The 55,597-nt window shown below is 49.2% G+C and overlaps 2 protein-coding genes across 2 annotated transcripts; both read right to left on the minus strand.

Moving 5' to 3' along the window:
• Nucleotides 1-6,225: 6,225 nt before the first annotated feature.
• CAPN5 (calpain 5) lies at nt 6,226-40,620 on the minus strand. Its single transcript, XM_010189957.1, has 12 exons — nt 40,459-40,620; nt 24,344-24,475; nt 15,003-15,211; nt 14,400-14,592; nt 13,643-13,836; nt 12,857-12,934; nt 12,114-12,309; nt 11,073-11,195; nt 10,363-10,559; nt 9,873-9,994; nt 6,731-6,867; nt 6,226-6,408 (listed from the first exon to the last, which is right to left on the minus strand). The coding sequence occupies exons 1-12, from the start codon at nt 40,618-40,620 to the stop codon at nt 6,226-6,228; spliced, it is 1,926 nt and encodes a 641-aa protein (XP_010188259.1).
• On the minus strand, nt 19,981-20,460 carry OMP (olfactory marker protein). The gene has a single exon (XM_010189956.1). The coding sequence runs from the start codon at nt 20,458-20,460 to the stop codon at nt 19,981-19,983; it is 480 nt and encodes a 159-aa protein (XP_010188258.1).
• Nucleotides 40,621-55,597: the final 14,977 nt, after the last annotated feature.

The following is a 55,597-nucleotide window of genomic DNA, read 5'->3' on the forward strand; positions in this document are numbered from 1 at the left end:
TTCCTGGCAGGTCTGCGGTCCTGGCGTCTCCCCCGCTCCCAACGAGCCCAGCCCCTTCCTCAGGTTGGATCCAGGCGCTGGAGCAGGTTCGCTGCCATGCAGAGCCCCCAGGGGTAACCCCGCTCCACCGCTCCACCACACCCCGTCGCACCCCAACCGCACCCCACGGCACTCCAGCCGGGGCATCCCCATCCTCAGCCTTCCCGGGGTGCTGTCTGCCACCCTCCCGCATCCTCCGCCTTACCTTAGCGGGGCATGTCCGGGGCTGAGGCCAGGGAAGGGGCGCTGGTGCCCGGCGCGGAGCCGCGCTGCCTCCGGCACCGAGCGAGGGCAGCGCCTGCCCTGCCCGAGCTGAGCCTCTTAGCGGGGGAGGAGCCGGGATACAGCCAGCCCCTGGTGTGTGAGTGCGGGGGTGTGTGTTGTGTGCTTGTGTGATACCTCCAGCCCGAGGACACCGCAAGCGCTGTGTTCGCCAAGCATCCCCACATGCCAAAGATGCATCCTCCTGCATCCCTGGGGTTTGCCCCAGACCGTGGGAGAGCACTAATGCGTTTTTCAGTTCTTGTTGTGCAGAAGCCCTGATGGCTTCTTGGGCAAAGGGATGGCTGGGAGGATCCCTCTGCCTTGTGCAAAAAGATCTCTGGGGTGTGCAAGGGACCATATTGAGGTCCCGTGGGACAGGGCCAGGAGCTGACAGGTTTGAATGTGCCAGCCTGCGCTTGTAAATCTGAAAATGAGGAGAGAGAAACAATGGAGGACCAGGAAACTCAGAGCTGAGGTTTTGCCAGGAAGCTTAACTCTGGCCTGGTAACTCCCTGCCCAAATGTGGGCTAGTGTCTTTTCTCCTTCCTGTTTAGAAAGGTGGGGTTGGTTTTAACTGTGCTATGAAATGCCGCAGAGGTTTCTTCCTTCAATACAAAGCACAGCATTTTAGTCAGTGAATTGTGCAAAACACACCTTTTTTTTGCAGCATTAACACACAAGGTGTTTGTGCTTTGGAATGAGGAGGCCTGAACCCCTCCTGGGGACCAGGATGGTTCAATTTTTTTTGTGATACTGAAGGAGCGATGAGAGGGAGCCTCATTCCTCCAAACTCTACTCAAAAATCACGTCATGGCCATCCTGTCCCTTTGAAACTCCTGGTGATTGCCCAGTCCTCTCACAGGAACCAGTTACGGACAGACTTCCAGCTCAAGAGAGATGATTTATGACCACCTGGGGCCATGCCCAGTTTCACTCAAACCCTGCTTACAGTGCCAATGTGGTTTGTGTGGATGCGAGGGCAGATATTGGCTGTGCCCAGGAATTGCTTTGCTCTAGACCACATCCGATGGGCCTGGAAAGGATCCAGCCTCGGGCAGCCTATTCTTGTGACCAGCATGTCCCATGGGTATGTGGGGAAGCAGCAAGGGAGGCTTTGCCAGGGACATGGGGCTGAACTTGTTCCTCTGCCTGCATCGCTGGGTTTGGAGGTGGGATTTGAAGAGCATAGAGGAGCCTTTGGATGACTCCTGCTCAGCAGACTGTCACAGCTGCAGGTCATGGGCTAATCCCTTGGTATTTGATACCTGGGACATTGGTCAAGGATGTGGTAGCACCTGAGCAGCTCTGAGGCACAGGCAAGGAACCCATTCCCCATGCCAAGGAGAAATATTCTAGCGTCATCTTGCAACCACAGTAAGATGTCTGTTCCTCCATGAAGATGCTCTTGCAGGTCAAAAGGAGACTCTGAAGTGTTTGGTTTAGTTAGTTTAATGTCAGTGAGCAGAAATGCCTGGCAGATGGCAGCCTGGAGGGATGAGGAGATGCTGCAGGACCCTTGGGAATCCTGGGCTGGATCCTGCATGGAGCTGTGCACCACTCGACTGCCTGCTGCTGCTGCCTGCTGCTGGTCTGCCCACATCTCCACATTGATGTGCTGGGGTCCCACACCAGTTCCAGCATCCCTGCCCATGCTGCCAGCCCCTGTGTCGGTGAGCACCACCAGCACAGGGACAGGCAGAGCTGCAAAGCAGCCTCCACTTCCAAGCCCACTGCCCCAGCACCACCAAAACTGAGATGTGGATGCTGGTGGCGAAGCATGACCTCCATGCCTACAGGATGATTTGTGGCTCATCCAGGCTTGCATAGACATTTTTTTGAATGTGCACAAATCAGGAATCGGTAAAGCCACCGGAGATCTTGTGCTATGTCCAGCAGCAAGTATCACAGACCCATAGGTGCCTCAGCCATGTCTACCACTCAGGACATTTTCCAGGAGAGTATTAGGATGTTTGTGAGGTTGAGATGTTTGAGAGGCTGTCCCTTAAAGAATGGTCCTTGCAGGCTGTTTCAGTAATGGAAGCAGAGGGGTAGGATGCTCCTTTCTCCATCTAGAGTTTGGTGACATGCTTTGTCCCAGGGGATGATCCCAGGAGCAGGAGGACCTGGATGGGTTCCCCCATTCCACAGCAAAAAGGCTTTTTTCAGGCTCTTGATGATGGGCTGCAGAAGGGCACAGCTCCTCCATGCTACAAAGCCGTCAAGCACAGGCAGGTGATGGGGCTGGGGGGGCTGGAAAATGAGATGGGAGCAGGACCCTAGAGCCAGCACTATGGGGAGGTATGTTACAGCAGCAAGACTGGAGACTCCCATGGGCAGGAACAGGCTTATTGCTTTTCAAATACTCCCAATTTGCAATCTTCAGGTTTGTTCTTTGAGGGAAAGCCATCAAAAAATCTCATCCTCCTGCTGCTTTGTCCATAATTTATTTATTCTTTTAAATTTTAGCAATGTTCAGAGCTTTTTCCAAGGCAGGCGAGGCTCAAAAACCCCAAGTTCCCTGTATTGTGGTGGCTCTGAGGCATAGGATGCAAAGGTTTTACAGTCAGAGCAGGTTACCCTTCCCCTCCGTGGCTTTTCCCAGTGAACCCGAGTGTAACCTTGCGTGAAACCTTCATGCAGTTTGCCTTGTCTCAGACTCAAAGTCCACAGAGAAAATAATTTGAATGGTGTTTAGTGAATCAAGCAGGTCAAAAAGGCTCTGCAGAGCCACCTTGTGCCCATCGAAAGCATTCTGGAGGAACACAGCAATTTAAAGGCAGGGAGTCTGAATAAAATATACACAATTTATTTATAGGAGGTTTACAGCTGTACAACGTTGGCTTTCAGTTTGGACCACTCTCTGATCTTGTGCAGCATGACACATCAGTGCCTTTGGACATGAAGACAAATCACAGCCTGTTTTAACATGGAGTTGTCAAAAAGAAAAGCGTTTCACAGAGAGTAATGGCAGGCTACGTGCAACCATTGAAATGATGAACAAAAGAAATGGAAAATAAATCAGAGACATGGCCTCCACGACCTGGATGGGACCAGAAAGTGCTTATCAGACCTGTTCTCCCCTCAGACAAGAAAACCCCAAAACCCTGAATATTTCTGTTTACTTCATTCAAAGAGAAAAGGCATCAACATTAGGAATGGCATTTCATTAGCTGCCCTCCCCCATCTGCTCTACAAACAAGACCAAAAAAAGCAACAAAGGTAATTTTTGTTATTTCATTGGAAATGTAGGGGGAAGAAGGCTTCTGCTTTAACTTTTCAAAAGCTTTCAAAAAAGAAGGACAAATATTACTAATATTAAGACATTTTGGTCCTGATATAGTATGATGATTTTTTTTTGAAGCAGCAGCAGCTATTAGAAAGCTGCCTTTCCTCTCATTATGGCTTGATTCTCTCAAGTAGGAAGGAAGGAGGCTGCCCATGGGCACTGTTACTCTTCGTTCAGCTTCAGTGCTGGTCCTTGCGGATGGCGGTGTGGTTTGGCACGTGCCAGGGCACTCCTGGCCAAATGGCTCTCGTTTGCTGAAGCAATCAGTAGCCCGATTTCCTGAGAAAACAAGGCTAACGCAGGCAGGCTGGCTACCCCTATCTGATGATGATGGTGCAAAGCTCCTGTGATGTTCTCCCTTTGCTGAACAGCTTCTCCCTGCCAGGTGAGGTATCTTTAGGCTTCACAGTCCATCTCACATACTGTGAGGTCTTCTCCTAACACCTAAATCATGCCTTCTGGCCCCACAATGCTGCTTACATTTATTTTCAGTGATGAGTCCCATGACCAAAACCAGAGTAAAACCAAACGATCTCTGAATCGGGCTGCCCAAATTCAAGGATTTGCTTTGGCCTTGGGGTCAAAGTGACACTTTACCAAACTAGGACCCTTTGAGTCAATTCTGTGAGATGCTGAACTGAACCAGATCCCAATGATGGCACCAGGAGATGGAAGGTGCTCAGCACAAGCCAGGAATAACTGAGACCTGGAAAGAGGATCCTGTGGGCCACTGCTTGCCTCTAAGTCCTGGAAAACAAGATCCACAAAAATAACCAATTTGGTCAAAAACTCAGTTCATAACCACAGGAGGTGAACTCTGACGATGAGGAAAGGAGAAAAACAGTCTGCAAAAATAAACGAAGTTGTACTCTATGCTTCTGGATGCACCAAGAATTGAGCTGGCAGCTAATACAACTTTGGGAAACATCTTACCGTGTTATAGATCTAGCAGATCTTTGAGGACTTTTAAAAAAATACAGATTTGCAGCACAAACATGGGCATTAAGTAGGACAAACAGAAACTCTCCTTGCCATGGCCAAAGAAGGCTTTTCTGTTGACTTGTCCTTGCAGGCAGAGGACTCTTCTCAGGCCAAAATTTACCAAGTCTGTAAGATTACATCCTATGTATTAATTTCCTCTTGCATGCAGGTCACTGCGAAAGGTTTACTTGTTAGAAAAATCTGACAGAAAAAAAAACCCTTAACTTGCACCATTTTTAAAGGCACATGAATAAAATAAAAAAACCCAACCTAACAACAGGAGAAAAAAATATTTTGAAACCTGCCCTGATCAGCTGCTGAAACACCAGACAAGGGTTTGTTGTTCGGCTTATCTGGGATGGTTCATAAGAAGCCAGATTCTGCCACCCAGTGGAATAAAGAAGATAAACCCAGTTTTAATGGCAAATGGGAGCAGAGCTTGGCCCCAAGGATGTATTTGGGCTGTGCTTGTGAGAGTGGCTCTAGCACAGTGCAACTCATCCTCCAGGCCAGAAGACTGGGAATTAAATGAGAATTGGTATGAATTAAATATTCCCAGCATTTTCAGGCTGCACTGGGAGCAGTGCTCCTCTTCTCTTCTCTAGCACAAGCTAAAATCCTACTGTTTTTTAAAAGAATTTGGGAAAGCGAGGCACTGGGAAATGATGCGCTGTATGCAGCAGTAAAGATGGACCTCATTGAGCAAAGCTCCTCATCCCTTGGACCTGGCACTTTGGCCTTCAGAGGAACTGGTCACCTCTTATCTAAACACTGAATGGCTCCCAGCAGACAACCAACCCCAGCTACTGGGGTGAGCTCTTGGGATGGGGTCTGCACGGAGACATGGAGACAGCAGGCACCATGGCAGTTCGAGAGGCACATGCAGGAGCCGGGTCCAGACCGCTTCAAAAACCTGACCCCAGGGAACAGTTGTCCCAACATGGCTGTTGGCATTTTTGTATTCTTCAGTTGCATGGGGTTGGGCAAGACTCAGGAGGAGACAGCTTGTCCCTAAAATGATGTAGACTTCAGTCTTGTTGCCCCTGTGGATTTGGGACCTCCTTGATGCATTCTCCTTCCAGTTGCAGTGTGCAAACCCATACCCAGAAAACATCCACAAGGCCTCAATCTGTTTTTCCACTTCTCCTTTGCTGAGGTGCCTCCACAGAGAAGCGATTAAATGGCAGTTTCACGGGAGACGACTCCATGCATGCTACTCTAAAACCAAGCAGACACATTGAAGATGCATTGAAGCAGCTGGTGGGATCGCTGTGGCCACATGTGTGCGTGGTGGCACGTGTGCCAGCCCGTGTAAACAAACAGCATCAGGGCACAGTGCTCTGGCTGTCAGGACACACAGCGTGCCCACAGTGATCCCACAGGGCACATGGCGGTGATGGGGGCTGCAGAGGACGCCAGCAGAAGGATTGTTGTGGTTCCTCAAAAAGGCACCATTTTTTAACATTGAAAACGCAAGATTGGCTCCTTTGAGTGGAATGCATGCATAGTTCATATACACTTTGCAGATGGTAGGTAGGCTCTCTGTGTGTGTGTGTGTGTGTGTGTATATATATATATATGTATATATATGTATGTATGTATGTGTGCATGTATATATACACATATGTGGCACCAGAAGAAGAGTCCTTGAGTACTTAGACGTTGGTGAGGATGTTACTGCTCAGCAGCCTCACAGCGATGGTCCCAGAGAGATCATTTGATCTCCTGTTCCCCTTGTCCTGGAGGTGCAGTGTGTGCACTGACTGCCGGTCGCTGGGATCCCCTGTCAGCACCACTTGGCCCAAGAACTCGTCGCTTATTAAGTTGTGGTTCCAGATCTGGAGAAACAAAACAGACATGAGGGCAGCTCCTTGAAGGTTGCAGCCGATCTTCACACACCAGAGAGGAGAAGGGGTTATCTGGGACCTGCTCTGAGCTGGGGCTGTGGAGGTGGTCAAGATGTGAGGGGTTAATTCTGTGAGTGAAACGGGTGAGGGACATGCATTTACCAGATTCAGCCATGGTGGTGAGAGACTGAGGTGCATGAACTGATGATACTCAGCTTTGAGGAACAGACCCACTGTGGACAGTGTGAGGAGAGGGCAGGTGGGGGGGTCCCAGTGAGAGAGGGTCTCCATCCTTTGCTTGCCGGATGGGTACCTGAACAATGATGGGTTGTCCTGGCTTCTTGCGGTAGAAGAGACCTTTCACATCAAATTCTGGAGACAATGTGTTCTTCTTCACTGGAGAGCGAACTTTTTGACCTTCACACTTTATGATCACATAAGGGTCAGCTCCTGGGGAGAGAAAAGGGAAATTTTGCTTTCTTGTAGCTCCTGTAAGTCCTCAGAGCCCTCTTCCAGGGGTGTCATGCAGCAGTTTTCCTCCATACCCCACCAGAGTAGATGGGTATCTTCCAGAGAGTTCATCACACCCCAGATGATGTCCATGAAGCGCAGCTATGGGGCTCAGGATTGCTCCTGTTAGTTAGGTGACATTGTCACTGGGCAGTAGGTGATGATGGACTGCTATGAAAAGGCCATCTTTTCCTTGACCCTGCATTCTACATAAACACTCCTTCATCACTCCAAATCCTTTGGGATAAATCTTAAATGGAAGACACCACTCTGCTCAACTCTCCTTTCAGGAGAAGGCAGGCAGAAAAAAAGCCATGGAGAAGGGAAACAAGCTCAAAGAGGTTGTTTCATGTAAGGAAATATCAATAAGGCAAGGGCCTTCAAGCTGCAAAATCCCATTATTTCCATTGCAGCTCATATACTGCCAAGCCAGGTTCACCTTGGTTTTACTTGAAGGTAGTAAGGAGGTACCTCAGCAGAGTTTGTGCTTTTCACGCGCTATGCACAAACTGGCACATCTTCCTCCTAGACTTAGCAAGACTCAAATGCCGCAGGGGCTGACAGTAAAATGACTCATGTTGAAAAAATGTAGAAAAGTGCTGGATGATCAAGGTGATGAGAAATGGCACAATGCTGACACAATTCAGTGTCAAGATGTGTTAATTTATGAGATCCAAAAATGCGACCATTTAGGTGCTGGAAAGGTTTGGTGAGCAACCAATGAATGGGAGCCTTCGCATGGAAATATATTTAAAAGACTTTTAAAGAGGTGAAGATGGTTCTCAGAGTATTTGATGTGAGAAAGAAGTCAGGGAGAAGATCAAAATGCCAAAAAGGATCACTGGTGGTAGTGAGAGACATGGGGAAGAGAAAGATCGGGTGTGAGGGACAACCAGAGAAAATGAGTGGGAAGCAGGGAAGAGGGAAAGTTATTGCAATATCGCAGCTGGAACAAGACGGCCATGGGGAACAAGCAGGCCACAAAGATAGAGAGTAAAGATACCAAGTTCACAGACTACCAGCCCACAGATGGATGGTATCTGAGCTTCCAGGAGAGGGCAAGAGTCCTTCATTAGTGAACATTTTCCCCTTACGAAACAAGTGCTCGTTTTGGGAATTACAGTGGAGAATGAGCTATTGCTATGAAAATTTAACTGCCAGAAAGCATTTTCTTACCATGAACTTTAGTGGCTATGATGGAAACACAGACCAGGAGGATGAGTTTTTTGTCCAAGGGAAGTGAGGAGGAACAAATCACCCCTTCTGAGGGACAGGGAATTAAGAACCACATCTTTGATTGCCAGACCACCTCCTCGCAAGCTTTCTGTATGCAAGGACCTGGCTTCCCTGGTGAGACACAGCTGCTGGATTTCGCAGCTGTTTTTCCAAACTAGCCTTGTCTTTTGGGATGTCCCATTAAATCCTCATATTCCATCAGCTGAAGCCAAACTCCCATCTGTAAATCACTGTTTCCAAAGTTGTGTGAAAGGCCTGGGCTGGGAGATGTAAGCCTTTGCACTGGAAAGCACCAAACACGTGGGCTGTTGGTGGTAGAAGCTGAACAGCTGGAAAATAGCTGGGAAGAGCCATTCCCAGTGGCCTCTTGCTGAAAAAATGTTTTATAGCTCCAGAACTTGCATGTAGCCTTGCCTGAAGGAAAGATAAATCTTGTTTCTGTGAACAGTTCAGAGACTTTTGGCTACAGATTTCCCTGCATTGCTACAGATACACTCAGTTATTGTGAGTAACTCAAGAAAAAGCAGCCTACCTAGGGTAAAATTCCCTCCCCAGACAGATAAGATAGGAGGACTCCATTTGTGGAATGTGATAAATAAACAAATTGAACTAGTCCTTGCCCTAAGGAAGGATATTGCTGATCACTTTGGGGCTCTCATGATACGTAGCCCTGATAATAACAATTGGGTGAAAGAAAAATAGATTTTAATCTAGATTTCTTAAATTTTTAAGTTTTCAATTTTTATGCTTTAAATTTGGGTTGAAAGTGCCAGGCTAAACCTTGCCACATTGAACACATTGCCTTGGCTCAGGAGATGGGGTAGAAAGGGTAGGATCTGTTCTGTTCCCATGGTGGCAAGGGATTTGTTTCTTAATCACAGCCTCTAGGCCCTTCATCCCTACTTCAACAATTTTTCAGTACAAGTCATTACTATTCCTGGAACTCCTGGTCCGGATGCCCCATGATGACTGAACATGGGGCTCTTGCCATGAGGTTCTGCGTGGCTGCAGGACCTGTGGAGGCACAGTGCTGCTGCTGTCTTTCATGAAAGAGAAGTGTTGGATGTCAAAATTGCTTTAGAGCATGGTAGAACTAAGAAATTGAACATTAAGAGAACCAAGGAGAGAGACACATTGCACTGTACTGTTGGTGGCTGAGGCCATCAGAGTGCTCCTAGTAGCCAAGTGTGGAGCAGGACTTACACGAATAGAGGGAGAGGCCCTTGATCCACACCATCCCAAAATAAGCTAAGTTTGACCTAAGCTCTACTGATAGACATTCATCCAGCCTCTGGTGATGAAGACTATCCCAACACATCAGCCTGTTCCATTGCTTCTCTGTCCTTCCTGCTAAAAGGCCTTTAAATACAATTCCTGACTTGTACAGCTGCTCATACTCAGGAGGAAAGCATGGGTTGTTTTAGAACCACTGCTAAAGGCTTTGAGGAAGTTTGGGAGGAACTCCTGAGGTTCTTAGATAGCAGCCTAAATATAACATCTTCCAGATGTCCATAGCAAGGAGTTTGATTCTCCATAGGCTTTCTCCTCCTCTGGTGTCTGAATTAGGTGTGTTCACTGAAGAAAATATCTGAGGACATAACAAATCCCAGCAACCCTCCACCTCATGAAACCATCTCGCCCTTTTCCCACTGAAACAACCACCTCCCAGCTCCTCCAGGACTAGACAACAAGCAAGGAAAGGCCAGTACCTCCTTCAGAGTCCTGATTCTTGAGCCCAGCTGCAGCGAGGACATGGATCTGGGACACCACTTGTGGGTAACCACACATCCCACTCCAGCAGGTGTGTGGTGGCTCATCCAGTGTCAGCTCTCTGTAGGAAAAAATATATGGGCTTTGAGAGGTGCCCAACCTTACCCTATGGGCAGGCCAGAGGGATTGTTCTATCAGGACGGAAAGACTATGCAGTGTCGATTATCAGACTCTGATCCCCGCTTCAATCTCCTCAACCTGGGTTTGGGGTGATCCTCCATGTCATGCCTAGAAGCAGAGTGGGAGGTTCTCTGCATGTCTGTGGTAAGACCTGTAAGGATGTCCTATCTCTTGGCCACCCTTGAAAGTAAGACAAACACCAGCTCCAGGCAAGGCTGAGACCAATTCCTATGAGGAAAAACATATGTCTAAAGCACAGGGCTCTCTCCAAATAGCCAGCTCCTCCCCATCACCGCTCCCGCTCCTTACCGGCAATCTGAAGGCACATCCGTGAAAATCCTGAGGAGGAACTCGCCCACATGACCAGGGTCAAAAGTGGTGGGGATGATAACATAGCGACCTTCCTTCAGGTCGGTCCTCAGGAAGACGCTGCGGGAGTTGATGTAGATGGAGCTGGCCACCTTCTGCTGCAGGGTGTGCATCCGGTAGTTCCTGTTCAGCTCCACCTGGGCAGAGACCACAGCGGATGGTCAGCAGGACAGCACTGAGTGACAATGTACTGGTATCCATCCTGGGAGGCCAGACTGCAAGGACTGACCCCACAACGCTGGGAGAGCTGGAGTTAAGAAAACCAGCAAAACGGTCCCAACTGGGCTGGATAGAACACAAGTGTGGACATGGCTCTCCCAGTTCTGTTGGCTCAGGGACTCATTCTCTGTTGCATCCCAGATTGACACTGGAGGCACAGCAAGCAACACATAGAGATAAGTCTAGTAGATTTCAGCATTCAGAGATAACAGACTAACCATTGCTTTCAGCAAGGAGAATTTGTTCATGCTGTCACTGTTCATCTCTGAAATATCTCACCATCTCTAGAGGGAGTCAGGCTGTGCTGAAGGCACCCTAGCGGCACCCAGAGTAATGCTTAAATAAACAATACCAATGGTCATGCAGGACTGATGTACCCTTTCACCACTAACAAATTTATGAGGGGATTCAGGCCAACATTCATGGTCTACCTTATGGATATCAAAGCCTATGGCCAGGTTCTCTCCTTTGCCCTCTTTGCGACTGGTCCTTTTTGGCTTCTGCTGGATGGAGATCAGCACTTCATCTTCTGCTTTCTTCACATCAAACACATACTAGAAATAAAGGGAGGAAGGTAAGGGATGACTTCTACTAAGTCAGGATCACTGGGCATGGGTGGGGGTGGACATGCAGTAGAGATAACCTCTGCTTCTCCTGACCCACCTCACTGCAGGGACAACCTAGCTTCAGTACCAGCCTTGAGTGCCCATACCCACTCCTCTTGGGACTTGGTATCATCTTGCCAAGCCAGAGATCTTTGTGGCTCATCTTAGAAAAGACTGGTAAATCCAGTTTTCAAATTGCTTGGCAGAATCCAAGGAGTCTAGATGCAGTCTCATACCTGAGACTTTCACCCCGTGCAGTCTCCCACAAGTCCTCCTATGAGGCATGGAAGGAGGAAATGAAGTTCACAGAGATCTAAGATGAAGGTTAATGCTGAGCTGGAAGCAGGAGACAACTCTCCCACATCCTTGATGGCAACTCCTGCAATGGACCAGACCATCCTTCATCTGCCTGTTACATGAAGGACTTGCAAGAACTCACCTCATGCTACTGAAAATCCCAGTTCAGAGCAGGAAAAGACAGAAGACCTTGTTCCAGGAGATGAACTTCAGAGCAGGGCCTTTTCTGAAGGCAAATATAGAAGGAAATGGCCCTACAGACTACACCTATCCTAGTAAATTTAGCAGTGCCAAGGTCTGGGCAAAGAAACTGGTATTTGATCATTCAGACATCCAAATTGTTGGAAATGGCACTTGGATGCAGCCTCCCTGAAAAGAGGGACAAGGTTAACAGAGTTGGCCTGGATGCTGGTCATGCTGTGCCAGGGGTCTCAGCCAGAGAATGGTCATGAGCACATTTAATAATCTAATGGTCTGGTAGCTGTTTTGGACTTCTAGGTTTCTGCAGGAGATCTAAACACTTGGAAGCACATGTGAAGGCTCCAGAAGGTTCTCTGCTCCATGATTTACCTGGGGATTCTGCAAAAAGGTGTCCTTGTGGTTGATACAGCCTCCACAGCGATTCTTCAAGGGGTCATCGTTTCTGGTCCATGCCCCATGTAGCACTGCCTCCTCCCAGGTCTTGTGGATGCTCAGGTAGGATGTGTTGATGAGACGGCACTTGATGATGTCGGTGAAGTATTTGCAGAAATCTTCGAAGGTCATCCTAAGTCAGGAAAGGACAGAGCTGGGTTATGCTGCTTCATTCCCCTGAGCAGTATGCTGTGGGGATTTTCCTGATCAGCTGTTAGAGACTGTGTGTGGGTAACATCTGATGGCTGATGAATAACAAAAGAGATGGAGATACCTTTCTCCATGCACGTAGTAAGTATTTCTTCTTCAGCTTAAACAACAGAGCTATGTGCTTTGGAGTGGGAGAAACAGGGTAATGGCCCTTCCTTCACACATGGGTACATGTTGCACTGAAACGTACCTGGTGAGGCTGTTAAGTTCAGCACATTTGTAACAGGTTCCCAGTACCCTGGTGAAATGGTTTGGACCCAGGGTGACACAGAGCAGCTTGCAATCCTAGGGTCATAGCCATCTAAAGCTAATACCCGTAGGCTCAAGATGGAGGTTTCACCAAAGATACTAGGGGTTTTGGAAGGCCATTTGCTCTGGATAGCTGTTTGCATGGAAATGATTCACATTCTTTGTGGGGTGGGAGGGCTCTGTGGGCATAGCCCCTGGAGACAACCCCAGGAGGGACTCACCAGAACTCTCCATCATCTTCCACTGTCATCCCCATCTTCTCTCTCTCACTTTTACTCACTTTCTGCCACTCCTCGGAGCTGCAGGAAGAGTATGAGATCATTACTGTGAGGTTGAGGGGGCACAGAAGAATTCAAGGTGCTACTTGGCCTCAGCAGGATCTGTTGAGGGCACAAGTCCTTTGTAAAGCTCCAGTCATGCAACCAGTCCCCATGCTACTCTGGTTAGCTCATCTTCCAAATGTGAGGGGAGTGCTGCATCGCTTGCAGCTTCAACTCCCTGACCAGTGGAGCTGAATCCAGCTTGGCAAGATTTTGTTTGGCCAGTACAATCACAATCCTATCAGTGATGATAACAAAATGGACTCTGGCCAAAGGCTCTAGTTACACCAGACCTTGTTTCTCCATCCTATCCACAGACACCATAGCAGTCAGTGGTGGCAGAGGCTGATTCTGTTGGGTGCTATTTTTGCTGGAACAAGACTAGGAGTGGAAAGGTGAGCTATAGTCATCCTTCACGAGTGTGAACATGCTGGCAATTTCACCACAACACCCACCAGAGTCTTAATGCCAAACTCAGCCACACTGACCTCCAGGGACCCCAAGGCAATGAATGAATGAATCTACACCAGGGATATAGTAGGTTTAGGACATGGGTTGAAGCAGCATCCCACAACGGCCCACACAATGTTATCCTACAGGTGTGGGTGTAGTCAAATTGTCTCACGTCTCAAGGCTTGCTCCAACCCAGCTTTTCCACCAAGAAAAGTGCTGCCTATCCTAACTCACGTGTCACTCCAAGGCCCATTCCACTCCCGCTCGCCCCAGGGGTTGCGCATGCGGATCATGTCCAGCTTCTCCGACTTGAAGAAGGACAGCAGGCCATGGCCCAGGCGAACCTTGCGCACATCCGTCACCGCGTACGCGTGCCCCTTCACCAGTCCACAGGCCAGGCGGGCCTCCATGTCAGCTGCTGATGTGGCCTGGGCAAGGAGACATAGACAGCACTCATACTGATGTGACCACCTTTGAAAGGACTGGGAAAAAAGGGAGCTTAGATTCCCCCGCAGGTTGCTCTGAGGTGAAAAGGAGAGCACCAGTGCTTAGAGAGGGAGCCAGTTGCCTTAGCAGATGTATCAGATAACATTTGAAGTGCTAGATCCTTCCTGGTCTTCATCTGCTGTATGAGGTCTCTGAGCTCTCATACTGTCAGAAAACAAAGCTCATCCTACTGGTTATAATGAGAGGTCTGGCAGCCAGTGCTTGTGGTGATCTCTACATGCAGACACCAAAATGCCTTTTTCTGGAAGTGAATCCTCTGCTAACATTTAAAGGGTGATGGGATAAATCTGAGCTGTTGAACACAGTAATGAGGAATAAAGACGGTTTATGCAGGTGTGAGTCCCTTTGCCATTCACAGGAAAATGTAGGAACCCTTGGCCATAATTTATCTGAGCTAATTTATAAGTCTCTAGCAGTATAAGACAACTGCATCCTAAAATGCCTATTCCCATGACACTGTGACCTTACAGGCAATGTTGCTTACTTTGATGGAGCAGCTGATGAGGCCTCCCCGGTTGTGCACTTTCAACACACGCTCAAAGAGGAGGTTTCGCTTGGCTTCATCAGCAATGTAGTCCCCTTCGGTCAGGTCAATGGGTTCAGAGACCCCACCGGTAAAGTCTACCAAGGCATCAGCTGTGTTGCCTCCATCCAGGGCCTCATAGCAGCCTGACAACCTGAAAGAGGGTGACAGAGATGGCCCAACAACTCTGGCTTGACATTTTAAGGGGTCTGGGACAGTTCTTGGGGCAGCCTGGAGAACAGAGATCTGTAACAAGGCTTTCAGCAGGTGAGGACAGCAAACTAGGGTGAAAAAATAAGACTAATGCTGCTTGCAGCACTCTTGCTGTCATAGGACAAAGTAAAAGGAACTTGAAATAAAATGGGGAGTTGGAGGTTATTTTTCTTTGAGGGTAAATTAAAGCTAGAGAAAGTTTTTTTCTTACAGTTGCTGCCTGTTTGAGTTATGTCCTACTCCTCCCCAGGAAAGCTGCTGTTTACACTGGTGCAAACCAGCAGTGAATGAACAGAGAGGAACAACAGGGTATCTAGGTCCCAGTTTGTTCTGCAGTTCCCAGGTACCTACTTGGCATAGGCTTTCTCAACCAAGGCGCACCAGAACTCATTCTTGGAGTTGGAGTGGCAGTAGATGAGCTGGTTGTGGAGTGTGGGCAGGCGATCATCTATCACCACATCCAGCCACTGACCAAAACGCCAGAACTGGAAATGGAAGATCCCCACATAGCTCTCAGGTTTCTCGGAATTCCACTCCTGCTCTTTCCAGTCCGGGATGACCTGTGAGAGAGGAGGCACATGCACCTAGGTTATCCCCTTTTTTGCTGGGTTTGACTTTCATCCTGGAACTAATACAGACAATATCAGAGACAAGGCAGAATATGAGGAAGATAGACTTGCTTACAGCCTGGTGGGGTCAGATTTTGGACCTGGTTCTTCCAATGCAGATTAGATTGACATGTACTGGAATAGCTTTGACTTCATCATGCCTTTGAAGGTGGAGCTAAAGATCCTTGTCCTCTTTCTTACAATTCTACCTTGGACATCTGCTGCCAGCTACTGCTGTAGACAGGCTATTGGAGCAGAAGAGTCCTTGGTCTGACCAGGGATGGATATTTTATGACAATATTTTTGTTCATTTTAGTGTCAGTAGAATACCACTAAAAGAGGGCATCTTCTTTGATTCTCTTACTTGATTCTGGTGTGACTTGACTGGTCCAAGAGCAAATGTTGTACTCATCTACCTGGTGGTAATGAACCAGACGCTCTGCGTACATCTACTCTGCTAAATAAAAGTGAGAAAAGCAAGATCTCCATCCCCACAAGGTCCCTGTTCTCCCCTGTCAGGAGCTGCCATACTCGTCCAAGCAAGCATGAGATGACTTGGTGAAAGAAGACAAAGAGGGCCTAGGGTGAAAGAAGCCCTAGAGCAGCTGAAGGGCTGAGGGAGCACAGGTTTGATGTCACTGCCATCTGTATTCATAGTGGGACAAGGTACAAGTGAAGGGTAATTGTCAAAACCCATAGCACTTCATGGCTGTGAGCACCACCAGCTTTGCTTTGTATGGAAAATCCACCCAACAGTTGGGACAGCCATACACAGACGCTACATCTAGGAGGACAGGCATTTTACTGAGAGCTGGGACAGAGAAGCAAACAGCAAGGAGCTGCCCCACCACAGCTTAGCTTTTGTTCTGACTCCGTAGCTACCAGCAACAATGCAGCTTAGGGCTTTTATTGCTTCTCCACTGAAATATTAATGATACCATCAGCTGTGTGAGCTCACTGGCTCTGTTGAGTTGTTTGGATCAATAGAAGTACAGAGACACAAAGAAGAGATGCTTTTGGAGAGTTTGGTGTTTTCCAGGAGTGCTAACAGCAGTCCCCCCTGGGACCGTGCCAGGAAAGGTCAGACAGCCCTCCATCAGTCCCCATCGATTCCCTCCTGACTGGCGCTCATCCTAATGAATTGTCATAGAAGACCATTGTGGTAATCAACTCGCTATTAATATGTGCTCAGAAATTATGATGGCATTGATTAGTGGCAGCTTGTCAGCCAGAGCTGGTAGCGACAGCTTCCAGCTGGCTGGTTCTGAGGCTCACCATTTCTGTCAGTGGTGGCAGGAGATATCTATCAGTCCCCCATCATCCTTCTCTCTCCCTTCATCTAGGGACAGCTCTGAAAACACCCTCTGCCACTGAAGGTAGCAAAAGTGGTTAGGCTTCATGCAGCGGAGCATGGACTGGTCCTGTTTCAAGATTGACCCAAGGGGAAATGAGAAGAGCCCAATCTCCAGAGCCGAATCTGTCCTCAACCTGCCAAAGCGCAAGGTGTGAGCTCAAACATTAGGTTCCTCCTCCCAGCTCCTCCCAGAACACAGCATCCCACCCAGACCAAGGATCCCTCCAGCTGCTTCTCCTCCTGGCCAAAGTGTCTGTGACTCCCCTGGCTGTAGGGGAGTTGTGGCAGCTCTGGATGTGGTGCCTATCAGGATACGACACTTCATGGCACGCAGCACAATGTGTGAGCTGATGCTGAGTATTTCCTAAAGGATTAACCTGGGGAACATCTACAAAGCCCAGCAGTAGCTGGAACCCAGCTCCCTCCAAGAGATCATCATGCGTCTGAGGTCCATGACTGCCCACTCACTCCCAATAAACCTCCACAGACATCTCCACCACTCCTCAGTGGATGCTGGAGAGCATGCCATGGACCACCAGAATCCATCCCACTGAGTCCCGGACTCAACTCAGTTGTGTGATGCTGGATGCTGAGGCAGTGGAGATCAGATCTCCTCATTCACCCAACTGTGCTGCTTTTTGCTTAGGGGCTCCCAGAATCTGGAGCTGTAACATCCTTTGTGGGACAAATTTACAGTGAGAGGGCTTAGAGACAAGTAAATTGGGAGCCGAGAAATACCAGGTTCATTTCCTTAAGCTGGTGTAGAGCTTTTTCTCATTTTTCTTAGGAGTGGCTAACTAAGAGAAAAGGCACCTCTGACCATGGAGAAATGTTCCTGAATAGGAGGAATGGGTAGATGCTGATTCCACCAAGCCAGGGCTCTTCTGCTAGGAACTTGCCAGCTCAGGAAGAAGAGGGACTCAACTGTGCCAATCTGCTGAACTATGGTACAAACCGGTATGAAATTCCCCTGGGAGATGTGACAGAGTGGTGTATCTGAAAGCCCTTATGGGATGCTGAAACCACACATGGAGAGTTTCAGTGACTGGTATAAAGAGGTTCATCTTCCCTGCAGCAGAGAGAGATCATACTGCCCCACTCACATCCCACCCCCAGCTCTGATGGAAAGGAAGATCCCTCTAAAGATCCACCCAAGGATCATTTTCCCTCCTCTGTCCAGCTTCAAACCCCTCCCAAACCACACAAACCACTAAATGCTCCATTAAGCCTTTCCCAGCAAAAGAAAAGAAGTTCATTTTACTTTTTACAGGAGATAAAAAAGTGCTTATAAATACTAACAGTGACTTGAAAATTGCTGGGTGCTGCTTTATTGCATGCAGGATTGAGGCAGCTTCCAAAAAGGGCATGAAGAAGACACACACAGCCTTAGTCCTTAAGGGAAACCCTGTTGACTAAGCTTTTATTTACTGTGTTACATCAATACCCAGTGAGGAATCTGCAACAGGATCTCTACCCCAGCAACCAGAGGTGTAGCAATGGCATTTTGTGAGACCTGGAATGCAAAACCCCCTTTGGAAGTTGGTAGTGACTCCTGTTATTTGCTCTAATGTGGTTTGCAGTCAGGAGCTCTGCTCTGGGATGTACAAGGAGGCGTCTCCTATGGGAAAATCTGCCAACGCCCTAGAACTGGGTTTGGTCCACGATGAGTCTATGCTATGGCCAAACATGGATGGATCCATTTTTATCTCTCTTCATTGAATGCAGAATTTCTTGGTCTCTAAACAAAGTCCTCAACTTCTCTGGCATTGCCCATGGCATGGCTGTATGATTTGGTGGTTGCTGAGCTTTGGTTGTGGGCAAGACCCAAAGCTCCCACCACCTCTGTAGCTAAGAGCTGATCTTCCTGCTTTCCTTCCCCTCTCTACCTGGCATAGTTTGTGTATATCTTTTTATTGTTGGGCTGGGGAGGGCATGGAGTTTGCATCTCTGGAGGCTTTGAAAAAGAATTTGGACTCTTTTGGGGATGGTCTGCACAAGTCAGCAGATTACAGGTACAAAGTACTTTGTCCTGGCTTTCCCATCACTGCCCTCTGGTTACTCATCTCAGTCCATACCTTGAGGAGCCCTCACCCACATTTGAATGTAATCTTAGCAAAGTACTGATTGCAATAATACTTGACTCATTCAAAGCACATTTCTACCTGTGGGTCTCAAAAATCTTCACCAAAGTAGCCTCCACTTTTTGATGCAGGAAAAAGAAGCATCTAAAGTTAGTAGTTTATTTGCAGTGATGGGATAAGCAGGCACAAAACACCCTCCTGCTCCTAAACTTGCACAGGTACCATCTCTTCTCTCTGCTCCCATGGCCACCCTGCCTCGGCATTTGGAGAGGGTAGGAGATACTGCTTTTTGAGCAAAGCAGTAGCAGGTTCCTCCTCTGTGGTCTGCAAAGTGCTCTGCAGCCTCACAGCTCTCTGTGGATGCTTCAGAATAAATACATTCATGAGTGCTTTAAGGCCACAATGCTGCACAAACTGCTTTTGCTGGAGGGTACTCACTGCTGGCTCAGACCTACAGCCTGCTCTGAGCTGCTGGCTCCCTTGCCCACCTCTGCACATACACGCACGCCTGCTCCAACCCATCTCAGGATCAACAATCTCCAGGCAGCACAAGGTGAGCATCGTGCTGGAGAACACCTCCCCACATTGACCCCCAGCTAGAAACGGTGATGGCTGTCAGGAAAAGGGTGGTCCAACCTCTCTGCACCCATTTGTCCAGTGGGTTTGCAATCTGCAGAATATGGCACGTCCAAATATACTCCAGCTTCATGGCAAGGTGATCCTCCATGGGGCTGGTCTTCAGAGACACCGAGCAGCTACAGTCACAGTGCAGCCTGCAAGTACTCGGCATCCTTGCAAGGAGAAGCACTCCACCACAAACAATCCCTCCCCTTTTGATGGCTAGGATTGAAACTGGAAGCCAAGGCTCTCTCCAGGTTGTCTATCCTGTTTCTAGTATGGCAATTTCTTATTTTTTCATCAGGCATTTGGTGCCGTAGTTGGAAGGTTTAGGGCAGCCTCATATTTCCAAGCCAGCAAGACCTTGTGCCAGAGAGACCTGGCGATTCCCTGCTGAATTCACAACCATGCAGTCTTATACTCTAGGCAAACACAGCAGCAAGTTCATGGCCCGTCCTCCCTCCTCCCTATCATTCAGACAGAGGACAGCATGTATGGGAAACGATTTGCAGGGGTGAGGGCTCCAGAAGCGCTGAGCTGCCCTCTGCTTTTTGTGACACCGTCTTTCAATGAAGAACCACATAAAAACTGAACCAAGAAATGAACTGAGACAAATAAAAACAAAGACAAAAGCATAGCTGGAGCAAGAAGGGCTGAGCAAGAGGGGATCAGGCTTTAAAAACAATGGAGCCCCTTAGCTGAGCTGGTTCAAGGCCATCAGTGAAAGCGAGGAGGAAATACATCACTTTGCGGACCTGGGCTAACTCCACTATCCGTTCCCCAAATTCCTGAGCATCTGCTTCATTGCATTCCACCTCCTTGGCCCCTGGCTTCTTCCAGAAAATGCCCACTGGCTCCAGCAGCTGCCGGTTCATAAGGTTGGTGAGATCAGGAGTCCAGTGCTGGGAGGTGCCGGTCACCGTGACCTTCCCAGGTCTCTCCAGCTGGATGTCCCAGCGAAGGAAGCGCAGGTTGTGCTGCTGGATGAAATCCACTCGGTAGATGTGCTCATTGGGATGCAGCAGCTTCTCGCCATCCTGGGGCCTCATGTTTTTTTGCTGCAGGCTCTGGAATCGCAGCCGCATGCACTGGGTGAGCTGGTCATCGTGAATGAAGGGCAGCTTGAGCGTCCCTGCCCCGGCTGCCATCACCTCAGCTGCTCCTCTGCTGTGTCCTCAGCAACGTTTGGCTCTCAAACAGGACACGCAGGGGGAAAAAGCCACCAAGCTCCACAGTCCCAGCAGTGCTAGGCAACCTGGGCCAGTGACGCAAAACACCCTCCGGGGCTTCCTCTGGGTGCCCTCCCGCCTCACTTGCAGATTAGGAACTGATGGTGCTGCTGTGCACGATAATCTATAGGGAAGGGATGTCTGATGTCAGCCTCCCTGGCAACCTCCCTGACAACCACTCCCAGCAAGCCAGAGCACTGCTCATTATCCCAAAAGGAAGGCAGGCAGCCAAGGATGCCACCCAACAGGCCTGGGTGTCTGGCTCATGGTGTCTCCATTTAAGGGTCAGAGAGAGAGCGAGCAGGATTTTCTCTCTATTGCCCCTACCCCTCCCAGGAGGAGGATTAAGAAAAAGGGAATAGAGAGAGAATAATAAAAATAAAAAAAAATGCAAACACTTGTCATGTTTGCAGGGCACTTTGAGAGCTCAAACTGTGTTAAATGGACTCCAGGAAATAGTTTTTTCAATAATATCTTTATAATAGGCTGTGCCATCACCTGAACTGTGTTACTCTTGATTCAAAACCACCCAGAATGATCCCTGGAAGGTATCACTTTCACTTCCAGAAGAGGTCCCATAAAAGACCACCAGAAACTGGTCTTGGCCAGACAAACCACAGACACCAGAAGCTCAAGGTGAGTCATTTTCCTGGGAACTGTCCTGCAGTCACCAGTCTGCTGTTACTCCTAAAGACCCAGAGCACACAGTCAAGAAAGCTAAGAGCTACACAGACCCATTCGAAGGTACAAAAGAGAGGTCTGAGGAAACCTGACCCTTCTGGTGTTCTCTGACCTCTTGCCTCACTTGTTTATTGGCTTTAAAACACCTTTAGCAGCAACCATTGATCCAACCCTTGGGTTTTTAAACTTAAAAACACCTTCACGTAACCCTGAAGACCTTTCTGAGCTGAGCTACATGTGACAACATCACACGGACCTTGCTTGGGCTGCCTTGTTTCTTTTACCCTCATATGTGATGGCAGTAGAAGGACCTTACATCTGATGATGGGGTCCATCCCCCAGGTACCATGTAATATTCCTTCCGTGCCCTGCTGTGATACAAGATCAGCCTTCAGGGTCTCCTGAAGCAATAACTAACCCCAGGTTGTAGAAGATCTGTGAAAAACGGACTTTGGGAGGTCAGTGCTCTCAGAGCCATCTGCTCATGGGATCACATCCAAGACTGCCCTGCACTGTAGAAGCAACTGAAGGGGAAGGAGGTGGAGATGCAGGGTTGTCTGAACCACCTGGCTTCACAGTCTGGCCCCTGTCCCTCGTTTGCTGAGCAATACCAGTGCAACCTGTGAGAGCACAGATCCACACAACCCTTCAGGACAAAGCGGTGCTGGAAATTATTTAAACTTCCCCCATTTCAAGGCCTTTATTTCTTTTCATAAGAGCTATACATCTCTGAAGGGCCACAGAAAGAATGTTATAGAGCCAGATCACACCTAAAGACATGCAGGGTCAGCCAAAACTCAGGAAATTAGAAAACAGCTCTAAATTAACTTCCAGTCCCTCAACCCACTCAGTGACTCAAACACCACAGGCTGAGTGGGAAGAAAGGACATGCAGGGAGCCTTGGGGTGAGCTGGAAGATAACGTGTGAATAAAGTCATCTCTTGAGATACACAGGGATATGGCTGGCCCATCCTAGTTCTTTGAAGACATTTCTCTTCCCCACCCTTGAGAGACAGTTTCACTGTTTGCAGTGGAGCAAGGGTCACAGACAGCCTCAGTTACATTCTGGTATAAATCAGGATTCTATTTTCTAGCAGCAATGGGAGGCCTGGGCCAAGATCCCTGTACTGATATTTCAGTGATACTAAAACCTACATCAGCATCTTTCAGCCCCTCCTGGACCCTGGATCAGAGATGTTTTAGTGTCTAATGACACTAAAACTAGGTTCTAAATTAGGTTTAAAAACCTAATGTTTTGCTGCCTTGTCTGTACTTTCAACTTACATCATCACATTGCTCAGTCAGGAACAGAGGTTTGCCCTGCAGCCATTGGGTTTTATGTGCAGAGGTGCCCAAGGGCCAAGAAGCACCTCCAGGTTTGTTATCACAACTGCACATGCAAATGAACCAAGGACCAAGAGGTCCATTATGCCTGGGCCAGCAAAGGGCTCTGAGATCTTCAGCAAGGACCATGCTCTAATGCCAGCACAGCCAGCAGAGCTGGTGTCTCTTTGGACCAAGGGGTTAATCTGTGCACTTCACATCTCCCATTTTGCTTTAAGAGCTGCTGCTGCATTTTATAGCCATGTTTAATCCTTGCAATTCATCATAAGTGCTCAAAGCACCTTGCAAAGTATGAGCAGACGTCCTATCTAATTCACAGCTCTTCAAAAGCAGCGCTGTGCTGAAGCATGTCTGACCAGAGCCCTGTAGTGAACATCACTGGGAGGGGAGGCTTGGGGAGAGGGCTGCAGCCTTTGCTTTTGCCAGAAAACAAACCTTTCTGAAAGAAAAAGGAAGCAGGCAAAGAAGAGCCTCTGAGAGTTAAGGACATGGAAAATGAGAAGTCACAAATACCCACAGCCAAAATTGCCAAGGGAGGAAAAGCAATGCCATTGGCGAACTGAAATAATGAGGTGTCCAAAGGGACCTGCCTTCTGTTTGGTTGACTTTTCCCAGGGCAGGGCTGGAAGTGAATGATGAGGAGGGAAGACAACTCGCCCACTCGCCCTTGGGAGATGCTGATGCAGAGGAACAAGCTAAACAACTCCTTGCACCACACCTGTAACCCACAACAGTCACCACAGCCATGGTGGGAGGAAACCTTACGCCTTATCCAGAAGCCAGCAACAGCAATCCTGTTCCCATGTAAAGAAAAACCTTGATTTTAACAGAAAATGGGGATGCCGCAACAAACGCAAATTCCTGAGCTCAGTGTTCCTCAGCCACATGCAGCAGAGACTGGAAGTACCACAGCACACAGAGCTGGTGCAAAGGAGTAAAGTGGGGGGAATATTCAGATCCTGTGGGTCTGTTGCAGTAGGAGGCTGTGAGTGAAGCAGGTGATGCTGTGTACACACACTGTAGGACTTATTGGCTGCCTTTTGTAGTAAAAGCTAGGAAAAGGTGCTTGCAACTTGCTGGTCTCTTGTTCTACATTGTCTTGGCTTTCACAGACCTCTTCTGCAGCTGAGGATGTGGCAGAGACGGGCCAACATCGTGGCACTGAGGGCCTCCTTCCCTCCCTGTACCTCTGTGGTTGATCCTCTGCTCTCCCACCCCTTGCTCTGGTGCAGCTCCTTGGTGGCTTTCTTTCCCACAGCAGAGTCCCTTTGGACCCCACACTCATAAAAGTACTGCTACATGGTGCAATCCAGCCTTGGGACATGCCAGGGGAAGCAGTGGCTTGGGAGAGATACCAATACCTTCAAATCACCCTAAGTGCTCCAGCGCAAGGTATCTCATTGTCAAGGTGGGCACACACTGAGCAGCCAGAGAGAGGTGACACCAAGGGAACTAGGGAAATGGGGCCAAATGCTGCAGCTGAGCATCCTGAATTTTGTTCTTCTTATTGTTTTTTAGGTTATTTCGGAGTGGGGAGGGTCAGATGTGGGATAAGGACAGCAGGATGGGACTTGATTCACTTAGTTAAGGAGAAATTGATCAAGGGTATGGTGACTGAATTTTCCTTGAAAGATAGTCCTTTAAAGGAGATTTTTTGCACGTGAACAGTTTTTCAGGACCTGAAGTATCCCTGAAGAACCAGTTTTTGAGCCGGACAAACACAACGTGTAGCCAAAGTGTAACAAAAGACTTTCCCCTGGCATGGGGAACCTCTTACCTTCTGCCACAGAGACTCCCGGGATGCCAGGGAGGAGCAGGCAGCCACAAACCAGCAGTTCCCAACCTGGCCCTGGTGTAAGTCATGGGAGCTGATCCCATCCACAAAGAGATGTGGATCATTGCAGATTTCCTGTGGAAGCAAGAAGACAGGGAAATCAGGAGCAAGGCTTCTTGGCAAAGGAAAATACCTTTCTCTCCTCAGGCTTCATTTAAATCTCAACTACAACTTTCTGATGGCCTTGCTCATCATATCAGTGGCAGGAGAGCTTTGCTATAATTATCGTTGGTGATAACAGTACATTTTCACACTATTTCAGCTCCAGTGACCCATTCCCTTTTCCAAGACCACCCTTTGTTATTTCTTGTAAGCCCTTCAGTTCTCTCTAACTCCATGACTGCTTTACAAGCTCCTACCTCTCTTGTTTTGCTCTGGAGAGCATGAGACCATCACCCAAAGCCACCATATCCCACACTGGGGCTTGTGGATCCATCTGAAACCAAAACCCTGCAGGAGCAGGGCAGAGCCAGGCATTTAGATGAGGAATCACAGTGCCTAAATCAGACAGTTCACCCAGGAAAGCTCAACACAGGGCTCAGCCATGGACACAAGAAGCCACATGTCCTCTCCTAGGAGGTCTGACCTTCCACATCTTAGCACAGGAGACAGAAAATTTGGTGAGTCAAAAGCTTTGCAGCTCAGAGCCAGGAGGATTAAATGTCCATTCTGACACCAAAACTAGCATGGTGGATTGTGGATGGTCACTGTGAATGAAGAAACTTGGGTAGGAGGCAGCTCGGAGGTGGCCTCATCCCTCCAACCCCTCCACATCACCTTTCCTCTGCCTGGCTCCTGCCACACTGCCCTCCCTTCTTCCCACTCCCACCCAGATCCTGGCCAAGAAAACACTTAAATAACACAGGGTGTTAAGCAAGCTTCATGTGAAACACTGCTCTTTTTTCAGTCTTTTCTCCTGATCACTTCAGTTTGGAAGGTCATGTCCAGCTGGAGGCTGGGAGCAGATGGGACAAAGAGCTGAGAAAAACTTTTTCCCTTTGGTATTAGATTTAATTTGAAGGAGGGAAAGGAAAGAAGATTTTTCTTCTCTCCCTATGTCCCCTAATTTTTTAGGCTGCCTACACCCAGAGTAACACATTCCCCCCCGACTTCACATGAGGACTTCCATTGCCCTGCCCATCTTGGGGAGGAACAGGAATCACTGCTTCGTAAGCACCTCCTGCTATTCCCACCTGAGCTCCATCCAGACACAAACTGGGCAGGGATCAAACCCAAGGGAGAGGACTAATCCTCTCCCGGCTGCTGGCGTTGCAGGAGGTTGGGAGAAGCACTAGAGGGAGGCAAGCTGACAGCCGCCAAAACCAAGAGCCACTGGCGCATCTCAGCATCGCTGAGTGCAGGCAGGGATGGGAGAGGAGCTGTGGGGTTCAACTCCTGTCTCACACTACCCAGGAGGCACCCTGCAGCAGGGTACATCCCTCCTGTCTGTGACAAGGATGTCTGCAAAATCAGCTCTTAGTGATCTCGCTCTGGGGGTAGAGGCACTGTATTTGCCCCATCTGAGGACCACAGCTGCCCTTTCTACTTTTGGGTAGAAATCTGCAGTGTACAAAAAAAAGGAGTCGCTTGGTATTATGCAGACTGAGGAGGACATGAAAGCCTGAAAACCACCGCCTGCTTGGCAGAAATTAGCATAGGGCAGAGGGTGTCAGATGCTCAGGGACCTTTCCTAAGAGCAGAGCTGCCAGTCAGCTGTGATTTCCCCATCACCAGGAAAGAGTTTGCAAATTAAACTCCCATGGCTGGTTATTTTAACAGAGGGAAGCCCTGTGTACTCATCAACAAAGCAGCCTGTCCTGCCACAGACGAGGGGTGCAGATCATTAGACCCTGCTGTCTTGGACCCATGGCAGCAATAAAAGTGCCACGGCTGGAAGTGCTTCTGCAAGGGCAGGCTCCCTCTGCAAATCACACCTCTCATGTGACTCAGCTCCTCTTCCCACTAACGCATATGGGTCCCTAAGGGCATATCATTCTTGAAGGATTCATTCAGGCAGCTCTTCAGATGCTGCAGTAGGCGTTTCCCATTCAGGAGCACACTTGGAAGTGGTGTTTCAAGGTGCTTTTGGTCCAGCTGAAAGCACACGTTTGTTCTACAACTTAGCAGCCCATTGACTTTTTAACCTCCTTCGCTCATAATGTGCAAAACCCCGAGGCAGTCTGCAGCTGAATTGGAAGTTTCCTAGGAGCACAAAGGTTGCTAAATGCCGCAATCATCTGCTATGGCAGAGGGTGACAGCCTCTCCCTTGACCCAGAATCTTGCATTCCTGGTGCCTGGAGATGCATCAGCCCTTGGAGAAGGAGTGATGCTTTGCACGAGGATCAGCCTAGCACAATATACAGGCCTGGCTGGAAGAAAACACCATGTGAACTCTGCACAAAACTTGTACAGATCTCAAAATGCAATATGAGTCTTCCCAGGAGGCCACCCTGAAGAGCAGAGGGGGGCTACCATGCCTCCCTGCAGAAGGACCACTCAGCATCCCAAAGACTGAGCGTGGTCCCAGTGGACTCCCAGTGGTCCTAAGCACAGAATCACCAAATCAATGCGGTTAGAAGGGATCTGGAGATCATCCATTCCATCCACCTACTTAAAGCAGGGTCAGCTACAGCAGGTTGCCCAGGACTGTGTCCAGTTGGGATCTGAGTATCTCCAGGGATGGAGACTTCACCCTCACGGTAAAAAAAAAAAGGGTTTTTTGTTTAAATGGGATTTTCTCTTTTCAGTTTGTTCTGTCTCTTGTGCTGTCATTGGGCATCACTGAGAAGTTTGGCTGTCTTCTTCATTCCCTGGCATCACACATTTATGCTTCCCAATATTAAATTATTTGGATTTGTCAGTCCCCACTGAAGCTGCTGAGCTCCTGCACACACATTTTGGCCCTGGCCTGGGCTGCATGGCCTTCAGTTCGCAGGGATAACATTCCCTGGGTGCTCTGCCTGTACTGAGGTGGGAGCAAGGGACCAAGGCACGGCTTCAGCGAGGCTGCAATGTCCCAGGATTGCACAGAGCCCAGTGGGGCCGTGGCATGAGACGCAGCACCTTCAGGGCCATGACACACCATGCCCACATGCAGAAGTGAGTGATGACCTATGGGGACTGGGTAAAAAAAAAAAGCCAAGGACAGCATTGCACAGAGTTTCCCTTCTCCTGTGGATGGAGCTGAAAGAGATAAAGGGCTTGTTTTGCAGCAAAACTGAATTGTTGGTATGTGCAGGGGGAGGAGAGAAGCAGGGATTGTAAAAGGTTATTACCTTGGTTTTCCCCTCTCCCTCCTGCGCAGCAGACAGAAACCAGGTGAGCAGTAACATTTACCCAGGCGGGCGCTTCTCCAAAAAGCAAACACTATGTCACCCTCCCAGTGCCACGACCCCAAGAGAAGACGGCAGCACACAAACCCGCACACCCATGGGGCCTTTTGGGTTCGGGTATCAGCCACTCCAGAGCCAGCTCAAACTGCCCCATGGCACCCAAGGCTTCAGCAAACAGTGAGTCTGTCCTGTGCTTCATCTCACTGCAACCAGCTCCTGGGTCGTGGTGCTCCCAGTCTGTACACAGATGGTGAACACCAAGGAGTAGGCGGGGGACACCTGAAAGTTATGGCTGCAGGGAATCTATGGCTTTGATATGTTGCTCTTAACTCCACCTTGGCCAAGAGAGCCACTCACCTCTTCACCCCCAAGAATAAACTGTCTTGGAGTAAGTGCCAAGTAAGCCTAGGCACCATGAAAGCTGATTTGCCCTCCCTAAAAGTGGCTGCTGAAATGGCCACTGAGCTCCAGGCAGCAAAATACAACTTAGAGAAAGCCTGTGCGGATGGTCCCATGGAAAGATATAGGCTGATAGCACAGGGAGGGCCAAACTGGTGATTCAAAGTTCTGGTGAGTCTCATACTCCTTCCCACATCCTTCCCCCTGCACGGGACAGAGGCGGAAACCGGAGCCAGGGCTGGGGGAGGACTTTGAGATCCCTGTCGATGAGGGATTGCAGATGGACAAGGTCTGGCTTATGGGAGCCCAGAAGAGATCTGTGCCAGTTTGTTTCCTCTAGCTTTGGGTTACTGAAGTCCATTAAGGAAAAAAAGACCCAATCAGTGCAATTATCTTGCACTTGGTGGTGTAATTTTGCCTCCCACTGAAAAGCATGTGGGCTTTTCCTCTCCTCTCCCCTTGGGTGCTCTTTCCCCCCGGCACACACAATTTCCTTCCAAATGCATTTAAACCAGAAACTATCACCCTCATCGTCTCCAACAAGTCCAATTCCACACTGGGTAGTAATGAGCAAATCACTCTCTAATTTGCTTTATAATTGGTGACTGTCTTAATCATAAATGTTTCCCAGTGCAGATTTCTGAGCTTTAGAGTCACTGGGGATCTGGATCGTGTCAAGCCAGCTGTGGGGAGGGAAAAAGCTAAGGGGGGGAAATAACCATGTGAGATACAACATCTGCTGCACGCCAGGACCATTTTTTGCTAACAAGATTTTGCAAGGAGCAGACTACTCTAATTGCATTGCAGAGCCTGGCTGTTTCAGGAACAATGCCTGCATTCAGACTTGCAAAATCAGCAGGATAATCTATTAGTGTTGCTGTGCTTCCCTGCTTCCCCCTCCTGGGCAATGGGGAAGCAAAAGGATCCCATGTCTTAAATGTCACTCACACAGCCAAGAGAACCAGAGGCGTCCAAGCACAGTGAGCCATGGTGACACAGCTCACACAAAGGTCCCCGCGCTGCCTTGCTGCAGGTACCTGCGTTGGAATGTGATTTTGCAAAAAGGGCAATTAAAAACTGCACCAGGATGACACAGGGAAGAGAAATGGGGTGAGTTTAGAAATCCCGGGATCTGTGTTTTGAGAGGGATTATAATTTCCTTGGTAGCTCAGTTTCTCACACACACCGAAGGGCAGGCTTGGTTGGCAGTACCTACACCCTGTAAAACTGTGAGTTTGTATTGCCTCAGTCAGCCATCCCTAACGCTAACCCACCCTGAGTATCTCAATGCATACATGTTTGTATCTGTTATCAGCTCCTACCCCATGCACAGGGTGTTGGACACTCCACCCACAGCAAACAGGACTTACTTGTAAAGGGAGGCATCAAAAAAATATGACTCTGCTTGCGTATCTCAGCACCACACCGTGCCATTTGTTTTGGCACCAGAAAGAGCAGAGATTTTGGCAAACAAGATCTAAAGGTCAATTTGCAGGCTTAGCAGCCTTGACAGGTCCCTCTGCGCTTTTCTCTCTCATGTATCCAAAGTATAAAGGCACCAAAGAGCTCTATGCTAAAGCAAGGAGACGCAGAGAGATGCAACATGCTGTGAGAGCACTGCATCTCCCCAGGAGCAGGCGGAGAGGGAGAGGGATGGGAAGGAGACTGGAACAAGTGCAGAGACCTTGGACCCATCATTCCCTTCCCGATCCTCCCTCCCACGCTCTCCAGGGATGCACTCTTGGAAAGCCTCACCATTACTCAGCCCAGGACTTCTTCAGCCTCTACTCAGCCAAGGCTGATGCAGAGGCCAGCACAGCCTGGCTTTTAGCACCTCCCTGCATTTGGACGCAGCCCTCCCTGGATTGCATCTCCCAAAGTGAGCTGTTTTGGTGCGTTTGGTTACAGAGCCATTAAGAAAAAACACTTTCTAGATCCTGACAGCCCTGAGATTTGCAGATCTCAGCTCCAAAGCAGTAAAGTCTTCACATGCCTCACTGACAAACTTGGGGTTAGGATGCTCTGAGCAGTGAGATGACAGGCCTCAGGTTACTCTGGCCAGAGGACGAAGTGGTCCCTCTAGTGCAGTCCAGCCACTGTATGGGCCATTGTTTCTTTGTGGAAATGATGTCATCTGGCTCGTTTTCAACCTGCACCACCTGAGCCAGCCTGATCCTTATGAATGCACACAATGACTGTCCTGCAAAGTGAAGGAGGAGACACCAAGTAAATGCAGCAGCTGTCAGGGATGGCTCCATCTGGATCTCCATCCCTCAGATTTTATTACATGTAGGTAAAGGCTCTAGGGAGCTACACCAGAGAGGTGGAGGAGGAGAAACAAAAATAAGCACCCATGACTCTTTTAACCTTAACATCTTATGACAGATATACCCCTCTGATTCACCACAGTGCTGCTGGCCACCTTCTCGCAAGTCCGCCCATCCTCCATCCTCCCCAGTCCTCCCCAGTCTTGAGTTCTTCTACAGATCTCCTTTGATCAAGCCCCTTGGGACGTTGCTAAGAGCTTGCAGGGTGAGGAATAACCCTGGTTTGGCAGCATCATGGGTTTAAAATACACCCGTCCTCCAAAGCCCATCCTCTCTCTGTGGCATGCTGCACCCTCAGTTGTGCCAGCACTTCTAGTTGTGGCATCTAACCTCAACCAGAGGAATTGCTTTCACTTGAAATTATCCGCATCAGGCCCCAGATTTGTTTCTGGGGAGGTTCACAGTCATGCTGGTACAAGTGAGGGACCAAGAACCACAGGCATGAGCCATAAGGATGTTCCATAGCTTGCACCACTTTTGAGCCATCAGTCCCCACCCTGGAGGACATGGTGGTGGGGACATGTTAGTGGGAAGAAAGGAACCTATTCAAGTACGCCCCACTGTGAGAAACCACAGTATTTTGGGAGGAATGGTCCAGAACTGCCCACTCATCACAAAGTTATTGTGAAATCCTGGAGCAAGTTGATGTGGCCACAAGCTTGGCTGCAGCATTTCTGCCTCCAAGTGACATAATTCAGGCTTGGCACTTGTGCCTGCCAAATGCTGTCTCGTCTGAATCCCAATTCCTGTGTCTCACGGAAAGCCAATCTTCTAAAACAGGATTTAGGAATCTAAATCATGCAGGGGATTTTTGTTGTTTCACTGGTTTTTGTTGGTTTGGTTTTTTTTAATTATCCCAAGAGCCAAGTTATTGAAGGGAAAAGAAAGAACCAAAAGCTGCAAAGGAAAATTACCTCCACTCTCCACTGTGCATATCTCAGATCAAAACCTCCTAACTACTTTTCCATGGGGATACCTCTCACATTGTCCTTGAGCCATACTGTCCTAGGGTGAGGAATTACCCTTTAGTTTGTGATTATGTCATATTTATCACACAGCAACACCTCAATCCAAGACCAGGATTTGACCCTACCACAGTCTAAATTAATCCCTGACTATGCAATGACGATAAAGAGGTTACCATGAGTTTAAACCATTTAAAGAAATTACTTCCAGCCCACACCTAGTCTGGTTATTCATACCCTGGGTGTAGCTTTACAAGCAGAGAAACCCACTTTATGAGATAACCACCCTCTAGAAATATGCACTCATAAACTTCTGCTAGCAGGGAGAAGGGACAAAAAGGGACATTATTTAGAGAAAAAGAGTCAATATTCAGCCACCAGGAAAAGGATGAGCTCCTGACACTGCTGAGAGAAGGAAGTGGAGAGTAACTTGGCAGCAGGGTTGGGCGTAAGCATCCAGCGTTAGCTTGTGCTGGCTGGCACCTTCAGCTGCCAACACCTAAAGCCTTTGTCCTTTCTCAAGGGTGGTTTTCATTCTCCTCCAGTCCCCCAATTGCCCCTGTTCAAGACTGGTTTGTCCAAAGAGCTTCCTGGGACACAGAAGTGAGATGAGCACCAGGTCCCTACAACCACATGTGGCAGTGAGACAGCGTGCAGGTTGAGGATGGATGGCCATGAGCATGGGTAGGACAGTTGAGCAAGGCAGCATCATACCAAGGAATTCACCCTCCTCGTTGTGTTTCAGCACACACAGGTCTAAATTATTGCATTGTGTTAAGTGCCTTTGCTCAGGACAAAAATCCCATCCCACCACGCTTCCCTGCGTAGCACACCTTAGTCTGCCTCATAAACAGGTTTTTAATCTTTGCAGGTCTTTGGGGCAGTATTTGCACAGTCTCTGTGTTAAATTATATATCTCAGAGGAGAAACGGTGCCATTCCATTTACTGTTAAATTGTGTTGGGGTTTTATTTTAAAAGGGGATGACTTGGAGAATTTAATTCTCTGTACAAATAATTCAGACAGTGTCAGTCATTTGGCAGCAAAGGAAGGACAAGCCCTTGCCCTGGGGTGTTTACAAAGACAGACGCTACCTGCATTTATTCATCCCAGGTCAACCCATTGGTGCTCCTGGACTGGATAGAAGTCCAGGCTCTGCTGAGCAAGGCAAGATGATGGAGAGAGTGTTTGTACCTACTTCTTTACAGGTGTAGGTATCCCTCTGCCCTAAATACATATGCATTACAGGGTATTTAAAGAAAACAGAAATGCAGAAGCAAGCAAGCGTACATACACGATTCAAGGGGTATATGCTGAAGCTAAGCCAATTCACACCAAAAAAACCCCCAAACAAACCAAAAAAGCAAATGCTGAGGCGGGGACTGGTCTTTAGAGCAAGTGATCCAGAGCTGCAGTGGATTTTCCTCTCCTGGAGAAACAAAAGTGGATGGTGCTTAGAGGAAGCAGGTCAAGTTTAGTTCAATGGGGATTTAATTCAAGGAAGTGCCATGACCTCTCCTTACGCAGATATCAGCTGATGCATTGACAATGGTTTCCTCATGCTTCAAATCCACCAGACCAAGGAAACTGCTCCTTTTCTGCTCCAACTGCAGGGCCAGCGTGGCTCTGGCTGTCGTCCTCCCACCAACGCTTCTTTTTATTAGTTTCTTTCTTTAACCACTTCCTGCAGCAACTGGAGTCAGCCCTCGGTTTTACTGCACCTCATGTTTTATTTTCCTTCTGCAAGAGGCAGCACCATGCCTGATCAGGTCTTTTTAAGGGCTTCAGCAAAAGGCACTTGTTCCAGCAGCACCAAGCATGCCCTTAAGGCAAGGCAAATCACCCTAAAATCCCATCCTCTCTGAGAGCTCAAAAATTTGGGTTCACAGACAGTGCAGCACCTCCCATTTTGTACCAAGACTAAAAGCCTGGGCTGATCCAAGGCATAGCTAGCTCTGTACATGCTCCACAGGATAAATGTGCCCCTATTGTACCCCAGAGCCAAATCTGGGAGGATTTGCACTCCCATGGAGCTGAGAGGGCAGCGGATGCCCAGGGCTCCTTTCTGCGACACCCTCTGCTACCACTGTGCCCTTCTCCATCACCAATACAATAATTTCTAGACACTGACACACAGTTGCATTAAGAAGCAGGCAATTAATCTAATCCACTGATTTTACTGTTGGTTTTGCATTTCAGGCCGTGTCCTTCTGATGCTGACGACAGAGCAGACTGGCTGGCTAACTTCTTATCGAAGGCTGCAGTGAGCCATACTCACGCCGGGCACAGCTTATCAACCCCTATCCTCATCAGGGCAAAAGGGGAGTGCGTGTTTGCCTGGCACCATGGGGCTGTGGCCCTGTGTTGAGATCTGCTGGAACACCGTCAGGGTCAGCATCACGTTCAATGAGAGAAGAAACATTTTAAAATAAGAACAAGTAATAATAAAAGTGATTTTGTTCATCCTTGAGGGGACAGGAGGTGGGGCAGAGAAAGCCTGTGAACGGATTAAAAATGTAAAAACAAGGTCAATTCAGAGATTGCAGTAAATAGTGACCAAATCCTTTCCTGGCAAGGAGCAAGCAGACTGGCGATCGGCTGCAGGCTTTACAGAAAACGGCACATAAATTAACATGCGAGCAGCTCATAAATTTCTAAGCTGAAAAACACAAAGGGCAGGAAGGACTCTGGCTCCCGTGATGGATCGCAGATGGACAACAGACCCTACTGGAAGGAGACAATCCCTTAGTCCATCCAGCAGCACAGAGGGGCCAATGCTAACTAAGAGCATCCTCCGGGCAGGACCAAAACCTATTGAGACAGGCCAAAGAGCTGCAAAAAGCTGAGCAAAGACACCTCTGGAGTGCAGGTACCAGAGGTTAGCATTTCTGGCAGAAAAGAGCCCAAGTGGGGCACCAGAAGGTTATTGCTCCCAATGACCAGTACCATTTTAACTGCCTCAGAGCAAAGAACTGCAAGAGCTTAACCTCTGTCTTCCCCATTATCTTCACCCTTGTGTTTTTGACAGCTTCCCAGCCTGCACTATACACTGGGGAAAAGACCTTTTAATGCAGAAGCTTGCGGGCAGGCAAGTGCCGGTCCTGCTTTTAGTGAATTAGTTCATTGACTCCTTTCCCTTCCAGGAAAACCCTGTGGGGATTGATTGTATAACCCTCACTCAGCAAGTGAGAGGAGCTAAGTGCTTAATAATGCAAGGAAAAAGGGATCTGAGAGATGCTCTCCCATCCTGCAGCACCTCTTCATCCTCCAAACACAATAACATCGAATTCAGGATACAATGTATATAATGGACAAAACCCCTATACACAAGTCAGGCTGGATATTTTTCAGGCTGATGGGAAGTGGCTACTGGAAAATCCTATTTTCTCAGTTTCTCTTGTCTGGCTGGAAAAAAAAAAGACAAAAAGGGGCTGTGAATGAGAGCCTCTCTCCCCAGTGCCACAGTAGGGCTGAAAACACCATGCCCCTACTGCTCTAAGACCTCTCGCTTCCCACATCTTTTTCCAAAACACCTGGCCTCTCTGCCTCCCACAAAAGTACTCTGTCTCCAAAACTTTCCCCTCCAAATGATATTGCCTTCACCCAGATAAACTAATATTGCCATTTAGCAAGAATCTACGTTTTTGCTCTTTAATCACTGACAACCTCCCTTGACAATTTCTGCAGATAACTCAGTGCTTGCAATCTGGAGAGATATAAAACCACTGAGAAACAGGGTTGGAGGCAAAACTCTTCCCCTGAAGGTAGGAGGGTGTAGACTTCATCCAAGAGAGTTTCTCTGGTGTTTGCAACCAGCCAGGCTTGAACTTAGCAGTGCAGAAGAGGAGCTCAACCATCACCACATGTCACCTTGAGCCACCCAGTCACTGTAACAACAGCCGGCCTGGAAACCTTCATGCTTCATCACAAGCTCTCCTGTTGCACCACCTTTGGTACAGCTTGGTGCTGAGTTGCCACCTGCCCCCCTCCAAGCATCTTTAGGATCTCTTGTCCCACCACTCTGCACCTTAGAGAAGACCAAGGGGTGCTTCTGCAAGGTCCTGCGACACACAGGGAAACACTCAGCACACAGCAGCCCACTCTGCCTCCCAGAACAGGGAGGAAAAAAAAACCTTCTCCAGGCTCAGCTTGGCCCCTGGAAAGAGATGAAGGATCAGAGCATGGCATTCATGTGGTTCAAGATCACATCTGTGAATGGTGTAAGCCTCCCACCAGGCTTCATTTGCTTCCCACAGGAGTATAGTGAAGTCCTGTGGCTGGTGACCAGTCTCAGCAGCAGGGCATCACTTGGTGGACTGAACCTGAACCACATGGCTCTCCTTGTTAATGAGGCAAGCCCTGGCTAACACCCAGGGATAGTAACAACCCTAATGTAACTTTGTACCAATCTCATGGTGTCACCAAATGAGAAGAACTTCTCAACACCAACGTGATGCAGATAAGGAGACACGTCTTTATTCAGTGCTGGGGAACGTGGGGCATTGCTTCTCCAAAACGTGTCCCGTATTTCAGCAAAATCAACAGTCTTTTATACTAGAAGTTCCACAGATCCATGGTTGCACAAAATCATTTACATAAAATGCTCGCAACATCATTGGATAAGTAAATTATAACTTCATGCTTTTCCTTGTTTCTAATGCAATCGTTGGTTCTTTCTACTGATCACTACTGATTGAAATTCAAATCAAGATTGGATGGGTAACGGGGTCTCCAAGCAGCGTAACCGGTTTCCATAGTGAGTTTCCTTAGTTTCCCGAAACAAACTCATTAAACACAGTAACTAATACATAATATTGCTAACATTGCAATGCTAAGGTTACTGATTTCCATAGAATCCTAACACACAGCATTTCAATAGGTAATACATCAAAATCTCCAAGACTACATCTCACAACAAATTCAACTTTAACATTGGTTGCTGCAACAATGGCATCCCTGGAAGCCACCTGTGCCCAAGAAGAAAGTTTGGGAAGGCAACGATTAGAAGAGATGAGCTGTTTTCCCGCAGGCGAGATGATCCTCTTCCACCCTGGACCATCACTGGTTTTATCCCAGGGGATCAACAGACACAGCTGGGTGCACCAGATCTCCCTGGCACCCTTACTTCTGCCTCCCAGCTTGCGTCTCATCCATCCCCTTCTTTTCAGCACCACTCCTCCCCAGTTACCTCACTCCCAACAGCCCAGACCAGCTCACCCAATGCACAGACTAAAACTCCTGCTCCTGTGCTGCACTGCCAGTGTTTCTGTCTCAAATGGCAAAACCCAGAGCTTGAGGATCAGGCTAAGACTTTCTCTGCGGGTGGTACTACCTGCTCAAATACAGAGATCTCCCTTTCCTTTGTATGGGAGCAGGCGGAGTGTGAGGCAGAAGGAGCTGGGCTTAGTCCAAAACACTACGTTTAATTTCTAATGCAATAGTGAAGTGCTGCTGCCAGAAAAAGCCACTGATGCTGCCCTAGCCAGCTCCAAAATCTGCTTTGGCTCTGTAAAGAGCAGCCAGTCTCATTTTTTAAGTAGAAACACTAAAATAAAGCTCTTCGGGACCCCCCCTCCCAGCTCAGGCTGATGCTACGGCTCCCCTCTCTCCCATACATGCAAGCAATTAGATTTCGCTGTGCTGCATCACAAAGATGCCTGGCAAACAACTGCTGAAGCCAAAGCCCTATGAGAGGACTCAAACAGCTGCTCCCTCTGCAAAGATCTGGCAGCCAGAGCAGGGCTGGAGGCCAGGGGAAAGCAGGGAGGGAGGGAGGGAGGACACCCCGCTGGAAAGGATGCGGCTGAGCCTGCTCCAGGAAAGGCTGCAACGCCAGATGCAGGAGGCAGCTGAAGCAAAACAGCCCAACTGGGGAAGGCTTATCCATGAGGCTGGTCCTTCAGCCTCGTCTTTCCCCCCCCTACCCAGAAAAAAACTTCAAGCAAAAGGGGGAGGCTTTGGGAGCACATGGAGGAGCAGAAAATATGAGGGCAGGTCCTGGTAGGATAGCAAGGGATGCACACACGAGGGATGGGCTGCTTATATCTGTCTCAGTGTCATGTAAGTCTATGGGGATGAGAACCTGACTCTGCCAAAGTTCATTCCCATCACCCATAGGTTGTAGGTTGTTCACTACAGTCACTTTTCACACGCAAGTGCTCTGCCTGAAAAAGTTAGCTCCTACGGTATCACTTCTCTGCATGGATCACAAGTAACAGCCTTTCTGAGAAAGCAAACAGTTGTTTTTAATAGCTGATCCCTTTTATTTCCACTCTGCTCTCATAGCAAAGTTTGAGGCACGATGAGCTCTTGTGTTTTATCATGTGGTTTCAGCTGAAACTCTCCACAACAAACCGTGGCCATGGCTCTGATAGATAACAGAGGTGTGTCCACATCATCCCCTCCCCACAGACAGCATCCCTGGGCCTGGCAGGCTCAATTTCTGGGTCAGGGAGTCCCCAAATCAGCACTTGCCAAAAGCTGGGAGTATCACTGTTGGTTCTTTTCTAAATGAGAATAAAATGTGATTGCCTCAGGAAATATTTGCTGGTTGTACTAGAAAGAGGATGCTGTAGGGACTTAGTGTGGCTTAATAACCGTACCATGCAATTACCACACAAGCAGAGCAGTTGATTTGAATTTCATGGACATTTTTGGCCCTACTGAATACTTCATTAAACTGGAGAAGCTGATGGTGTTTTCCAGCAATCTTGCAGACAGCAAAGTGGTGAGAGATATAGCAAGAGCCTGAACACCCAGATGCACTGCGTTTGCTTTCTTGCAGAAGATTCTGGGACAATTGCTGGGCGCTCTCCCTCAGAAAGTCAGTGTGAATTCAGCCAGAATTGGGTCCAGCAACTAAAAATGTCACTTTGCATTGGCTGGCTGGCACAAAGCAGTTCTCCTCTCTGTAAAATTCAGTCACTTTTGCCAAAATGGACAACTGAAAGGAAAGAACCTGGAGAAGTTCTTTAGAGAATGAGGCCTCTGGAAACTTCAGCAGTAACCAGGGCATGTGTGAGCTCAAATTCTTTTTTCTGGCAATTCTGTAGTCACGGTAGCTAGGCAGGTCTGGTCAGACAATCCTACGAGACAGCAGCATCAAGGAGACTGCTATTGCTCAGCACAGACTCCTGGTGCCGGAATTGCTGGCAAAGTTCCCTTCTTCTGGTGCAAAAGCTGTGAAAGAGGGACCATCTCCACCTCTAGTTAAGGATGCAGAACCTTGCTTGCATGTAGGACCCACTTCCAGCACCCATTCCCATGCCAAAAGGAGCTCCTGTTCAAACTGCAGAGCTGGCTGGTTGGAAAGCACGTGGATTCACCCCATGCTTCAGCAGGGATGAGATTGGACTGAGCTGAGCATGCCACCACACACGTGAAGACCAGGAGGTACAGAAACCTCTCATATAAAGACCTCATGGAGCAGGGCAGCAGCAGGATGATGCCCTGCTGGCCAACCTCATGTCTTTGTAAGCAAGAGCTGATGCTACAGGCCTGAACACCAAGGGCTGCAAGTGAGCTAAAAGCCAGAAAAGCCGATGGAGAAGAGGTGGGTCACCTGCTCAGAAAAGGTCTCCCTTCTCCCTGAAAAGATGCACCAACAAGTCTATGCATGACAAAGTCTGAAAGTCATTTGTGACCCATGCAGCAAGCTCTGGGACATAGATGCTCAGCAGAAGATGAGAAAACTTTGCCCCACTACAGCTAGATCCAACTCTCCATCATTAGACCTGAGGTGGAATTAACATATGTCTCTGAATGCAAATCAGCAAGGGGGTGTCAATTATATCCCTACCTTCAGTCCTACATAAAGTTGTTCAGAAAGTCTTGGGCATCATCTAAATGTGTGTCATGCAAGGGATTTTCATGTTGTCCTCCACAACGACCCCAGACCATGGTGGACCCTGTCTTCAGATGCGCACAGAGCATCTTTCCAGCCCAGCAGAAAAGGGAATAAGTTAAAACACGCACAGAACCTTGCACAAACCCCATGTCCAGGCAGAGCTGGCATGGAAAAGCCCAAGACAGAGCATAGGGAAGCAAGACCTCCTCCCACAAGGGGCTCAGCCCCTCCTGCCACACAGAAAGGCTCAGTTCAGCTCCATCCCTCCCTTCACACAAAGCCTTTTTGTCCACCCCTCCCCAGGCTGCCCTCACCCAGACAGATGCAGCTCTGTCTTGCAAAAGGCCAGCTGATTTTCTGGGCTGCTGGCTGGGTGAGGAGGATAACAGCAGCTCAGGCCATCCTGCCACGCTGAAATGCCGTCAGGCTGCGTGTGAAATAGCACGGGCTGGGCGCAAGGGCTGCTCTTCCCCACAGGCAACAGGGAGAACCAGGTGCATTAGATGCTGTGGTATCGGCTGTCTCCAGTCGCAATTATTGTTGCTCTCTGGGATGCCTTGTATTTCATGGCTGTTGGACAACTGGCCTCATGGTCGACCCCAGGCAGATGGCCATGCCAGGGGATACAAATTCCCCACAACCTGCCTCCATGCCTGACACAGCAGTGTGGAGGACACGCAGAGTGCTTTTAGCAAAGGACATGCAGGGAACATGGGTTTGCACAGGAGAGGAAGGATGGGTTAGACCACCTACCTCCTGAAGACTCCAAAACCACTTCACCTACACAAAGTTTATCTTCTTTTCCCTTTCCAAATGGACCACCAAAAATATTCAGAGATAACCCTTTGCCCTGCTGGACCCACCAGGCTTAACAAGAGTGCCCAACACCAACCTGGCTGAAAACCATCTCTGTTTTATCCATGGGGAAACTGAGTCACAGAGTAACCTCCTTTGCTCCTGGGGAGCACTTTACTGGGGGCACAACAGCTTGGATCTGGGTGCAGCAGGTCTCCCTGGCATCCCAGAGGTTCATGATGCCAAGCCTGAATACATAAACCCTGCTGGGGAGAGGTGATGTTGGCTGGGGCTTGGCACCCTCGGTGAAAGATGCACTGTGCACTTTTGGGAATGCCTGAGAGCAGAGATGGTGGAAAGCACTGCTGAGGAGCAAGGGAACAGGCACACTTACTTTCGGCCGCTTCCACTGGATGCCCTGGATCCTTGACTTGTAGAAGAGCGAGTCATCGTTGGCAGGGAAAAGTGGGTCCTCAAAGAGTTGCTTCCTCCGCTGACACTCCTTCTTCAGGGAGGTGTAGCGCTGGTTCTCGTATGGCTTCACCGAGGAAAACATCCTTCCCCACCGGCTCTGGGAAGAGAGGCAGAGCAGGAGTGAGGTGGGGCAAGGTCTGGCCAGGGATACCCAGTCCTCCTCCATAGCATCTGGGTGGCAGGACCAAGACATCATGGCTGGAGACAACCACCCAGCCTGCATCTCTGCCTTCCCCAGATCTGTCCGTTCTGCATTACTAGACCCCACATTTATAGTCACATGAAGCACCTCCTGCACACTCAAGGAGGTATCAATGTGCACCATCACCAGCTTAAACAGGCAGGGAAAATCCTGCATCCAGATGGGTAGAGATGGATGACTCCTCAAAGCTCAAGCATACCTTGCACATCCTCTGGACATGGGACTCCCATTTCCCCCAAAGCTGGCCGAACACCACCAAGACAGGCACAGCAGGAGATGTGTGGTGTCCTGCCTCTTAGTGAATTCATAACTCATTTGGGAAAAACACAGCCCTTGGAGGCAAAGGAGGAGAAGACATCCCCTGCGAGCTGTGCGTGTACAGGTCTTATGGGGTTAAACCCTACCCAAAGCACCCCTACAACACAGCCCCGAATTACAGACAGACATTTCATGATTTCATCAGAGACGCCAGTTTCTCAGTAGACTTTATCAGATCTGGTTTTAATTAAAAAAAGGCCTCTTGGCAGAGTGCCACATGTTTCTGGATTAATTATTCTGTTTTGACAAGCATGTAGCTGCCAGAGCAGAGACGTGAATTTAGAAATCCAGAAGACAGCAGGAAACCATTGCCCAAATGTCTGTCCCCCAGAGAGAGAGCAGCACCTCTCGATCACCACTCCATCACCCCTGCCGTTTGGTCACTGGTTACCAACCTCGTTGCTCTGGTCTTCATTGCCAGACCCTGCAGGCTGAGCCACCTTGGCCCCATAGCAGGCACAAGGAAAGGGGGTGCTCTGCATTGTTCCCTTCTGCTAAATCACAGACTTTCTTCTAAAGCTACTTCCCTGAATTTACTCTGTATTTATTCATAAAGGCCCTGAACGATCCTTCTATCTCCCCAAAATGGGATGTCCCTTCAAAACACTGACCATTAGTGACCCTAGTCTGGAAATATCTAGTCGGGTTTCCTATAGAAATGGGGTTTTGTGTGTCACGAAATCCCAACTGTGATCTCCAATACCACCCACAGTAAAACAAAGGTGCCCCATCCAGAGGGCAGATGCATCCAGCAAGCTGACCTCTCATTGCTCCCAGTGGGACATACAGAAACCATACGCTTGTTGTGGTATCATCACATGTGGTGGGATAAGAAAGTTGCAATAAAGGCTAACTGCAACCAGCTAATCTGTAAACATTCCAAATCCCAAGGATTATATGATCACTTACAATTGGGCATCAGCTTAGGAGGGGTGTCATATCGCTTGTTAATGAATCACTAGGATTAGCTGGAGGAAAGGAGGTGTTTGAGAGCTAAAGCAATGCCTGTGCTGATCACAACAGTCCTCCAGTCTGCCCAGCCAGGCTCCTCTTGTCTGGGAGACACAAAAAAACATTTCACTTCTGCAAAGCAGAAGAGCAAAGCACAGGTTTTAATTGAGGGTATTTATCAGCCTGATCAGCAGTACAAGTGCTCATCACTCAGAGCTTAAGTGAACCCAAAATAACCCCCTTGTTGGTGGCTCCACAGGTCTCTGCTGCTGAGGATCAGTTGCTAAGGCAGCTTGTGGGGTGCTTTGTGCCACCCACCTGCCTTTCTCCAAATCATCTAGCGTGTCCCAGCCTCACACCCTCAGACACAGTGAATGCAAATAACTGCACAAAGGGGCAATTAAGCCTTTAATTAAATGTGATCTAAACTGCAAGAGGGGCACCACTCTGCAAGAACAGTATAGGATGGACTGGGGTAGCAGGTAGATGCATTTCCCATGAGGAGACCATTGGCACTGGATGGCCAACAGCCTACTTACCCCAATGTCTTTCTACTCCCATGTCTCCAATGTGGAGGAAGAACATAGTGATGATTCTCCAGGACTGGGGAGTTGAGATTTTATAACATCTTGGCTTTCAGGCCAGACAGGGAGAGCAGCTCTGCCTTCGGTGTGCTGCATGACCTGCTCTGTGTGGAAACCAAGGCTAGGACCTCGCTTGCTTGAGGCCAGTTAAAAAAGAGTATGATTTCACACAGGAGCCTTTGAAGGCAGCTCAGCAATGCACTGAGGCGCTAAGGTATAAAGGCATTATAGCGATTCTCATAAGATTTTCTCCTTGCCATCAGGACCAGTTGCCAGATGCTGCAAAGAGACTCAAGTGCAACACCTTCCCTCAGAAAAGCCTTAAAAATAAATGGCCCGATATCAAAACCTGAATAGTACACCAGATTTACTCCTTGTAGAAAAGCAGACATCCTCACTAAGCAGTCAGGGAACGCACCCAGCAGTCAAAACATGCAGCCACCCTGCTAAGAGGGCCACAGACACAGCCAGCCTCCAGATCTCCATCAGAGGAAGGGGGTGAAGGACAGGGGACATGTCCCCAGGGAGGTCATGGGGACATCTCAGCAGTCAGTGAGCTCCTTCTGAGTGACCATCAGGCAGGAGTTTCAGTGACAGCGCCCACTGCTACAGAGACACAGGCAAAGCAGCAGTGTTGCGAGAGGATGGCTGGCAGCTGCCTTCTGCCCCAGTACAACAGGCTGAGAGAGAAGGATGCTGCTGTTAACTGAGACAACAGATGAATTGCTCGGACTGGTGCATGAACTGGGCCGACAGATGGGAAAGGACATTGTCATGGGAGGTTGTGCAGAAAGAACCAGTGAGATTTAGGAAGAGAGCCTGGAGAGGAGGGGAGGGGAAGGAGGTCTGGTGCCTTTCTAAAAGCCATGCTTGAGTTAAGGCAGGAGTTATGTGTTTGACGCAGGAGATGCTGGACGCTGCTCCACAACTTGTCCCATGGCTGAGGGCTGGCACTTGGCTGCTCATTCATAAAATCACTGCTCCTCCCTGGGCAGCTCTGAATGACGGCTTGGAGCTGTGCTTTCCAAAAACCCTTGCAACACCAACCTCTTCGAGATGCCCTGGGCAATGTCCATCCCTATGAGAACAGGACCGCGGTTCTCTCAGCCAAGGAGCCCCAGCCTTTCTGCCACCCAAATTTGTCTGGGGGAAAAGGGTCAACTCCTTCTCCTGCTCTCCCACTCCATGGTGGCTGTCACCTCGACAGCCATCTGTCCTCGCTGCGGGGCTGCTCTCACATGAGAGGGTAGAGATGGATTTGAGTTGCAAAGGGAATGTCAAGTAGAACAAGAAGAGATACTGGTCAGGATCACGTTAAAAAAACCACAAAAAAACACAAAAAAAACCAAAACCAAAACCAACTTGCAAAATAATGAAAAGGAAGGGGCGGGGGGAATGTTCTTAGGGCAGTGTTAAAATTCATTACTCCCTCTAATTTACAGAATTTCATGCTTACTGGGCTGAACTTCAGATCTGCCACATTAAAATGCTCAAGGGCTCCCTAATTACGTTTTGCCTTCTTGCACCAAGCTAGGATGCTCCAGGAGCACAAGAACCAGACATTTTCATGACTGGTCCAAAATAACAACCCTACACGTGCACGTGCGTGTGTTTGTGTGCAAGCAGGGAGGGGTATCCGCACCCTTTTAGCTGACCTGTATTTTGGGAAACAGTGGTCTGAGTCCGACCTCAGTTCAGCCATGAAGGGGTTAAAGACGAAACTTTTATTCGAGGAAGGAGCCAGAGGTATGACTCAGGGTGTTGTGGACTCCCCCATTTCACCTCCAGCATCATCCAGGCATTCAGGTTCCTGCCAGCTGGTAATGATCACAGCTCCAGGGAGAAGAGGATTGAAAGTGCTTGTGTTGGCCAGGACCAAACGCTTGCTAAAAGGCTCTTCCTTCCTCCCCCACAAACCACTTCCACTCCTTCCTCTCCAGATCGAAGGCTCCTGTACCACAGCTCACTGGCACGGGCTCACCACGTGCATTATCACAAGACTACACCCTGGTCAGGAGCAAAGGGCTCCTTGCTTGGAGATCCTCCAGTTCTCTGCCTCTAGGTCAGACACGCTTTGTCCTTAGAGGACAGGGTCTGCTGGCCTGTGTTCTCCAACTCTGTTCTCACTGAACAGGAGATATCTTTGATATCACATTGCAAAGGCATGGGATTGGCCAAGGAGAAGATGAAACAGGAACCAAGGATGTTGCTGCCCAAGCCCCAGCCACATGCAGTTTTATGGGAGCAACCTACAATGCTGCAGTGCAATAGCAGGGTGTTCAGAGCATCCAGGCTCCTTCAAAAATGTTATTTTAATTATTTTTTCCAGCCTCCTTGGGTGTTTCTATTGACAAGCATGGGACACCCACCTCCTGCCCACCAGCACCAGCTCAGCAGGCGAAATGCTGCTGATGCAAGGACAGCTTTACACACCCTTTCTCCACAACCCTAGGAAGATGCAGGTGAACAATGAATCACTCTCTACACCAAACACAAGATAAGCACTCCATACCTCTTAGCCAACATCTCTATGAACAAAAAAAGCCTTAAGTCATGGGCTACAAAGTGACAGTCCCATTGAAAGGTCATTGGGACTGGCAGCACATGACCCACAGAAGGTCTGAGCTGCATTCCCAAAGCCTTTTCCTGCTCCCATCCACTGTAGCTTCACTCTGGGCTTGTAGTGGTATGGCTGAGAGCCAGCAGCACCGCAGAGCAACCTGCATTAGCAGCGCCCACAACGAATGAGAAGTGAAGCCGCACTGATGAAAATAAGAAAACAAGACATAATTTCTGCTCAAATTGACTGCGGTTAACCAGGGGAACTAATTCCTATGGGAAGTTATAGGTACTTCATCTCCAGACGTTTCTGAGCAGAGTTGGACATCTTTCCAGAGCAGCTGCTTTAGCCAAAAGGCAAATTACTGTGTTTACAGCAGTTCCTATCTGAAAAAAAACTGTTGAAGAACGGAAGACTGAGTGTTTCTTTCTGGCCTTTATCTCTTCCCTTCATCCGGTGATATCTCTGTTCTCATCTAAAAGCTAAAAACCCCACTAGGCTAAAGGTGAAACAACCATTTTTACACTTAATTATATTTGTATCAAGCTCGGTTTTTTGTCAGTGATTTGCTGCAGCACAGCTGGAGTCTGAATCCAGACACCCAAACTCAGAACCTTTCATCCAGTGGGTTAACTCTGTGTGCATGGACATGGGGACCAGACTTTCTCCCCTCAAAAACCTGGTGTAGTGGATTTAGTCTCAAAAAAAACCTGATGGTGTTAGGGACTGTTTGTTCGGAGTAAACCTGCTGCATCCATACAGCTTTTTGCAAGCACATAAGTATGGAAACTTATCAGGTATCCCTGATGATACATCCTCATCTCCAGGGTGGGAAAAAGCATCACTCTCCATCTGCGGGGATGCTGGTCCCTTCTGGACAGCACTCCAAGACCCACAGAGGAACGCCCTGTCTAATGGCTGGCTATTACTGCAAAAACCTCAAGAAAAAAGCAATCTTTCATTTAAATGTACATTTGCAGTACAGCCAGGGAAGGGGCCAGGGTCACTCATCCTAGCAGAAAAGCAGTGCAAGTGACTGTATCATCAAAGCAAGCCTGGCTGGCAGTATCTGCTCAAAATCAACCGAAGATAAGAAGTCACATTTGGAGGCTGTTTCCAGCCGTGCACAGTGGTTTTTATAATGCTTGCTTATTTTCTCTTTTTTTTTTCCCTCCAGTACATCGTTTTTTCTTTGCTTACTTTACTAATTTATCACTTTCTTTGGCAACAACAACACAGGGAGAGACACAGCCAGCCAGCAGGTTTGTGTGGAGGTGCAGCATTCAAATATGTGTTTTCCCGGGAAGGCTGGGGTTAACGGAAGGGTCTGGGCATCCCTGGATGCAGGTTTCCTGCAGGAGCCAGCTGGGTGTGAAGGCCAGGAGCTCCCTTTCGCTTGGATAACTCACACCAGGGACGCCTTTGGCCTCCGGAGTTCCTCAATCCTTGCGGGTATGAGTCACCGTTTGCAAACACGGTTGTTGGAGCTGCAGGAGGAAAGGGCAGCCCTGCACCGTAACCACCCCAGTGACCCTGCTTGGCAGCAAGCTCTGCCTGGCAAGAGCTTTGCACACAAAATGTGTTTGTGGCACCAGCCAGACTGGTCCTTCTGCTCAACACAGACACTAAGGTCAGATGGGACCAGGACACGTCTCTGAAGGCATCCTGGCACAGGCAGGAGAGATGGGCTCAAAGCAAAGCTGGTGACAGCATCCCCCATTGGACAGGCAGGAGGATTGAGAATCACCGAGTCATTTGGTTAGAAAAGACTTTAAAGATCATTGAGTCCAACCATATCCTGTCCACCACTAAATCATGTCTCTAAAGAGACCCCAGACTAGCAGGGACAGGGGTGGAAGAAAACCAAACGGAGAACAAGAGGGCAGGAGGACAGACCCAAAAGCAGTGGGAACAGGAAGGCTATAACATGCCACCAGGCAGCCAGCCTTGGCCCAGGGAAGGTGAGAGGAGCTGAAGATTTTCACCACTCTGGGTCCAGCTCATCCCAAAGCACTCATAGTTTGGGGAGAAGAGAGAAGCTCAGTTTTGGGTGCCCTTCAACACATCCCAAGTTCAAGCCCTGAGCCAGCCTTACCACAGCAGACACGCGTTACTTTAGGCTTGTTCCCCAGACCACAGCAGTGTTCAAAACCCTTGTAGATCAGCTGAGGTTGCAGGACAAGCGCTGAAAGGTGAATTAATGGGCTTTGATAATGCCCAACCCCTGGAGACTGCCATCGCTTCGCTCTATGACCCAGCACCCCGGCTGTGACCCTGGTTAATAATTGCAAGAAGCAGCATAGATCACCACCAACAAAGTTCTCCTGAGCTCACTTAGGAGCCCCACAGCTTCCCAAAAAACCTTGCGGACAGCAGGAACCTCCTCCAGAGCTCCCCTAGGTTTATCTGCAGCCCAAACCAGGATGGAGTAGCACAGGGATGTGGGGCTGGTTTCACCCAGCAAGGTCTAGGCTCAAACATGGCACTGCTCACACAGAGCAGGTTTTCTGGTATGGAAGAAATACAACCTAGGAAGAGCAGAGCCATACGTGCAGAATCTAGCCACCTCCACCCGTGGTTGTCCAGCCACATGGGTCATCCTTATCCCAAGAGGGCTGTCATCCCACACGTGCATTGCATTGAACACAGACCACCCACCCCATCAGGTAACAGGAGCTCTATGCCCTTCTCAGCATCCATTTTGATCACCACAAATTAAAAAGAAAGGGAAAAAAAGATGCTGTCTTTGTAGGATTGGACTGAACATTTATTTCTACTATTTATTCAGGGCTTCTAATTGAATGTCTGGACCAGCTTCTTTTAAATCCAGTCACACTGACTCCACTGGAAGCCTTGCACCACATCAATACACTCATGCTGGTTTTCTTGCCAGCTAGGAAAAAACATTATGGTCTAAAACAGACCCTGTGACATGGCTACAGGGAAGGACAGAAGAATAACAGGGCATTGCTTGAGGTGGCCCAGAGTCTTTTTCTTGGGCGTTATGGGTCACAGAGATGCTTCCTTAAGAAGTTTGGGTAACCGGAAAATTAATTCAGAAAACTCATTATTAGCACAGATAAAATGCAGCACGTCTCCATGCAAATGCTCTGCCTTCAATAGCTTCTGCAGCCTCTGGGATAATGAAAGCAATTGAACTTCAAAAGATGTGGAGACGCGTGCCTGAGGAGCAGAAGAGATAACGGGGCTGCAGCCTCTGTAGGAGGCTGAATGGAAGCAGCTGAATCCTGCAAGATCCTCCCTCCCCGAATGGCTGTGCTGTTTGTCCTTTCGACCCACCCAAAGCATCCCTGCAGCTTCAGGTCACACCATAACACCATCCCCAGGGCTACGGGTTTCTTCTCTGTCCCCCATCTTCACCCCTTGGTGCAAGCAGAGTCCAAAACTGTCCCCTTGGAGGACTGGAGATACAACTGACTCCTTCAGATCTCCGCTGGCCACACCAGAAATGTGTCCCTTGACCTGCTCCAGTTCAAACCGAGCAGCAACGAACTGCAATTGGAGTGATTATCTCCTGCTGCGGAGATGCTTTCAGCTCTTTGTGCATAGAAGAAATACTCAGGGAGGGACTGATCCATTTTACAAGGACCAGTGACCTCCAGAAAGCAGAGAAGGTCTCTGTGCACCAACACAACATGACCTTTGGTAGGGAGTCAAGCAGCACCCATTTGTGTTTGCTTTTGCTTCCCAGCACTTCTGTGACAGGATCAGCCATTGGGATGTGATACATCCCCATGCCGTCCTGCTCCAGGTGATCCAGAGGGCAATCCAGACCCCACGGGGCTCCACATGGTCCTCAGGGGTCCTTCCTGTGGTAACCCAGAAGAAGCCTTTGCTAGCCCTTCCTTAGCACCCCAAGCTGTGCTCTGGGGCAGGCTCCCCGGGTCAGACTAACCCATCACTAAGCCATGAGCACAAACAGTGAGACTAAATCCCTGCTCCTCATGCTGCAACTCCAAACTCCTCATGTTTAAAGGCAAAATCCAAAATCCTTGCTCCTCTGAGAGCATCCACCGCCCTGACGCACTCACCCACCTGGGGCTGCCCCTAAAGGACATCCCCTAGAGGCCATGATTACAGGCAGCAGCATCAGGAGAGGCCCTACACAGACAGGATAAAAAGCAGCTGTCCACCCAAGTCAAAAGGTTTCTTTCAGGGCAGGATTTCTCCTCTTTTGAAGACCTCTTGCTCTGCTGCAGCCCAGCACGGCTGGTGCTTGCTCCTGCTACCATGCCCAGCAGCAGGATCCATCACCTCTGCTCTCATCCCAGAAAAAAAATCTGTCACTGCTCTGATGTCTGTCCAGAAACTCTGCCCGAAGCCAGACTGGGCACCGTCTGGTCTGCAGGATGTGGCTCAGGACATGTTTTTACCGCACGGCTAATGACAAGCGGGAGAGCACGGGATGAGCACAGGGTTCTGGGATGGGGATTAGCCCAGCGGGTATCCTCTGGAAGTCCTTGTTCTGGATCTCTTCAGATATCACACTGCAGCCACCCTGAGCTGGAGCAGCGAGTCACGGGGTACATACACGACGTACCCCATCACATGGGGAAGAGTTTCACTTCCCCCCATGGGACAGAGACCCGCTGCAGCCCCAGCCACAGCCCCACATTAGACGCGATAAATCACCACTCTGCTGCTGCTGCATGAGGACCTGCTGGGCAGCCAAAGGCAAGAGTTGCCGGGCAAGCAGCCAGCGGCCACCAGCCCCATCCAATACCCACACAGCAGCGGGCGGCCTGGCTCCTTGCAAAAGCAGAGTTTGCAGCTGCATCTTTTACCAATGCAGGATTTCCCTTTGTTTAGCAGAGCAATCACCTCCTTTAATCATCCTGGAGCAATCCTTACAGTATTTACACATGCTCAAGACAACTGGCAGGACCAGCTCTGCAAGGCTTTTGGAGCAACAAGCATGCAAATACTTTGTAGGAAGCCCTTGCTTACCAGGGCGTGGCTTGCAAAAAAGAAAACAAACCAACCCCGAACCCCGAGCAGCAAACAGGTGTGCTTCCTTCTTCTCTATACGGGGACTGGGGGCAATGGTGGGACAGGTCAGGATGGTCTGGGAAGGAATGGAGTCTACCAGAGCCTTCTGCACCAGGGAGCCTCGAACAAGTAGAAATGCAATGTAAACCGTGACGGAGGGTGCTCAGTGCAAGGGAGGGATATGTTTTCTCACCCAGGGAATTCACTGTATGAATTATCTGGAGATATAACAAAAAACGCAGCAACAACAACAAAAACAGAGCAGGAGAAAAGCATCTTGATTTAAGGGAAGGCCAGAGAGCAGCAGAGCTGGAGCCTTGTCCTTCTCACCCAGCTATCAGAGACCTGCTGCAGGTCATGCTGTAACTCTGCAGAAAGCAATATTACGTGGCCCTTTCCCTGATGGCAAAAGCACAGCCCTGCCCTGGGCTGCTGCAGCCGTGTTTGATCAGTTATGGCCAGATTACAGGATAAACCTTGAAGGAATAAACCAGGGCTGCAGCCTCCCTCATCTGAGTCTGAGCTCCAGCCAGGCAGGGAGATGTTTTACCCAGTAACCTAAGGAGGTCCCTGCATGGTGGGGACCAATAAATCCTTGCCATAGAGCTTCTCGTAAAGGTTTTCTAGCCTCCCAGTGTCAAGATGCTTTACGCTGTCCTCTCCCCTGCTCATGACCAATTGAAATCGCAGGACATAAGACAGAGGAGATGATGCTCAGATGGATGACGGGAGGACAAAACCTGGTCATTTTTGCACAAGGGCAAACCAAGGGGCAGGGAGCACTTTTCTGTGCTGGAAAAGTATTTTAAGGTAAAATGCATCAAAATGTTACTGAACCAGGACATACCCCCTGGAGCACATGAAAGCTGCCTAGGGGACGCAGGAGCAGGCGGGAGGTGAGGAGCTCAGTCCAACACCCTCGGAAGGGCTGGATCAGGCCCAAAGGAGCTATTTCTCTGACCTACATGGTGCAAACCCCACGGGCTTCCAGCACGACTCTGCAGGGGTATCATCTGTCACACCTCCAGCTCTGGAGGATCCCCAAAGCATGAAGATCTGCAATATTGGCTGAAAACTGATGTGTTGTGCAGAAAGGCAAAAGCTGTTGAATCCTTCCCAGACCTAGAGTGCAGACAGGAAAGGACTTTTTACTCAGGGGTGGAAAAATTCAATGGCAACCACTCCTATTTCCACCATGACCTCAAGCAATTACTGAGGCACCAGAATGGGGGTGTCTCCTACATCATAAGGCAGTTTAGCACAAATAACCCATGGATGAAAAGACTTCACAGTGGAAAAGGGAGAGCTAAGAGCATGGGAAGGGTTAATGTTGCAGCCAGACAGACGCTGGACTGGTGCAGATCAAAGCAGCCCCCATGAAACCAATGGGTCTGCATCCGTTTTTGTAGCCCAGAGCCTGGCCCTTTCTCCCTGGGTAATCAACTGGAAGTGAGCAGAGCCGGAGTAAACGCCCACCTCATTCCCCAACCCCACCTCATTGCCCATCCACGACATTGCCCGCAGGGTCAGGAGATGGAGGAGCACTGCCTGGCCCGAAACAGGTCGACACAAGCCTATCATTGAGCCTTTGCGCTCCACAAGCAGCTCAGAAGAGCAGGTGAAGGCATGAAGACATTGGCAAATAAACAGTACCCACACGTGCCCCACAACACCACGGCATGAGCAAAGGATGATGGACACCTCTCTGTGGGCTGAAAACCTCCTGCAGATATGGAGGAGGTTTGACATCTGGACATCTCCAGAGAGAGGAGTTGACCCCTCTGGGGATGGGTGAGGAGGAGGAGGGAGCATGGCTGATCCCAGCCTTTAAGGCACAGCCGCATCCTTCTCATTCTCCACGTATTAACCTGCTGCAGCCTTGCTTGGACTAAGCGTTAGGAGAGGTCTTGGCACCTCTGGACCAGCCAACAATATCTGGCAATGAAATGCAAGCATGGTAATCTGGTAATGTTCACAGGCATGAGCAGATTTAGAGGATGTGCTCATTCTTAATACCATCATAACCCTGCACAAACACTGTCTAAATCTCCTCTTGGAATCAGATCCAAACCCTTCTTAAAGCATCAATGTTTTGTTATTAATCTGTGCAGTGACCAGGGAAGGGAGAGCTGAATTTTTTTTGGGGAGGGGGGGGCAAGGGGGGGCATAATCAAAGACAAAAAAAATATCTGAGTGACACCCCTGGACTTCCTCTGCTTCATTGCTGGCCTGGTCCCACATCAGGGAGATGGTGAGACCTGCTCGGCTAAAACAGCCCTTCCCAAAGGAGATGCCAGGACAGCATGTCTGGACCAGAGGGTCCTGGCCTCCTACCTTGACAAGCCCCAAACTCTCTTCATATCACAGTCAAGCACCTTAGAAGAGACGTGATGTGCCCTAATTCCCACCCTCCTCTGATGTGATGCAGTTGCAGAGCCTCTAGATAAGCCACCCAAGCTAAACTGAATAAATTCACACCCATTTGCCCCCCTCCCCACAACTCCAGTTTAAATAGCTATTCTGCCTCCCTTGTGTTCTCCCCATGGATGTATTTATAGGCAGCAGGCACATCCCCTCTCTGCCTTTGTTTTGCTGGGCTTTTATAGCCTGGTATAATAGCTCTCCATCCCTCTGATCAGCCTCCCAGCCCCGTTTCCCTGCACCTGCTACAGGCTGAGTTAATCCCTCTCAAGCACCAGATCTCAGAGCCCAGTCCTTCCATGTTAACTCTTCCATAACCTTGTCCCAACAACTCCCGTTCCCTGGTTCCCCTTGCCTTTTTGCAACCCTCCCAGAGGCACCCGGGACCAAAACAGCCCCAAACCCCCAGTCTCAGCTGTCTCAACGTGATTCAACATCCAAACAAATTGATATATGTCCTAGGGGTCGTCCTCACACCCTGCAACTCATCCTTGGGGTCATCCAGTTCCCTCCAGCTGAGCATCTTATCCGTCCCAAACAGATGGTGCCTCTCAACTCTGTTTTCCAGACAAATCTTGGTATGAGAAATGAGAATGAGCTCAGATCTTCTCCTGAAGGCTTCAAGCAGATTTAAGCTCTCCTGTGTGGGGTTAATGTGTCCATTGGTGCCCTTTGCCACCTCATCTAGACCCTGGCAGAAGTCTTCTGCACTGACATACTCCCACATGCACTAAGTGTGTAAGGCCCCATCAAATCCAGATAAAGGAGACCTGTAGCATCCCTCTTAGCCTAAAAACAAGATCAAAGCTTCAGGTCAGTACAACACAGCCCCCTTTGGTAACAGTCCTGGGTTTCCATCTCCCTCCACACCACCAGCTGAAAGAGCTTCCTTGATCAGACACTGCAACGAGGAAGACAGCAGCTGAGCAGGGATTTTGCTGGGCTCGTGGCCATGCCGAGGCCCCACCTCAGTCATTTCTTGCCAGAACAGGCAAGGACCGGGGGCTGGTGGCAGAGAGTGGGGTTGGACTTGACTCTGCCACGTCTCCTGAGCACCTTGTTCATGTCACTTTGCCCCTTTTTAATGTGTCGCTGCTTTGCAGATGGGATTATTGCTTCTGCTTTTCCCTAGGATGTGACAAAGTGGCTTGATTTCCACTCTGAGCAGGGCCTGCTGCAGCAAGCCCCGCTGCCTTCCTCAAAACCTGCTCTGCCTTTCGCTAATGCCTTGATCCGCAACTCTGCTGCCAACAAGAAAGATTTTCCCAAACAATTCTGGCACATGGCTGCTGGCAAGTGCCAAACACTGAGCAAGCCAGCCCCAATGCACACAGCAGCATTTGTGTACACGCACCAATTGAGGGAGGGATTTAGACCTCACACCCAAGGGTGGAGGGTCTCTCAAAGAGCACCCATCAGTTCCTCTTGGGTTTTACAACCCTGCTGCCTGGCTCACAGGCTGCAGCTGAGTTTAACAATTCATGTTAAATAATTTCTTAAATAAGTAGGAGGCAGCTGATGTTCCCAGGAAGAGCAGAAGGGAATTCATAGAATCATTAAGGTTGGAAAAGACCTCTGAGATCATCACATCCAACTGTCAACCCACCACCACCAGGCCCACTAAATCATGTCCCCAGGTGCCACATCAACACAGTTCTTGCAGCCCCAAGGATGCTCTGAACAACTGATACTTGCTCTCGTCTGCATCTGTAAGCTTGTCCCTCCTCAATTCACTGCCACCTCGAGCAGCATGGTCAGACAGGCTCTGTATCTGCCTTGGGTTCCCCACCACCCATATGCACCCACAGCACCCTCACCTCAGTATAACACCAGTTCAGCACACCTGGACACCAGGCTGAGCCTTGGAGAGGGATCTGAGCCCCCTAAGATGCGAGAGTGGATGGAGATGAGAGGCGCCCGGGGAAAATCTGCAGCACGGTCCTTGCTGGATGCAGCAGGAAAAGCAGCTGAGGATTTAACAGCATCCTCCCTCTACTGCCCGCCTTGTTTGCTGTCCCGCTTTCATCCGTTTGCCACATCTGCCCACACTCCCCTCCAAGCTCAGAGCTAATGCAGCATCAAAGCAGAAACGTAACGGTAATTGCTAATAAATAATCAGTAATAAATCCAAGCATCGCATGCAGGTGGATCTGCAGGGCCAGGCAAGCAGCCTGGGCTCAGCTGGCAGCTACTGGAGCAGGAGGCGAGGGACAGCAGAGCAGAGCCACTTCTGGTGGGACACACTCCACTAGAAAGCACCAAGCTGGTTTCTCAGGTCCAATAAAGAAGGTGCTTCTTTTAATAAAGAAGGTGCTTGTTATTAAGTGCTTAATAACACTTCTCAGGGCAGGAAGAAAGGGAGAAAGGGATGGTGCCTCCCACCCGCAAGATACAGGAAATCCAGATTCATATCTCTGCCTGGAAACTCAAAAAGACCTCGGTCCCCTGCACCCCAGCAGCCTGGCTTGCCCCGGGGGCAGGAGCTCTCTTTCCCCTTAACTTTCCCTGCAACTTATTAAAAGGCCTTGGGTTTGTCCCCAAAAAACAGAACAAAGAACAATACTGAAACCTCAGGATTTTTTCCCCGGAACAAAAATCCTGCTCTCCAGCCAGCACCGGTCTCTGTGAGGCCTCGCTGCTGAAAGTTTCTGTCCAGCTTGGCTCCGCCAGCAGAAACAAACCCGGACTGGAGCAGCTGCGGGGTTTTACCCATCCTGGGCATGACTTTCAGATGCACCGGCCTCAAGCAACCCGACTTCCAGCATCCCCAAAAACTAGCCCTCACGCCAGCGCTAGCTCAAGGCAAGGGCAGCGATACTCTTCATGCGAGGCAGCGCAGCTGAGTCGAGTGCCTGCTTTTGGCGCTTTTTTGCCCCAAAAATATCTTACACGCACACCCACACCCCGCAGTGCAGCTCCCCCGCGTCCCAGAGCCACAGGTGCCCTGAGCATCCCCTGGTAGGGGGGGCAGGCCCCCCGAGCAGGGCGCGGAGCTCCCGCCGAGGGAGCTGCA

This window comes from Mesitornis unicolor, unplaced genomic scaffold, assembly GCF_000695765.1.
Source record: "Mesitornis unicolor isolate BGI_N332 unplaced genomic scaffold, ASM69576v1 scaffold1668, whole genome shotgun sequence".
In the NCBI taxonomy this organism is placed as follows: Eukaryota; Metazoa; Chordata; class Aves; order Mesitornithiformes; family Mesitornithidae; genus Mesitornis; species Mesitornis unicolor.

What these genes read in the sequence shown, in the direction of transcription:
- OMP (XM_010189956.1), bottom strand. Translation starts at nt 20,460, where the DNA reads ATGGCAGCCGGGGCAGGGACGCTCAAGCTGCCCTTCATTCACGATGAC.
- CAPN5 (XM_010189957.1), bottom strand. Translation starts at nt 40,620, where the DNA reads ATGTTTTCCTCGGTGAAGCCATACGAGAACCAGCGCTACACCTCCCTG. An exon ending in GGGAGTCTCTGTGGCAGAAG is followed by an intron (nt 15,212 to 24,343) that starts GTAAGAGGTTCC and finishes CCTCTCTCACAG; the next exon opens with GTCATCCCGGACTGGAAAGA. An exon ending in GTTGAGAAAGCCTATGCCAA is followed by an intron (nt 14,593 to 15,002) that starts GTAGGTACCTGG and finishes ACCCTCTTTCAG; the next exon opens with GTTGTCAGGCTGCTATGAGG.